Source organism: Eurosta solidaginis, chromosome 1 (assembly GCF_040869045.1).
Source record: "Eurosta solidaginis isolate ZX-2024a chromosome 1, ASM4086904v1, whole genome shotgun sequence".
Lineage (NCBI taxonomy): Eukaryota > Metazoa > Arthropoda > Insecta > Diptera > Tephritidae > Eurosta > Eurosta solidaginis.
Genome location: NC_090319.1, coordinates 173,337,036 through 173,409,124, shown reverse-complemented (window position 1 = coordinate 173,409,124; position 72,089 = coordinate 173,337,036). Strand labels below are relative to the sequence as shown.

At 42.2% G+C, this 72,089-nt stretch overlaps 4 pseudogenes; all 4 read left to right on the top strand.

Moving 5' to 3' along the window:
- Nucleotides 1-33,993: 33,993 nt before the first annotated feature.
- LOC137238643 (uncharacterized) lies at nucleotides 33,994-52,834 on the top strand (annotated as a pseudogene).
- A 9-nt stretch (nucleotides 52,835-52,843) lies between these two features.
- On the top strand, nucleotides 52,844-53,564 carry LOC137238632 (uncharacterized; annotated as a pseudogene).
- Nucleotides 53,565-55,056: 1,492 nt separating this feature from the next.
- LOC137238622 (nucleosome-remodeling factor subunit NURF301-like) lies at nucleotides 55,057-56,566 on the top strand (annotated as a pseudogene).
- Nucleotides 56,567-63,687: 7,121 nt separating this feature from the next.
- Nucleotides 63,688-65,197, top strand: LOC137238613 (nucleosome-remodeling factor subunit NURF301-like; annotated as a pseudogene).
- The last annotated feature ends 6,892 nt before the right edge of the window (nucleotides 65,198-72,089 follow it).

Below are 72,089 nucleotides of genomic sequence, written 5' to 3'. Positions count from 1 at the left end.
CTTTAAAGTATTCTTTGGTTCCCCCCACCAGCGGTAAGGGCCAAAAAATTACTTTTGGTATATGGCAATTTACGCCTTATATTTGAGACCCTTACAATATCTCAAGGAAGCTGCTCAATATTCAGGGTTCGTTGTCTCAATCTTTCGTTGTTATTATTGCTTTGCATTTGTCTTGATTGCAAAGCGAAGCTGGGTCGATAAAAATTACTTTGTTGACTGTATTTTTGCCCGTACCTACTTGTATTGTTATCATAATATTGCTTTTGTTCTTGTGCCTGATTACGATTATTTGTATAATTAACGAGTTGTGCATCATAATTTTTAGTTTGTGAACTGTTAAAAACACTATTTTGACTTGTATTGTATTTTAAATAGCCATTTGTGTTGATAATGTCATATGCTTATTTTAAATTTTTAGGATCCCTACTTATAATTATGCTTCTTACTGGTTCAGGCAAACCATGCTTAAACGAGCTCAGAGCGATTCTGGCGTTGGTTTCGCTACTCACTTCTGGAAGCCTTTCTGCACTAAAATATAAAGCATTATTCAAACGGCAAAGCAACGTATTTAGTTCATTGTAAAAGTGCTCAATAGTTGAACTACATCGACAAGCTCGTATCCTGTCAATCAACTCATCAACTGAGAATCTTTCTCAATAATTGTCTACCAAAATTTGTCAGACAACTGCCCAATCACTCGCATTACCATTGATAAAGAGCGATCACTGGCACTGCCTGTGATGCTGTCCTTAATGTTACCCATTGCCATCATTCTATACTCCCACGTAAATTTTTCCGAAATATGAACCATTGAATCAATTTTCTCCAAAAAATTAAGCAATGCATATCTATGTCCATTAGGTATACTCTTAATATTGCTAGAAATAAGTTTAAACTTAGTAGTTACATCAAGATTATCCATGACTTCGCTTAAACAACACCAGTGCGTATGTATATGTAAAAAAGAAAATATTAAAATAAAAATTTTATACTTAGTAGTAGCGCTAATCTTATGTAGTTTTCAACTAAACAATCGTGATCTTCTCGTTTTATGTGCTTCTCCCAAATAACGTATTGCACACCAATGCTAGCTGTTCTCTCATTAATTTTGTTGGAGACATTTTTTATTGTATGTATACTGCAAAGCAACTGCTCTTCCTTAAAAGTTACAGAGTGGTTGGCTTTGTTTGTCACCCGCAATTGATAAGCTTCTGATAACCAAACTCTCCAAACATATGTATGTAGTTATTGTTACTTTATTATTTTTAGTTTGAGTGTCGTTGGTTGTTATTGTTGTATATTATTATTTTTTTTTCTTAGTGGGAATGTTTATTTTGTCTCTCACAACGCTCTTTATTGTATGTTATACATTTTAAGTTTATGTATAATATTGCTGTTCTTGTAACAATGTATAAATTGTTTGTTGCATGTTTTCTTTCTTCTTTTGTTTCGTGTTAAGTAGAAAAAATCATGCCATATTACGGCAGTCGTTGTTTCAATTATTTCTCTTTTTTATCACTAATACTTTTGGAAATGTGAAATGCAACCAATTGTTGTTGCATAGAAACGAAATATGTTTGCAGGGCTCGATCAGAGTAACAATTGGTGTTCCTTGTTCTTTCTTTTCTCGTTTTATTTTTGTACCTCATATTTGTTTTCGTAAAAATCATTTCATATTAGGGTAAAATTTCTTTTTCACTTACAGTTGTTGTTTATTAAGAATTTTGCTTACATACATATATTTGGGCGGCCACCGTGGTGTGATGGTAGCATGCTCCGCCTACCACACCGTATGCCCTGGGTTCACACCCGGGGAAGGCAACATCAAAATTTTGGAAATAAGGTTTTTCAATTAGAAGAAAATTTTTCTAAGCGAGGTCGCCCCTCGGCAGTGTTTGGCAAGCGCTCCGGGTGTATTTCCGCCATGAAAAGCTCTCTGTGAAAACTCATCTGCCTTGCAGATGCCGTTCGGAGTCGGCATAAAACATGTAGGTCCCGTCCGGCCAATTTGTAGGGGAAATCAAGAGGAGCACGACGCAAAATTGGAAGAGAAGCTCGGCCTTACATCTCTTCGGTGGTTATCGCGCCTTACATTTATTTTTTATTTTATTTTTAACCGATATTTTCACAACATATTTAAACTCAAGAAAAATTGTATTTTTCCTCGTTTATAACTTAAACACTTGACATTTTTATGAATTTTTTGTTCATATTTACCAAGATCGACATTAATTAAATGTTAACTTAAATTTTTGTATTTAATTGTATAGTATGCCGCACAATGTAGTCCACTTGGTTTTTATAAAGTTTTACTTGATACATATATTAATTTAAATTTGTATCACTAAATATTTTCATTTTGCGATTTTTCTGTTTATTTTTGAACATCGAAAATGAGTTACATAATTGCCTTCTATATATATATATTTTTTTTCAAGAAATATTTTTCAGGTTCGGTTGTACAGGGCAAAATTATTTTTTTTGCAAAAATTGTTTTTGTTGTTGGTTTGCAATAAATTTTCTATAAACAAATTCTCCGCCTCGCGGAAGGAAATTTTAAAGAACAGCTTATGTAAAAACCATTTCGGGGATAATCTACGGAAAAAAAATGCTTGAGATCTGACATAGTTTGAAAACATTGCTTTGTTTTACGAAACATTTAGTACTAAAAATATTGTTTCAATAAGGAAAAAAATAAAAATAGAGTTATTAATAATTATTTTGTTTTCATTGATATTAAATACGAGCATATTGGTGAACAAAATGCCGAATCTAAATCACTGGTGAACCCTTTTCAAAATAATAACCATAATACAGGTATACAAATTTAGTGCGAATAAGTGATGAAAATGTTAAATTTAGCGAACTAGCCGGACAATACGTGGGTCGAACGTGTAGAAAATATTTATACAACGGAAAATTGCATTCGTCTCCTAATGGAAATACTGAAAAATAAGCCGAACTACTGGTGGCAGTATTCTTAATGTAATTAGCACTTGATAGACTTTTTTCTGGATCTGCTCTCGATGGCTTGGAGATCTATAGGATTTTCCACAATATTTTGTAAACCGTCTTCAACAGTGGAATTTATTTACGTGACATAAAAAATAATTATAACTTTTGCACCGGTTATGACCAGTATTTCCATTAGCAGACGAATGTAATTCTCCGTTGTATAAATATTTTCTACACGTTCGACCCACGTATTGTCCGGCTAGTTCGCTAAATTTAACATTTTCATCACTTATTCGCACTAAATTTGTGTAACCTGTATTACGGTTATTTTTTTGAAAAGCGTTCACCAGTGATTTGGATTCGGCATTTTGTTCACCAATATGCTCGTATTTAATATCAATGAAAACAAAATAATTATTAATAACTCTATTTTTGTTTTTTTCCTTATTGAAAACAAAATGTTTAGTACTAAATGTTTCGTAAAACAAAGCAATGTTTTCAAACTATGTCAGATCTCAAGCATTTTTTTTCGTAGATTATCCCCGAAATGGTTTTTACATAAGCTGTTCTTTAAAATTTACGTCTGCAAGGCGGAGAAATTGTTTAAATATTCAATTGTTAATAGAAAATTTATTGCAAACTAACAACAATTTTTGCAAAAAAAAAATAATTTTGCCCCGTACTTGAATGTCTTTTGAATCTATACCTAAAAAATTGTCCCATTTGGACGCTTACTTTCGGATGAACAATTAAGTTCCCAAACCAATCCAAAAATATTTAATTGCCAATTTAAAAAAAAAAACCATGTAGAATTTTGCAACAAAATTCACACAGTGTTCTTCTCGACCACAAGACTCGGCGCTGATCAAATATCATCGCAAAATATTGATTTTGGTGAAAACGGTGCTCAGTTGAAAAAGCCTTACCTTTGTAACTATATATATCAAGGTATTTTGAAGAAAGTTCGTTCTTTAAAACGTGAAAGATTTGTAAGAATACATTTGTCTGTGTTCACGTATAACTAAGCATAAAAAATAAATAAATGTAAGGCGGGATAACCTCCGAAGAGATCTAAGGCCGAGCTTCTCTTCCAATTTCCGTCGTGCTCCTCTTGATTTTCCCTACAAATTGACCGGACGGGACCTACATGTTTTATGCCGACTCCGAACTGCATCTGCAAGGCAGATGAGTTTTCACTGAGAGCTTTTCATGGCAGAAATACACCCGGAGCGCTTGCCAAACACTGCCGAGGGGCGACCCCGGTAGAAAAATTTTCTTCTAATTGAAAAACCGTATTTCTAAAATTTTGATGTTGCTTTGCCCGGGGTGCGAACCCAGGGCATACGGTATGATAGGCGGAGCACGCTACCATCACACCACGGTGGCCGCCCACATAACTAAGCATATTCATTTAAAATAATTGATATTCGAAAGTGAGATCATGTCATCATTATGATATTTCTTCTATTTAACACCTGTAATAGAAGTGATGAAAGCACATAATTGCATTGAATAACTTTAAAAAATTGTTTTTTTTTTTAAGTCGAAAAAAAGATCATAATTTAAGGCGAACTGAACTCAATTAAATAAAATAGAAAAGGAAATTTGTATTAATAGGGAAATAAAAGGGGAAACTATGTACAAGTGAAGTAATATTAAGCTAAGTAACATTAAAATTGAATAAAATTAAAAATAAAATAAAGATAAAATTACCTAAAATAAGATAAACTGAAATAAAATAAAACTACATTAAAATAAATAAATCCAGCAAAAAAATTGAGATAAATAAATTAATTGAGATAAAATAAAATATACCAACAATAAAATAAACTATAATAAATCAAAATTTAATCAAATAATAAAGTTTATAAATAATAATAATAAAAATAAAGTAAAATAAAAGAAAATAAAATACAGTAAAATTAAACCAAATATTCAAAAGAAATCATAAACTGCAATATAATAAAATAAAATACAATAAAGGTAGAATAGGTATGAAGTAGGGGAAACTTTAAATGGAGAGTACAGTTACACGTTAGGATATTAATTTAACTAGTCTAGTTTTAGAAATTAGTATGTCAGTTTTTTTTGGGATCAACCTTTGGATTATTTTAACCGTTGAAAAGAATATGACATGACTAGCCACAGCGCACCACTATATCATACTGACTGCCTTCCTTAAAGATGCGTAACTATAACAGATGGCACCCAACGTGGTTCCTGAGGCGCTCGTCGCGATGGGCATTCCGGGTCAACTTGTGAAGTTGACCATCCCATATGTCGCAGGTGGGCAGACGCAGAAGCAGCCACCTGCGTTGCGTGTGAAGGACCCCAGCTCATCCCGCGTCTCAGGTGGGAATTTTGAATACCACGGGTTGAGCTGGGATTTATAGAGGCATCCTTTCCTGTTCTGCAAGTATGGGGAGCGGACTATGGATCCGCTCCTTTCATTGCGGCAGAAGCAGGGCGGGTGTCCAGTTTGAGTGGTCAGAGTGGCCCCAGCATCCCAGAAAGTCCCAGAGGTGGGCCCTTGAGACCACCCCTGCGTTGCGGCTGGGTGTACTGGGACTAAACTGTGTGTGTTTGGAACTGACCATAGTGGCCCAACCAGTCTCAGAGGTGGGTCCCTAAGACTCCCTTTGCATTGCGGTTGGGAGCACTAGGGACAAGTATGAGCGAATTTTTTCTTCTCCTTTTTTTGCCTATATACCAGTGCCTTCTGGATAAATAAGGGCATCGGCATTCCCAAAAACCAACCGTCGGTAATATAGGGTGAGCGGGGGTGAATCTGACCTTTTATAGCTCCCAACTGCTCTAAGACTTGGTATTCCAAAAATTATTTGAAGTTTTTCTCGGATAGAACAAATTACGAAAATTTTTCTTGATAATGTCTCATGATCAGTCGTTTGGGCGAATGGCCACTAGGAACACTCTGTTCGGGAGTGGTTCTAAATTTATAGGCAACAATTTCCGGGTTAATAATAATAGGGAAGCAATATCGAGGGTTAATCGTCCTTTGGTGATGCATTCACCAATAGTTAGCCGAGACGGGGAAGATCCATCGGGAGGTATCGCAAGCTCGAACCAAAACGACCGAAACGTGAAATTGGATAGAACGGCAAGCACCAATGTTCTCGACTCGTCCACATTAAATACCCATAACATCTCGGGTCCGCCGACTAATATGTCAACTGATGCACAAGATGGAGCTAGTGCTATGCCAGGAAATTATATGAATTTGGGAGAGGCTGCAAGCGATAGGACGCATACCCCAGGGATTCGTAACGATGCACCTCGTGAATACTCGTGGACTGCACCAATTATTCCGGACTTCGCAGAAGGAAATGCGAAGGGAAATGGGAACAATCAGGGATAACATGGACCAGCTAAACGCAGATTTCGATTCGGCACAACAATCTATGAATTTTAACAGGAACATGAACCGAACGGAACGGAACACGACCCCAGAGTTTGTAACCCCAGGTAACCCTGCTTCGGGCAGCATGGTGGTGAAACCCCAAGACTGGAAGGCTTCCTACGAAGGGACTGAAAGTGTGCGGACTTCCTGTTTAAGTTAGAAACTCTGGGCGAGCAAACGCATTGCTCTAGTGAACAATTGATGGCCAATTTTCATCTGTTCCTTTCTTGGAGGGCAAAAGAGTGGTATTGGCTATTTACTAAGCAGAACCCGAACGAAACTTATCCCTTTTTATGCTACTCCCTAAAACGAGAATTCGGTACCCTGAAAAGCAATCATGAGATCATGATGGAGATGTCACTGCGCAAACAGAAAACGAACGAGTCCTATGACGCCTTTCACACAGATATAATAGGATTAAATGCGCGTCTTAGGGAGCCTATGTCAGAGACTTTACTGATAGACATAATAAAACGAAACGTTAACAGCAGTTTGAAATTAATGCTTTTCAATGCGGACGTGAGAAATTTACATGACTTTCGAGATTTTGCACGGAGAGGCGAACAAGTGTTACAGGAAAGCAGGATTCTTACAACAGGTTTTCATGATCGTCATGTCAACGAAGCTCGTGCCATAACACCAGAGATACGGATTGATAACGAAGACTGCGAAGTTGGCCGCAGATTGAGGCCTTGGACTTCAGAAGGATGAGGCATTCAGTGTTGGAATTGTCAAAGCATGGGGCATTCATACATCTATTGTGAAGAGCCCATTAAAAGCCCGTTTTGTTTTAAGTGTGGATTAAGGGGATTCCTCACTCCGAAATTTCCTAGGGATCATCGTCGTCAGGGAAACCAGAATTCGAGGGAGAAGACAGAGGGGGTAGCTCGTTCGGTACCATAGCCACCACCTCAGCCAGTGCTCGAGTCGTCTCGTGCGCTGAACCAGTTAGTAGAGCTTTCACAAGTGGTGAGTTCCCAAATATTAGTAGCACTCCTACGCAGGAACCTCCGAAGGTCATAGTAACGTTCCCTGATAGTAAAGATTGTTCAACCGGATCAGACTCAGATAGCCCAACTTCGTCATATTTAGTTTCCAAGCCAGTAAAAGTTTTGAAGTCGCCTGGTAGGGATGTTGCCTGCCAGACACATTTTCCACCTAGTTTCGAACAAAAGGAACATAATTATGAGCTAGTAAGATCTAAAATTTTTGATAATCAATCCAGTTTCACGATGTCAGAAAATATTTTGAAATGCCTCAAAAGGTACACCAGACGTGTAAAAGAGCGAAAGCACCCCAGAGGGTTAGGGGATCAGAATATACCCGCGGTAGGTATTCCTGTGGTAAGAGGCGACTAAAATACCAGATTCAAGGGGCTGTGTAGCACAACCCTTCAGGTTGCCAGCGCAATATATAGCTTCTCCAAACCCAATAGTCAACATCACCTATCCGCGGCGAATCCTGTTTCACTACAAGACGAGGCTCTGGCGACCCCAAGCTCCTCATGGAACTTGAGGGTAAGGAATGGCCTGAAGGTTTAATGTGGCCACATAAACTACATTAAAATAAATAAATCCAGCAAAAAAAATTGAGATAAATAAATTAATTGAGATAAAATAAAATATACCAACAATAAAATAAACTATAATAAATCAAAATTTAATCAAATAATAAAGTTTATAAATAATAATAATAAAAATAAAGCAAAATAAAAGAAAATAAAATACAGTAAAATTAAACCAAATATTCAAAAGAAATCATAAACTGCAATATAATAAAATAAAATACAATATAGGTAGAATAGGTATGAAGTATAGGAAACTTTAAATGGAGAGTACAGTTACACGTTAGGATATTAATTTAACTAGTCTAGTTTTAGAAATTAGTACGTCAGTTTTTTTTGGGATCAACCTTTGGATTATTTTAACCGTTGAAAAGAATATGACAAGACTAGCCACAGCGCACCACTATATCATACTGACTGCCTTCCTTGCTGCTCCAATAAAGATGCGTAACTATAACAGATGGCACCCAACGTGGTTCCTGAGGCGCTGGTCGCGATGGGCATTCCGGGTCAACTTGTGAAGTTGACCATCCCATATGTCGCAGGTGGGCAGACGCAGAAGCAGCCACCTGCGTTGCGATGGGATGGTTGGACGGATCAGGTTGTCCGGAGTGGTCATCAGGCTGAGGGTTCCACGAGACTGAACGTCAGGTCCTCCGGATATTGCATTAGATTTGGGTTTTTTCCGGGTTGTTGTTCGTAGTCGGCTTAGGTGAAAATTATGTCCTCTAATTGGGTTTTTAATTTTTTTGTTTAAATTTGATAATTTTTTTTAGCCGAATATTTGTGTTTGTCTGGGAGAAGTGTGTGAGTGAGTGTGTGAAGGACCCCAGCTCATCCCGCGTCTCAGGTGGGAATTTTGAATACCACCTGCATTGCGCCGGGTTGAGCTGGGATTTAAAGAGGCATCCTTTCCTGTTCCGCAAGTATGGGGAGCGGACTATGGATCCGCTCCTTTCATTGCGGCAGAAGCAGGGCGGGTGTCCAGTTTGAGTGGTCAGAGTGGCCCCAGCACCCCAGAAAGTCCCAGAGGTGTGCCCTTGAGTCCACCCCTGCGTTGCGGCTGGGTGTACTGGGACTAAACTGTGTGTGTTTGGAACTGACCATAGTGGCCCAACCAGTCTCAGAAGTGGGTCCCTAAGACTCCCTTTGCATTGCGGTTGGGAGCACTAGGGACAAGTATGAGCGAATTTTGTCTTCTCCTTTTTTTGCCTATATACCAGTGCCTTCTGGATAAATAAGGGCATCGGCATTCCCGTTAGCATCCAAATGCAAAGGTAGTTTTGCAAATATATACACGTTGTTTTTTTTACACGTATATTAAAATAATAAACTTCATTTCAGCGGTAGAATTTTTTTTGTATTACTTTATTTTTTCCAAAAACCAACCGTCGGTAATATAGGGTGAGCGGGGGTGAATCTGACATTTTATAGCTCCCAACTGCTCTAAGACTTGGTATTCCAAAAATTATTTGAAGTTTTTCTCGGATAGAACAAATTACGAAAATTTTTCTTGATAATGTCTCATGATCAGTCGTTTGGGCGAATGGCCACTAGGAACACTCTGTTCGGGAGTGGTTCTAAATTTATAGGCAACAATTTCCGGGTTAACAATAATAGGGAAGCAATATCGAGGGTTAATCGTCCTTTGGTGATGCATTCACCAATAGTTAGCCGAGACGGGGAAGATCCATCGGGAGGTATCGCAAGCTCGAACCAAAACGACCGAAACGTGAAATTGGATAGAACGGCAAGCACCAATGTTCTCGACTCGTCCACATTAAATACCCATAACATCTCGGGTCCGCCGACTAATATGTCGACTGATGCACAAGATGGAAAGATGCTATGCCAGGAAATTATATGAATTTGGGAGAGGCTCCAAGCGATAGGACGCATACCCCAGGGATTCGTAACGATGCACCTCGTGAATACTCGTGGACTGCACCAATTATTCCGGACTTCGCAGAAGGAAATGCGAAGGGAAATGGGAACAATCAGGGATAACATGGACCAGCTAAACGCAGATTTCGAGTCGGCACAACAATCTATGAATTTTAACAGGAACATGAACCGAACGGAACGGAACACGACCCCAGAGGTTGTAACCCCAGGTAACCCTGCTTCGGGCAGCATGGTGGTGAAACCCCAAGACTGGAAGGTTTCCTACGAAGGGACTGAAAGTGTCGCGGACTTCCTGTTTAAGTTAGAAACTCTGGGCGAGCAAACGCATTGCTCTAGTGAACAATTGATGGCCAATTTTCATCTGTTCCTTTCTTGGAGGGTAAAGGAATAGTATTGGCTATTTACTAAGCAGAACCCGAACGCAACTTATCCCTTTTTATGCTACTCCCTAAAACGAGAATTTGGTACCCTGAAAAGCAATCATGAGATCATGATGGAGATCTCACTGCGCAAACAGAAAACGAACGAGTCCTATAACGCCTTTCACACAGATATAATAGGATTAAATGCGCGTCTTAGGGAGCCTATGTCAGAGACTTTACTGATAGACATAATAAAACGAAACGTTAACAGCAGTTTGAAATTAATGCTTTTCAATGCGGACGTGAGAAATTTACATGACTTTCGAGATGTTGCACGGAGAGGCGAACAAGTGTTACAGGAAAGCAGGATTCTTACAACAGGTTTTCATGATCGTCATGTCAACGAAGCTCGTGCCATAACACCAGACATACGGATTGATAACGAAGACTGCGAAGTTGACCGCAGATTGAGGCCTTGGACTTCAGAAGGATGAGGCATTCAGTGTTGGAATTGTCAAAGCATGGGGCATTCATACATCTATTGTGAAGAGCCCATTAAAAGCCCGTTTTGTTTTAAGTGTGGATTAAGGGGATTCCTCACTCCGAAATTTCCTAGGGATCATCGTCGTCAGGGAAACCAGAATTCGAGGGAGAAGACAGAGGGGGTAGCTCGTTCGGTACCATACCCACCACCTCAGCCAGTGCTCGAGTCGTCTCGTGCGCTGAACCAATTAGTAGAGCTTTCACAAGTGGTGAGTTCCCAAATATTAGTAGCACTCCTACGCAGGAACCTCCGAAGGTCATAGTAACGTTCCCTGATAGTAAAGATTATTCAACCGGATCAGACTCAGATAGCCCAACTTCGTCATATTTAGTTTCCAAGCCAGTAAAAATTTTGAAGTCGCCTGGTAGGGATGTTGCCTGCCAGACACATTTTCCACCTAGTTTCGAACAAAAAGAACATAATTATGAGCTAGTAAGATCTAAAGTTTTTGATAATCAATCCAGTTTCACGATGTCAGAAAATATTTTTAAATGCCGCAAAAGGTACACCAGACGTGTAAAAGAGCGAAAGCACCCCAGAGGGTTAGGGGATCAGAATATACCCGCGGTAGGTATGCCTGTGGTAAGAGGCGACTAAAATACCAGATTCAAGGGGCTGTGTAGCGCAACCCTTCAGGTTGCCAGCGCAATATATAGCTTCTCCAAACCCAATAGTCAACATCACCTATCCGCGGCGAATCCTGTTTCACTAACAGACGAGGCTCTGGCGACCCCAAGCTTCTCATGGAACTTGAGGGTAGGGAATGGCCTGAAGGTTTAATGTGGCCACATAAATCGTTCCCGAGATGGTCGGGCTAGCACCTTAATGGTGTTATGGTACGGAGCGTACCGGATTTGTATCCGGCAAAGCACCATCACATCGATAACACTCCCCAAGGCCTTCGGGGAGCAACCTTATCGCTACAACAACAATAACAACAAGAGCGAAAGCTTCTCCAGAGCACAACGATTCTTCTTACCGAGGATGAAAGGCCTCTAGTTAGAGTAAAAATAGAAAACAATTTCGTGGTAGGACTGCTGGATTCTGTAGCTAACGTCTCTATACTAGGGAAGGATTGTGAAAAATTTTTAGACACAAATGTTCTGAAGTATCACCCACTGCAAGAATTCGAATACACAGCGGGTGGTAACAGAAAGAAAATATTAAGTTCGATTTCCTTACCAGTGACTTTTAAAAACATTACCAAATCCATTCGTTTTCATCTGGTCCCTTCGCTACTTCAAGAAGTTTACTCGGGGTTGATTTTTGGAAAGCCTTCGCGTTAGCCCCTGACATATTTAGCGTGCTAAGAAGTTGGCGAAGAAAAAGATCAAGAATGTAATTTCCATGATTTGACAATAAGGCAGAAAACCGAATTGCAGAAGGTCGTAGAGATGTTTCCGTCGTTTGAAAAGTCGGGCCTGGGGCAAACACAGCTGGTCGAACACCATATCGATACGGGCGACGCGGTTCCGATCAAAAGCAAGCACTTCCCTCTTTCCCCACCAAGGCAAGCCGAAGCTTTTGCAGAAATAGATAGGCTGCTTATAATGGAAGTGATCGAGGAATCGAATTCGCCGTGGTGCAGCCCTGTGGTGTTAGTTTCAAAACCAGGAAAGGTCCGGATGTGTGTTGATTCCAGGAAGGTCAACGAGGTCACGAAGAAGGACTCGTACCCATTACCGTATATCAACAGTCTGTTGAGTAGATTAAAGGACACCCATTTTATCAGAGGCATTGATCTAAAGGACGCATTTTTCCAAATCAAATTGACGGAATCATCCAAGGAGAAGACAGCATTCGCAGTTCGTGAAAAACCTCTGTTTCACTTCAAGGTGATTCCGTTTGGCCTATGCAATGGACCGCAGATAATGAGCAGACTCATGGATAAGGTAATTCCATCGCGCCTGAGGGAGAATGTTTTCATTTACTTGGATGATCTAATGGTATGCAGCGCGAACTTCGAGGATCACATGAACCTGCTAGCGGAAGTGGCGAAGTGTTTGAAGGATGCCGGCCCTACAATCAACGTAGAAAAGCGCAAATTTTGCCAAAAGGAGATTCGATACTTGGAATATCTCATAGGTAGTGGGTGTTTAAAGGTAGACTCAGGGAAAATAGAAGCCGTTAAGAATTTCCCAACTCCCAAGTCTTCTCGGCAGGTGCGTAGGTTCGTTGGTATGGCAAATTGGTATAGGAAGTTCATCACGAATTTCGCTGACCTAGCAGGTCCCCTAACGGATTGTCTTCGAAAATGAACAGGACCGTTCAAACTTACCCCTGAAGCGATAGAGGCCTTCGAAAAGCTTCAAGTAGCCCTGGGTTCCGCTCCTGTCTTGGCCCAACCCGACTTCTCTAAGGAATTTGTCATTCAGTGCGATGCTTCCAAAATAGGTGTTGGCGGGGTGTTATTCCAGGTCGATGATGAGGGCGCTGAGCTTCCAATAGCGTTTGTTTCAAAGAAATTGAATAATGCTCAACGCAATTACACAGTAACCGAGCGGGAATGTAAGCGTGAAGCGCTGCCCATCCTACATTTAAGGATTACCGTTTCGGATTATCACTGCCCACTCCATTCCACGAGACTGAACGTCAGGTCCTCCGGATATTGCATTAGATTTGGGTTTTTTTCCGGGTTGTTGTTCGTAGTCGGCTTAGGTGAAAATTATGTCCTCTAATTGGGTTTTTAATTTTTTTTGTTTAAATTAGATAATTTTTTTTAGCCGAATATTTGTGTTTGTCTGGGAGAAGTGTGTGAGTGAATGTGTGAAGGACCCCAGCTCATCCCGCGTCTCAGGTGGGAATTTTGAATACCACGGGTTGAGCTGGGATTTAAAGAGGCATCCTTTCCTGTTCTGCAAGTATGGGGAGCGGACTATGGATCCGCTCCTTTCATTGCGGCAGAAGCAGGGCGGGTGTCCAGTTTGAGTGGTCAGAGTGGCCCCAGCATCCCAGAAAGTCCCAGAGGTGGGCCCTTGAGACCACCCCTGCGTTGCGGCTGGGTGTACTGGGACTAAACTGTGTGTGTTTGGAACTGACCATAGTGGCCCAACCAGTCTCAGAGGTGGGTCCCTAAGACTCCCTTTGCATTGCGGTTGGGAGCACTAGGGACAAGTATGAGCGAATTTTTTCTTCTCCTTTTTTTGCCTATATACCAGTGCCTTCTGGATAAATAAGGGCATCGGCATTCCCATTAGCATCCAAATGCAAAGGTAGTTTTGCAAATATATACACGTTGTTTTTTACACGTATATTAAACTAATAAACTTCATTTCAGCGGTAGAATTTTTTTTTGTATTATTTTATTTTTTCCAAAAACCAACCGTCGGTAATATAGGGTGAGCGGGGGTGAATCTGACCTTTTATAGCTCCCAACTGCTCTAAGACTTGGTATTCCAAAAATTATTTGAAGTTTTTCTCGGATAGAACAAATTACGAACATTTTTCTTGATAATGTCTCATGATCAGTCGTTTGGGCGAATGGCCACTAGGAACACTCTGTTCGGGAGTGGTTCTAAATTTATAGGCAACAATTTCCGGGTTAATAATAATAGGGAAGCAATATCGAGGGTTAATCGTCCTTTGGTGATGCATTCACCAATAGTTAGCCGAGACGGGGAAGATCCATCGGGAGGTATCGCAAGCTCGAACCAAAACGACCGAAACGTGAAATTGGATAGAACGGCAAGCACCAATGTTCTCGACTCGTCCACATTAAATACCCATAACATCTCGGGTCCGCCGACTAATATGTCAACTGATGCACAAGATGGAGCTAGTGCTATGCCAGGAAATTATATGAATTTGGGAGAGGCTGCAAGCGATAGGACGCATACCCCAGGGATTCGTAACGATGCACCTCGTGAATACTCGTGGACTGCACCAATTATTCCGGACTTCGCAGAAGGAAATGCGAAGGGAAATGGGAACAATCAGGGATAACATGGACCAGCTAAACGCAGATTTCGATTCGGCACAACAATCTATGAATTTTAACAGGAACATGAACCGAACGGAACGGAACACGACCCCAGAGTTTGTAACCCCATGTAACCCTGCTTCGGGCAGCATGGTGGTGAAACCCCAAGACTGGAAGGTTTCCTACGAAGGGACTGAAAGTGTGCGGACTTCCTGTTTAAGTTAGAAACTCTGGGCGAGCAAACGCATTGCTCTAGTGAACAATTGATGGCCAATTTTCATCTGTTCCTTTCTTGGAGGGCAAAAGAGTGGTATTGGCTATTTACTAAGCAGAACCCGAACGAAACTTATCCCTTTTTATGCTACTCCCTAAAACGAGAATTCGGTACCCTGAAAAGCAATCATGAGATCATGATGGAGATGTCACTGCGCAAACAGAAAACGAACGAGTCCTATGACGCCTTTCACACAGATATAATAGGATTAAATGCGCGTCTTAGGGAGCCTATGTCAGAGACTTTACTGATAGACATAATAAAACGAAACGTTAACAGCAGTTTGAAATTAATGCTTTTCAATGCGGACGTGAGAAATTTACATGACTTTCGAGATTTTGCACGGAGAGGCGAACAAGTGTTACAGGAAAGCAGGATTCTTACAACAGGTTTTCATGATCGTCATGTCAACGAAGCTCGTGCCATAACACCAGACATACGGATTGATAACGAAGACTGCGAAGTTGGCCGCAGATTGAGGCCTTGGACTTCAGAAGGATGAGGCATTCAGTGTTGGAATTGTCAAAGCATGGGGCATTCATACATCTATTGTGAAGAGCCCATTAAAAGCCCGTTTTGTTTTAAGTGTGGATTAAGGGGATTCCTCACTCCGAAATTTCCTAGGGATCATCGTCGTCAGGGAAACCAGAATTCGAGGGAGAAGACAGAGGGGGTAGCTCGTTCGGTACCATAGCCACCACCTCAGCCAGTGCTCGAGTCGTCTCGTGCGCTGAACCAGTTAGTAGAGCTTTCACAAGTGGTGAGTTCCCAAATATTAGTAGCACTCCTACGCAGGAACCTCCGAAGGTCATAGTAACGTTCCCTGATAGTAAAGATTGTTCAACCGGATCAGACTCAGATAGCCCAACTTCGTCATATTTAGTTTCCAAGCCAGTAAAAGTTTTGAAGTCGCCTGGTAGGGATGTTGCCTGCCAGACACATTTTCCACCTAGTTTCGAACAAAAGGAACATAATTATGAGCTAGTAAGATCTAAAATTTTTGATAATCAATCCAGTTTCACGATGTCAGAAAATATTTTGAAATGCCTCAAAAGGTACACCAGACGTGTAAAAGAGCGAAAGCACCCCAGAGGGTTAGGGGATCAGAATATACCCGCGGTAGGTATTCCTGTGGTAAGAGGCGACTAAAATACCAGATTCAAGGGGCTGTGTAGCGCAACCCTTCAGGTTGCCAGCGCAATATATAGCTTCTCCAAACCCAATAGTCAACATCACCTATCCGCGGCGAATCCTGTTTCACTACAAGACGAGGCTCTGGCGACCCCAAGCTCCTCATGGAACTTGAGGGTAAGGAATGGCCTGAAGGTTTAATGTGGCCACATAAACTACATTAAAATAAATAAATCCAGCAAAAAAAATTGAGATAAATAAATTAATTGAGATAAAATAAAATATACCAACAATAAAATAAACTATAATAAATCAAAATTTAATCAAATAATAAAGTTTATAAATAATAATAATAAAAATAAAGCAAAATAAAAGAAAATAAAATACAGTAAAATTAAACCAAATATTCAAAAGAAATCATAAACTGCAATATAATAAAATAAAATACAATAAAGGTAGAATAGGTATGAAGTATAGGAAACTTTAAATGGAGAGTACAGTTACACGTTAGGATATTAATTTAACTAGTCTAGTTTTAGAAATTAGTACGTCAGTTTTTTTTGGGATCAACCTTTGGATTATTTTAACCGTTGAAAAGAATATGACAAGACTAGCCACAGCGCACCACTATATCATACTGACTGCCTTCCTTGCTGCTCCAATAAAGATGCGTAACTATAACAGATGGCACCCAACGTGGTTCCTGAGGCGCTGGTCGCGATGGGCATTCCGGGTCAACTTGTGAAGTTGACCATCCCATATGTCGCAGGTGGGCAGACGCAGAAGCAGCCACCTGCGTTGCGATGGGATGGTTGGACGGATAAGGTTGTCCGGAGTGGTCATCAGGCTGAGGGTTCCACGAGACTGAACGTCAGGTCCTCCGGATATTGCATTAGATTTGGGTTTTTTCCGGGTTGTTGTTCGTAGTCGGCTTAGGTGAAAATTATGTCCTCTAATTGGGTTTTTAATTTTTTTTGTTTAAATTTGATAATTTTTTTTAGCCGAATATTTGTGTTTGTCTGGGAGAAGTGTGTGAGTGAATGTGTGAAGGACCCCAGCTCATCCCGCGTCTCAGGTGGGAATTTTGAATACCACCTGCATTGCGCCGGGTTGAGCTGGGATTTAAAGAGGCATCCTTTCCTGTTCCGCAAGTATGGGGAGCGGACTATGGATCCGCTCCTTTCATTGCGGCAGAAGCAGGGCGGGTGTCCAGTTTGAGTGGTCAGAGTGGCCCCAGCACCCCAGAAAGTCCCAGAGGTGTGCCCTTGAGACCACCCCTGCGTTGCGGCTGGGTGTACTGGGACTAAACTGTGTGTGTTTGGAACTGACCATAGTGGCCCAACCAGTCTCAGAAGTGGGTCCCTAAGACTCCCTTTGCATTGCGGTTGGGAGCACTAGGGACAAGTATGAGCGAATTTTGTCTTCTCCTTTTTTTGCCTATATACCAGTGCCTTCTGGATAAATAAGGGCATCGGCATTCCCGTTAGCATCCAAATGCAAAGGTAGTTTTGCAAATATATACACGTTGTTTTTTTTACACGTATATTAAAATAATAAACTTCATTTCAGCGGTAGAATTTTTTTTGTATTATTTTATTTTTTCCAAAAACCAACCGTCGGTAATATAGGGTGAGCGGGGGTGAATCTGACCTTTTATAGCTCCCAACTGCTCTAAGACTTGGTATTCCAAAAATTATTTGAAGTTTTTCTCGGATAGAACAAATTACGAAAATTTTTCTTGATAATGTCTCATGATCAGTCGTTTGGGCGAATGGCCACTAGGAACACTCTGTTCGGGAGTGGTTCTAAATTTATAGGCAACAATTTCCGGGTTAACAATAATAGGGAAGCAATATCGAGGGTTAATCGTCCTTTGGTGATGCATTCACCAATAGTTAGCCGAGACGGGGAAGATCCATCGGGAGGTATCGCAAGCTCGAACCAAAACGACCGAAACGTGAAATTGGATAGAACGGCAAGCACCAATGTTCTCGACTCGTCCACATTAAATACCCATAACATCTCGGGTCCGCCGACTAATATGTCGACTGATGCACAAGATGGAAAGATGCTATGCCAGGAAATTATATGAATTTGGGAGAGGCTGCAAGCGATAGGACGCATACCCCAGGGATTCGTAACGATGCACCTCGTGAATACTCGTGGACTGCACCAATTATTCCGGACTTCGCAGAAGGAAATGCGAAGGGAAATGGGAACAATCAGGAATAACATGGACCAGCTAAACGCAGATTTCGAGTCAGCACAACAATCTATGAATTTTAACAGGAACATGAACCGAACGGAACGGAACACGACCCCAGAGGTTGTAACCCCAGGTAACCCTGCTTCGGGCAGCATGGTGGTGAAACCCCAAGACTGGAAGGTTTCCTACGAAGGGACTGAAAGTGTCGCGGACTTCCTGTTTAAGTTAGAAACTCTGGGCGAGCAAACGCATTGCTCTAGTGAACAATTGATGGCCAATTTTCATCTGTTCCTTTCTTGGAGGGTAAAGGAATGGTATTGGCTATTTACTAAGCAGAACCCGAACGCAACTTATCCCTTTTTATGCTACTCCCTAAAACGAGAATTTGGTACCCTGAAAAGCAATCATGAGATCATGATGGAGATCTCACTGCGCAAACAGAAAACGAACGAGTCCTATAACGCCTTTCACACAGATATAATAGGATTAAATGCGCGTCTTAGGGAGCCTATGTCAGAGACTTTACTGATAGACATAATAAAACGAAACGTTAACAGCAGTTTGAAATTAATGCTTTTCAATGCGGACGTGAGAAATTTACATGACTTTCGAGATGTTGCACGGAGAGGCGAACAAGTGTTACAGGAAAGCAGGATTCTTACAACAGGTTTTCATGATCGTCATGTCAACGAAGCTCGTGCCATAACACCAGACATACGGATTGATAACGAAGACTGCGAAGTTGACCGCAGATTGAGGCCTTGGACTTCAGAAGGATGAGGCATTCAGTGTTGGAATTGTCAAAGCATGGGGCATTCATACATCTATTGTGAAGAGCCCATTAAAAGCCCGTTTTGTTTTAAGTGTGGATTAAGGGGATTCCTCACTCCGAAATTTCCTAGGGATCATCGTCGTCAGGGAAACCAGAATTCGAGGGAGAAGACAGAGGGGGTAGCTCGTTCGGTACCATACCCACCACCTCAGCCAGTGCTCGAGTCGTCTCGTGCGCTGAACCAATTAGTAGAGCTTTCACAAGTGGTGAGTTCCCAAATATTAGTAGCACTCCTACGCAGGAACCTCCGAAGGTCATAGTAACGTTCCCTGATAGTAAAGATTATTCAACCGGATCAGACTCAGATAGCCCAACTTCGTCATATTTAGTTTCCAAGCCAGTAAAAATTTTGAAGTCGCCTGGTAGGGATGTTGCCTGCCAGACACATTACACATTTTCCACCTAGTTTCGAACAAAAAGAACATAATTATGAGCTAGTAAGATCTAAAGTTTTTGATAATCAATCCAGTTTCACGATGTCAGAAAATATTTTTAAATGCCGCAAAAGGTACACCAGACGTGTAAAAGAGCGAAAGCACCCCAGAGGGTTAGGGGATCAGAATATACCCGCGGTAGGTATGCCTGTGGTAAGAGGCGACTAAAATACCAGATTCAAGGGGCTGTGTAGCGCAACCCTTCAGGTTGCCAGCGCAATATATAGCTTCTCCAAACCCAATAGTCAACATCACCTATCCGCGGCGAATCCTGTTTCACTAACAGACGAGGCTCTGGCGACCCCAAGCTTCTCATGGAACTTGAGGGTAGGGAATGGCCTGAAGGTTTAATGTGGCCACATAAATCGTTCCCGAGATGGTCGGGCTAGCACCTTAATGGTGTTATGGTACGGAGCGTACCGGATTTGTATCCGGCAAAGCACCATCACATCGATAACACTCCCCAAGGCCTTCGGGGAGCAACCTTATCGCTACAACAACAATAACAACAAGAGCGAAAGCTTCTCCAGAGCACAACGATTCTTCTTACCGAGGATGAAAGGCCTCTAGTTAGAGTAAAAATAGAAAACAATTTCGTGGTAGGACTGCTGGATTCTGTAGCTAACGTCTCTATACTAGGGAAGGATTGTGAAAAATTTTTAGACACAAATGTTCTGAAGTATCACCCACTGCAAGAATTCGAATACACAGCGGGTGGTAACAGACAGAAAATATTAAGTTCGATTTCCTTACCAGTGACTTTTAAAAACATTACCAAATCCATTCGTTTTCATCTGGTCCCTTCGCTACTTCAAGAAGTTTACTCGGGGTTGATTTTTGGAAAGCCTTCGCGTTAGCCCCTGACATATTTAGCGTGCTAAGAAGTTGGCGAAGAAAAAGATCAAGAATGTAATTTCCATGATTTGACAATAAGGCAGAAAACCGAATTGCAGAAGGTCGTAGAGATGTTTCCGTCGTTTGAAAAGTCGGGCCTGGGGCAAACACAGCTGGTCGAACACCATATCGATACGGGCGACGCGGTTCCGATCAAAAGCAAGCACTTCCCTCTTTCCCCACCAAGGCAAGCCGAAGCTTTTGCAGAAATAGATAGGCTGCTTATAATGGAAGTGATCGAGGAATCGAATTCGCCGTGGTGTAGCCCTGTGGTGTTAGTTACAAAACCAGGAAAGGTCCGGATGTGTGTTGATTCCAGGAAGGTCAACGAGGTCACGAAGAAGGACTCGTACCCATTACCGTATATCAACAGTCTGTTGAGTAGATTAAAGGACACCCATTTTATCAGAGGCATTGATCTAAAGGACGCATTTTTCCAAATCAAATTGACGGAATCATCCAAGGAGAAGACAGCATTCGCAGTTCGTGAAAAACCTCTGTTTCACTTCAAGGTGATTCCGTTTGGCCTATGCAATGGACCGCAGATAATGAGCAGACTCATGGATAAGGTAATTCCATCGCGCCTGAGGGAGAATGTTTTCATTTACTTGGATGATCTAATGGTATGCAGCGCGAACTTCGAGGATCACATGAACCTGCTAGCGGAAGTGGCGAAGTGTTTGAAGGATGCCGGCCCTACAATCAACGTAGAAAAGCGCAAATTTTGCCAAAAGGAGATTCGATACTTGGAATATCTCATAGGTAGTGGGTGTTTAAAGGTAGACTCAGGGAAAATAGAAGCCGTTAAGAATTTCCCAACTCCCAAGTCTTCTCGGCAGGTGCGTAGGTTCGTTGGTATGGCAAATTGGTATAGGGAGTTCATCACGAATTTCGCTGACCTAGCAGGTCCCCTAACGGATTGTCTTCGAAAATGAACAGGACCGTTCAAACTTACCCCTGAAGCGATAGAGGCCTTCGAAAAGCTTCAAGTAGCCCTGGGTTCCGCTCCTGTCTTGGCCCAACCCGACTTCTCTAAGGAATTTGTCATTCAGTGCGATGCTTCCAAAATAGGTGTTGGCGGGGTGTTATTCCAGGTCGATGATGAGGGCGCTGAGCTTCCAATAGCGTTTGTTTCAAAGAAATTGAATAATGCTCAACGCAATTACACAGTAACCGAGCGGGAATGTCTCGCCGCCATAGTAAGCGTGAAGCGCTTCCCATCCTACATTTAAGGATTACCGTTTCGGATTATCACTGCCCACTCCATTCTGAAGTGGTTGATAGCACAAAAGGACTTGAGTGGGAGGTTGGCTAGGTGCTAACTCCTGCTGCAAAGATACGACTTTACAATGGAGCATCGTAAAGGCACCCTGAATGTAGTACCTGATGCGCTTGCGCGATTTGACGTAGTAATAGTCAACTCGTGGTGTGGTAGTAAAAGTCGTACTACTACACCCGGGGAAATATATTTAGTCTCTCCTGAGTTTAACAGCAACGAATATCTAGATTTGCTCAGAGCCGTCACAGAAAACGAAGAGTTGCTGCCAGATTTGCGCGTAGTTGATGGCGTTATTTTTAAGAGAGTTAAATTTCGGAAAGGGGTGGAAGGTGAAGAGGACTCGTTATGGCGTTTGTGGTTGCCGAAGGGGTTGACGGAGGAAGCCGTGAGATTGGTACACGACGCCAATCGGAGTTACCATGGTGGGTGGCAGAAAACCTTGGAACGCGCGAGGCAAAAGTACTTTTGGCCACAGCAGGCTAAGGACGTCCGAGACTACGAGAGGAGATGTGATACTTCCAAAGCTGTAAAGTCAACGAATCAACAGTCGAGACTGCCTACAGGGATTACCTTTACATCCGAAAAGCCATTTCAGCGGTTATATTTTCTAGGGCCTTATTAGCGATCCAAATGGCGAAATCAATTTTTTTCATAGTTTTGGACGGCGGCCACCGTGGTGTGATGGTAGCGTGCTCCGCCTATCACACCGTATGCCCTGGGTTCAACTCCCGGGCAAAAGCAACATCAAAATTTTAGAAATGAGGTTTTTCAATTAGAAGAAAATTTTTCTAAGCGGGGTCGCCCCTCGGCAGTGTTTGGCAAGCGCTCCGGGTGTATTTCTGCCATGAAAAGCTCTCAGTGAAAACTCATCTGCCTTGCAGATGCCGTTCGGAGTCGGCATATAACATGTAGGTCCCCTCCGGCCAATTTGTAGTGAAAATCAAGAGGAGCACGACGCAAATTGGAAGAGAAGCTCGGCCTTAGATCTCTTCGGAGGTTATCGCGCCTTACACTTATTTTTTATTTTTATTTTATTTGGACCATTTAACAAAGTATGTCTGGCTAAAGCCCATGAAGAGAGCTACAGCTGTTAACGTTATAAATTACTTCGCTTCAGAAATTTTTCCAGCTGTAGGGTCCCTGAGTTTATTCATAGGGTAGCACGGGTGAGAACGGGTTTATACTCTCCTCAAGCGAACGCCACAGAACGAGTTAATAGAGAAATTGTTTCTAAATTAAGAATTTTCCTGAAGGATAAACCAGACCATACCGATTGGGATAAGCACACACCAGAGATTTTATCAGTTTTGAGAATCGTTTTTAATACGGCGATTCAGTGCTCTCTACACTTTGCATTATATGGTCAAAACATGAGTCAACACGAATTAGCGTACAATATTTTAGAGAAACTCGGCAGACTTAGGGAAGATGAGGTTACGGTAGCAAATAGAGCTGACAAGTTGACTAACATTCGCGAGCAGCTCCGTAGGAATTTAGATCGGGCAAGGGATAGAGGAGTAAACACCTATTATCTTGGCCGGGCCACAGCTCAGGGATGGTGCCGGTCAAGATATAGTGTAGAAAGGAACAAGAAAATTTGGTATTAGTATTAATAATCAAAAATAGTCTTTATTGCACGTAATGATTAAACACAAAAATTTATATATATATATATATATTTACAGGTTACCTTTTGGTTGAAGCTGGAACTGCGGCGGGATACGTCCTTTGTACTTGGTGCGTGAAAACAAGTGAAGTAAAAAATATATAACATGTCAATACCGCTTGCCAGTCAAACTGTTTATTTATTCCAGCGATGTTCATTTGTATGGTTAACATAAACAGTTTGACTGGCACTGTCAACCAATATAAGAAAATATGCGAGGGCGACCTTTTATGTTTGGAGTTTGGGCTGTTGGTCTAAACATGCCGGCCCCCTTGCGACACGCAAGATCTATTTGGACATATTCCGCCGCTGGTTCGCAGAATTTGTTTAAATTAAGCTTAAAACTATTTTCAGCTCAGGTTCCATTTGAATTACCTAAAGTTGAACTGTAGAATAACAAATAATAGACGTACATGGTTCAATCTCAGTGGCACATTCATTTTTATTTCATGTATGTATGTATAAAATATGTCATTGCTTATGTATATGCATAACCAGTATTCAAAATTATTTGTTTTTGTAAAAAAAATATGTTGTATAAGAAAGGTATTTGCAATTCATCAAGGCACTCGTTGGATGGAGGTGGAATGCAGGTGATTCCACTCCCTTGCGGCGCGACTATGACGCGCTTGCTGCTTGTGTCGATTCTTCTTGCCTTTTCCATTGTTGCTATTTTTGGGCGGTTGGAAAGTTTGCATTTCCAATCCGCTTGCGATCACCTCATATCGAAGTAGAGGACGAAAACGGCGCAGTTGGAAAGTTTTCATTTCCAATCCGCTCGTAGAAGGTGGGTGGAATGCAGATGATTCGACTCCACCTGTGGCCTCCGGACGGAAAGCAGACGTTTCCGCTGCAGAGGACTCTGCTTCGACCTCCAATGCGTTAATGGAGATGGTGTCGCTTTCCTCATCGGTGGTTCTGGTTTTATCGACGTAGCGAGCGTATTTCGGTTGGCGAGCAATTCTGATAAGGTAAATGTGAACTTCACCTTATAAGGGGTTGTTGGTGGAAGCAGGGTACAGTATGCGATATATAAATACGCGATGGCTTTATTGTATTGTAGTATAACTGATATTCATTTGTTTTGCAAATGATACCCTCGGACCCCCAAGACAGAAACAACGCCAACCCAAACATTAACAGGAAAGATTTTCTCAAACAATGTCTAATTTATATTTCCAAGCATTTATAGCATTTATTTTTGATTACTAACTCGTTTCTCAAAAATGTAAATGTCTACGTCATGCTTTTCCATATGTGAAGCATGTATCCTTACGGATAATTGAAGATGTGTCAACACCCTTATGCTACCGTACTAGTGTATCGATTGTTTGCAATATCGATATATTGCATGTTTCACTAACTTCCGCAAGTAATTAATGAAAAAAACGAGATGAAACAAACGTGTTCGCGAGTGATTTTTTGTTTTGTGATTGCAATAAAAATAGTGCGCGTGCGGGCGAAAAATGTAAATCGCGAATCTTTAGTGTTTATTACGTGTTTGTGAAGTGTTTTAGTGAAACAATAAAATATACATATGTATATAGATATATATTGAAAATGAAGAGAGGAAAAAAAAGTGTGATAATGAAGATCTATGAAAGGTCCCACAAAAATCCTCCACCCAAGCAGAGTAACCAGCATAGTGAAAAGTGTGTGATTGTGTTTTTTTTTTTTGTTTTTTGCAACGATCCGCAATAAAATCATGCGATCGTGGAGTGACAACATGTGTAGTAGGGTGTGCAGTGGTTTTTTTTTATTGTGAAAGAAAAAATTTTTTTTTTCTTTTAAGTGTCTTTTTTTTGTGTTGGTTTTTGCTTCGAAAAGCAAAAACTTAATTGCAATATGTTGCATTAGGGTGAACCGAGCAATCAGGAATATCTCCTGTTTTTTTTTTGTTAGAAAATTTTTTGTTCTTCGTTTTTGTTTAGTATTTAAACTTTTTACTTCGAAAAGTAAAAAGGAATTTTGCTATGTGTCGTGCATTATATTAGGGTGTCCTTAATTGAAAAATTTTTATTTCCGCGATTTTTTTTTACTTATTTTATTTTTGTTTTTATTTTTATTTCGATAAAAACGGGCGTATGCAATGGAATTGGCAGCGATTTTGTTTAATTTAAGTAACGCTGCCTTTGCCATTGTACTATCCTTTTTCTCGTTTCCTCGCAACAAAAATAAAAAATTATGTTTATGTGAGCACCCTTATATATACTGCATTAGGCAACATGAAGAAAGAAAATATTTATGTCAGGGAAATTTCATTATTTAATATGTGGTTTGCGAAACCACGAACTTTCTTTTGATTGCCTAAGCAGACCCGAAAAATTTTCTTTCATGATTCCATGCAGTCCAATGCACCTAGTCATTGTGTATATGTTTGTGCACATGTTTTCGGTGGCGAATACCTGCTAACCTCAATTGGTATTGAGTGTGTAAAAATTGCATTAAAAATTGGAAGATTTAATAATAAAAAGTGTTCATCAAATGTAGAAATTTTTGTTTCCACTATGAGTTTGTTGAAGTTGCTCCGTTTTGGTTAGGAGAAGGTTTTAATGTTGTGTAGAGGTTTTGTAACTCCAATTCTAGCGTCACTGCTGATGATTAAGGTCTGCCCTGTTTTCGGTTTCCGCGGTATATGATGGTAATAATATTAGTTTGACAAGTGGTCTTGTCACTTGCCCCCTTTCAGTCCTTATATCCACAACGCGAACCCGGTGGTCTGAACCAGGGTGTAACTTAATCACACGTCCCAATCTCCATTCGTTGGGAGGAAGATTGTCTTCCCGTATAACCACCATATCTCCGACTTGCATATTTGATTTAGGATGCTTCCATTTTATCTGTTTCTGTAGTTCCGAAAGATATTCTGATTTCCATCTTTTGCAGAAGTTTTGATGCAACGCCTTGATTTTCTGCCAGCGATTGACAATTGAGGCAGTATTTTCATCAATGCTGATTTCCGCTGGTGCAAATAGATGTCCTCCAATCTGAAAGTGTCCTGGTGTTAGAGGCTCAAGGTCAGATAGTTCATTTGCAGCGAGGCTAAGAGGGCGAGAATTGAGACACGACTCAATTCTACATAACAATGTGTTAAATTCCTCAAAAGTGAATTTGTTGTTTAAGGCCACTTTTTTGAAGTGGCTTTTAAAGCTTTTCACTCCCGCTTCCCATAGTCCCCCCATGTGTGGAGCTCCTGCTGGTATGAAATGCCAATTTAATGCCTGATGGGAATATTTTGACAGGGTTTGATTTCTTGCATCGGCAAGAAATTCCTTAAGTTCCGCTTTTAATGCGCGTGATGCACCAACAAAGTTTGTTCCATTGTCCGAATAAATGTTTCTTGGACATCCTCGTCTAGCTATGAATCTTGAAAGCGCGGCTAGAAATGAGGAGGTGCTCAAATCACTAGTGGCTTCTAAATGTATAGCCTTAGTAGAAAAGCAAACGAATAGACAAACGTAACCCTTTGAGGTACGACAACCGCGCCCACTGTAACTCTTAATGTCGAAAGGCCATGCGAAATCTACCCCTGTATTGGTAAATGCACGCGAAAATGTGGTGCGTTCTTGAGGTAGAATTCCCATGAGCTGACTTTGAGATCGTTTTTTGAAGATCGTGCAGATCTTACAATTATGAATTACGGATCGTATCATGGTTTTAACTTTTGGTATCCAGTATTGAGTTCTAATGACGCATTAATTGGCATTAATTGGTTTTCACCATGGATAGACATTTCATGGACAAACTGAACATACAGACGTGTAAACCTACAATTGTACGGAAGTATTATGGGATGGCGTTCAGATTCGGTAGTATCCTTGGATGCACCAAGTCGTCCACCCGTTTTCACTACTTCGTCTCCATCAAGATATGGAGTGAGCGAAAGTATTTCGCTTTTAGATCCAATTGGTGTTTTGGATTGCAAGCTTGAAATTTCTGATCCGTAATATTGCATCTGAGCAAGTTTTATTAAACGGGTTGTTGTAGCTTTAATTTCATCTGGGGAAATTAAATACGATTCAGGTTGGATACAATGTTTATTTTTAGGATGCGTTCTATGAAAAAACCTGACCATGTATGATATGACTCTTAAAGCCCTAGGAAGATTTGAAAACCTATTGAGAATATCATTAATATTGCTTGAAATTGCGGTTGTAACTTGCACACGTTTGTCTTCAATATTTGTGGTAAAGTCCAAATCTTGTGTTGGCCACTTTTCCTTCTCTTCTTGGAGCCAAGAAGGACCCTGCCACCACAGAGAATTGTTGACTAAATCCTCAGCTAGTATTCCTCTACTGGCTAAATCTGCTGGATTTGTACCTGAATCCACGTGATACCACGATGAACTTCCAACTTTGTCGACGATTTTTGTATTTCGATGAGCAACGAAAGTTGACCATGAGCACGGAGGTTTTCGTATCCAGGCCAGCACGGTTGTCGAATCTGTCCACAGGTGAATGTTTTGTTGACCTAAATCAAGGTTAGCACATATAGATTCGGTTATTTCCGCCAATAATACAGCTCCGCAAAGTTCCAGTCGAGGAAGTGAGATTGTTTTGATTGGAGCTACTCTTGTTTTTGCCAAAAGCAGATTCACAAATATGCCGTCGTTGGTTTCCACTCGCAAATACACGGCTGCACCATACGCTTTCTCGGAGGCGTCGCAGAATCCGTGGATTTCGACCTTTTCTGTTGGAGAAAAGGCTACCCATCGCGGTATTCGTATTTTGTCGATATTGGTAAAATTTTTCCACTTGTCTAATGTTGAAGACGAAATGGTTTCATCCCAGCCAGTACCCTCTAACCAGATATTTTGCATAATCATTTTCGCCACGATAATTGTTGGAGCTAATCACCCTAATGGATCAAAGAGTTTTGCGATAATAGATAGTATCGCTCTTTTTGGAGGGTCGGTATTCTCTTCTATAGATTTTGCTATGAAGTAAAACTGATCGGAATGAGCATTCCACCTAATACCGAGCGCCTTTACACTACCTGAACTTCAAATTTTAAGAAATCTTCGCTCAGTAGATGAGCTTTGGGAATACCCTGTAACATTTCACTGGAATTTGAAGTCCATTTTTGTAATGGAAAACCAGCTGAACTTAAAACCCCGGAAATTTCATCTCTTGTTCTGATCGCAGATGCTATAGTATGCCCTCCGGAAAGAACGTCGTCGACATACATATTTTTTCGTAGGATATTTGAGCCAATTGGATGAGATTTTTCGGAATAATCAGCCAGTTTAAGTAATGTCTTTATTGCTAGATAAGGAGCACAATTAATACCAAATGTCACCGTTTTGAGCTCATACAGACTGATTTGATCATCTGGACTTGAGCGGAAAACTATTCTTTGGTATCTTGTATGATTATCATCTACTAAAATTTGCCTATACATCTTCTCAATATCGCTATTGAAGACGTATCTGAAAAGTCGCCAGTGAAGAATTAATGTTGGTAGATCAGCCTGAAGCACAGGACCAGGAAGAAGAACATCGTTCAGGCTCACCATTCGAAGAGCGTGAAGAAGCATTGAAAACAACTCTAACTTTGGGAGAGATGCTTTTTTATTTTATTACTGCATGATGTGGTAAATAGTAATTATCGACTGCATTGGCTGATTGAATTGAATCTAATTTTGACATATGCCCCATAGTCTCATATTCTAGTATGACTCTATTGTACTCTTTCTGTAAATCGAGATTTTTTCTAAGTCGGGTTTCATTTTTATAGAATTTAGAGCACGCTATTCTTAATGATGGACCTAGATTCATCTCTCCTGGGAATTCTGACCTGAACGGAAGCGACACAATGTATCTTCCGTCAGAATTCCGCTGCGTTGTACGTTGATACAATTCCTCACAAAATGTATCTTCTAATGTGGAGGCTTTAGCTTTCGGCGTGTCTTCGAGCTCCCAAAATGACTTTAGCTGCTTGTCTAAAGCCACTTCATTGTAAAAGGATACCCGATTATGATTGGTTGGACTGACTGCATCAGCAGACAAGTCAGTATCCAACCAAAGACAGTTTCTTGAGCTAAAAGAGTGCTAAGAATATTTTTTTTGTCTAATATGATTTGCGGATAAATATCCCCGCCCAGAACAAGATCAACTGGCTCATTCACGAAGAAACGTTTATCCGCAAGCACGAGATCAGGAAATGCTTGTTGTGTTAATGCACTAACATCGCATATTGGCAAATTACCTGTCAAATGTGGTAGAACTAGAACTAAAGCGTCAATAGAAATTAGTGGGTCAACTGGGGGCCGCAACTGAATGGCGCATGCCTCTTTTACCTCCGCAGAAACTGAATTATTGATGCCCGAAATTTGAGCATGCATCTTTCGAGTTGGCAGGTTGATTCTTCGTCTGAGTCTTTCAGTGATAAAACAGCATTCAGATCCCGAATCTATGAGAGCTCTGACCGAAAAATCTGTACCATTATAATGAATGGTGACGCGAGCTGTGCCTAGTAAAACACCTTTACTTGTATTAACAAAATCAGATTTTACTGTAGTTTTATCTTTCTGCTTGTTTTGCAGATTCGTTTTGAGATTGAGCTTGCTTTGAAGTGCACGGTTGCTCATCCGATAAATCTGCAGAATTATTTGTCTGTGTAGGTTTTGCCTTACTTGTCTGTAAATGCAGAAGGGTATTATGTCTTAAATGGCAGTTGCTGCAATTGTGCGCACTTGTGCATTTTGACACTGAATGCCCCGATGATAGACAGTTTAGGCAGAAGTGATTTCTTTTTATGAAAGCAAGTCTTTCATTCGTGTTCAAATTTTTGAACTTTGAACACGCATAAATTTTATGATCATTGCTTTGACACATTTTACAAGTGCCTTTAGCTACACTTGCTTGGAAAGCGCCAAGTTTCTTTGGGGGATTTTCAGAGGCCTGCTTTGAGTTTTTTGCCTTTTGAGGTTTTTTACTCTTTGTACCTCTTAAACCTGAGACTGATTCTAACGTTTGAAAACGATTTGTCAGAAATCGGTCCATATCCGCCCACTTGGAAGTTTCTGTCTTGTTTTCTACGGACTGTTCCCATAGCGAAAGGGTCACATCAGGAAGATTAGTTGAACATAAGTATGTAATAATTGGATCCCAATTAGATATGTCGATATGATGACTTACTAACGAGGATATGCAATTATTTATGTCCCTTTGTAATCTTTTTATTGAATTACCGCATTCAGTTTCGACTGATTGAAGGTTGAAAAAATCGTTAATTGGGTGTTAACTAATATTCTCTTATTTTCATACCTGTCGCACAAATTTTTCCAAGCTATATCAAAACCATCATTCGTCAATTCGCATTTCTTAACGATTTCTCTGGCTTCAACTTGGGTTTTTTGTATAAGATAGTATAATTTTTTTACTGGCGACAGGCTTTTATTCAGAATATAAATGACCGTGAACATGTCACGAAAAGTTGGCCATGACAAATAATCACCTTTGAATATATCGGTATCACAAGGTGCTAAGTGCAAGTTGCGTGGCGTGAAGGCAGCATCGTTTTCCTTCTCTGCCTTCTCAAATTTTTCCGCCAGGTCATTAATTTTTGTCATGCACCGCACAAAGACGGTATAGCATGATTTATTTTTCTTTCTAATTGCAGTAACGTCTTTAGCGGTAATGTCCTCGGCCACTAGCAGATCATCGAAAGCAGCTTTGGCTTTATCCCACATGGACTTCAACTCCTGCTGCTGAATTTTCAGCGAATTTTTGGAGTGATCGCTTGTGGGTTTGCTTAAGAATTCGATGTCGAATTCAATTAAGGTATCTGCTAGGCGGTTATATGCTTCCATATTGAAAATTTAAAAAAAATTGGAAACAATGAATATTTCCAAAAATATTAATGCACAGAGTCAGTGTCTGTGGAATACCCCAAAATGCTAATATAAATTAGTTAACGCTTTCCACAAATAAAATCAACCCAAACAAATTAAATGAAATTCTAAAGAATTTTGTATAAAATCGTAAATGAAAATATTTATTTGAAAGAAAATAAACTCAAATTTAATACTTTTAGAAGTGAAAAAACAGTGGACTGTATATAAAATATACGTACGTGTAAATGTACGTGTTAAGAAAAAATTATTGCTCGCCAACCACTATATTTATGTACGTGTGCGTGTATATATGTATGTAGCACAGTATTAATATAAAGTAAACGCAAGTGAAAAACTGAGCAAGAGTTGGAGGAAAAATATTCCGTCAACTAAACCGATGCTCAAATTAATTTGTTTTATTTTTAAAGTGAATTAAAAGTTAAGGCCAAGTAATTTTTGTGAAACTAATTTTAGTTTAATTAAACTGTGATGAACCAAAACTCAAAGTGCGAGGTTAATTACACAGTGCAGTGTTGTTGTTGTGGGCTGTTAATAACAGATAAGTGCAAGTTATATAAATGTTAATCGAATTAATCTATTTCTGAAAATTTACTTGCACTTTTCTATTAAATTATTCCCAAACACTGTTTGTACAAATAATTGTGTGCAATAATGCAACAGCGAAGGCCCTTAAGCCGTGTCAAATATTATTTACCGTCGGCAGCAAGTAATATTTGATGGTCAAAAAGGCTATTTGTACAAATCAAATTTAATTTTGTTTTTGTTTCACAAATCACTCTCGCACTTTTCACTTTCACTAATTTTTAATTTATTAACGAATGTGCTCAATGAACCTTTATATTTGTAGATGTGTCCTTGATGAAGTGGACTCAATAATATATAAACAAATGGATTTTATAAATTGCTGTGTAGTTGTTGGATGAAAAGTTGATGTTGCTGCTGCTGATGTTGCCACAAATATCTCCTCACAGAATAACTCCTCGAAAAATACCAAGTATATACTACTGAATTTCCGCTGCTATTGACACGCTATTAAATATTTAAACACTGTGTGTTGTTGGTTCGCAAAATGGTCGCTGTGATGAAAAAACGGATTGAATGGACCAATGTCTTGGCCGGGTCACAGCTCAGGGATGGTGCCGGTCAAGATATAGTGTAGAAAAGAACAAGAAAAGTTGGTACTAGCATTAATAATCAAAAATAGTCTTTATTGAACATAAAGATTAAAGACAAAAATTTATATATATATATATATATATTTGCAGGTTACCTTTTGGTTGAAGATGGAACTGCGGCGGGATACGTCCTTTGTACTTGGTGTGTGAAAACAAGTGAAGTAAAAAATATATAACAGGTCAATACCGCTTGCCAGTCAAACTGTTTATTTATTCCAGCAATGTTCATTTGTATGGTTAACATAAACAGTTTGACTGGCACTGTCAACCAATATAAGAAAATATGCGAGGGCGACCTTTTATGTTTGGAGTTTGGGCTGTTGGCCTAAACACCTATAACAAGCGCTCTAGGCAAGTCAACTACAAAGAAGGTCAGGAAATTTTCCGGAAAAACTTTGCTTTAAGTAACTTTAAACAGGGCATCAACGCCAAATTCCTGCCAAACTATCTTAAGTGTCGAGTGCTACGACAAATAGGCAATGCATTGTATGACCTCGAGGGCCTAAACGGGAAATTGATAGGTCGCTTCCATGCTTCGGATATTCGTCCACAATAACCTACCAGAATGTTTTTTTTTACCAAATTTACAAATTGATTTTTTTTCTTAAACTTACAAAATTTGATTATATTTCATCTGTGCTTGGTATTCCAAAAATTATTTGAAGTTTTTCTCGGATAGAACAAATTACGAAAATTTTTCTTGATAATGTCTCATGATCAGTCGTTTGGGCGAATGGCCACTAGGAACACTCTGTTCGGGAGTGGTTCTAAATTTATAGGAACAATTACCGGGGGAAGCAATATCGAGGGTTAATCGTCCTTTGGTGATGCATTCACCAATAGTTAGCCGAGACGGGGAAGCTCCATCGGGAGGTATCGCAAGCTCGAACCAAAACGACTGAAACGTGAAATTGGATAGAACGGCAAGCACCAATGTTTTCGACTCATCCACATTAAATACCCATAACATCTCGGGTCCGCCGACTAGTATGTCGACTGATGCACAAGATGGAGCTAGTGCTATGCCAGGAAATTATAGGAATTTGGGAGAGGCTGCAGGCGATAGGACGCATACCCCAGGGATTCGTAACGATGCCCCTCGTGAATACTCGTGGGTGAATGCACTGCACCAATTATTCCGGACTTCGCAGGAGGAAATGCGAAGGGAAATGGGAACAATCAGGAATAACATGGACCAGCTAAAGGCAGTTCTCGAGCCGGCACAACAAACTACGAATTTTAACAGGAACATGAATCGAACGGAACGGAACACGACCCCAGAGGTTGTAACCCAGGTAACCCTGCTTCGGGCAGCATGGTGTTGAAACCCCAACACTGTACGGTTTCCTACGATGGGACTGAAAGTGTCGCGGACTTCCTGTTTAAGTTAGAAACTCTGGCGAGCAAACGCATTGCTCAAGTGAACAATTGATGGCCAATTTTCATATGTTCCTTTCTGGGAGGGTAGAGGAGTGGCATTGGCTATTTACTAAGCAGAACCCGAACGCAACTTATCCCTTTTTATGCTACTCCATAAAACGAGAATTCGGTACCCTGAAAAGCGATCATGAGATCATGATGGAGATCTCAATGCGCAAACAGAAAACGAACGAGTCCTATGACGCCTTTCACACAGATATAATAGGATTAAATGCGCGTCTTAGGGAGCCTATGTCAGAGACTTTACTGATAGACATAATAAAGCGAAACGTTAACAGCAGTTTGAAATTAATGCTTTTCAATGCGGACGTGAGAAATTTACATGACTTTCGAGATGTTGCACGGAGTGTTACAGGAAAGCAGGATTAATACAACAGATTTTCATGATCGTCATGTCAACGAAGCTCGTGCCATAACACCAGACATACGGATTGATAACGAAGACTGCGAAGTTGACCGCAGATTAAGGCCTTGGACTTCAGAAGGATGAGGCATTCAGTGTCGGAATTGTCAAAGCATGGGGCATTCATACATCTATTGTGAAGAGCCCGTTAAAAGCCCGTTTTGTTTTAAGTGTGGATTAAGGGGATTCTTCACTTCGAAATTTCCTAGGGATCATCGTCGTCAGGGAAACCAGAATTTGAGGGAGAAGACAGAGGGGGTAACTCGTTCGGTACCATAGCCACCACCTCAGCCAGTGCTCGAGTCGTCTCGTGCGCTGAACCAGTTAATAGAGCTTTCACAAGTGGTGAGTTCCCAAATATTAGTAGCACTCCTACGCAGGAACCTCCGAAGGTCATAGTAACGTTCCCTGATAGTAAAGATTGTTCAACCGGATCAGACTCAGATAGCCCAACTTCGTCATATTTAGTTTCCAAGCCAGGAAAAATTTTGAAGTCGCCTGGTACGGATGTTGCCTGCCAGACACATTTTCCACCTAGTTTCGAACAAAAAGAACATAATTATGAGCTAGTAAGATCTAAAATTTTTGATAATCAATCCCGTCTCACGGTGTCAGAAAATATTTTGAAATGCCGCAAAAGGTACACCAGACGTGTAAAAGAGCGAAAGCACCCCAGAGGGTTAGGGGATCAGAATATACCCGTGGTAGGTATGCCTGTGGTAAGAGGCGACTAAAATACCAGATTCATGGGGCTGTGTAGCGCAACCCTTCAGGTTGCCAGCGCAATATATAGCTTCTCCAAACCCAATTGTCAACATCACCTATCCGCGGCGAATCCTGTTTCACTAACAGACGAGGTTCTGGCGACCCCAAGTTCTTCATGGAACTTGGGGGTAGGGAATGGCCTGAAGGTTTAATGTGGCCACATAAATCGTTCCCGAGATGGTCGGGCTAGCATCTTAATGGTGTTACGATACCGGAGCGTACCGGATTTGTATCCGGGAAAGGACCATCACATCGATAACACTCCCCAAAGCCTTCGGGGAGCAACCTTATCGCTACAACAACAACAACAAGTGCGAAAGCTTCTCCAGAGCACAATGATTCTTCTTACCGAGGATGAAAGGCCTCTAGTTAGAGTAAAAATAGAAAACAAATTCGTGGTAGGACTGTTGGATTCTGGAGCTAACGTCTCTATACTAGGGAAGGATTGTGAAGACTTCTTAGAAACAAATGGTCTGAAGTATCACCCACTGCAAGCATTCGTATACACAGCGGGTGGTAACAGACAGAAAATATTAAGTTCGATTTCCTTTCCAGTGACTTTTAAAAACATTACCAAATCCATTCGTTTTCATCTGGTCCCTTCGCTACTTCAAGAAGTTTACTCGGTGTTGATTTTTGGAAAGGCTTCGCGTTAGCCCCTGACATATTTAGCGTGCTTAGAAGTTGGAGAAGAAAAAGATCAAGAATGTAATTTCCATGATTTGGCAATAAGGCAGAAACCCGAATTGCAAAAGGTCGTAGAGATGTTTCCGTCGTTTGAAAAGTCGGGCCTGGGGCAAACACAACTGGTCGAACACCATATCGATACGGGCGTCGCGGTTCCGATCAAAAGCAAGCACTTGTAATGGAAGTGATCGAGGAATCGAATTCGCCGTGGTGTAGCCCTGTGGTGTCAGTTCGAAAACCAGGAAAGGTCCGGATGTGTATTGATTCCAGGAAGGTCAACGAGGTCACCATTACCGTATATCAACAGTATGTTGAGTAGACTAAAGGACACCCATTTTATCAGAGGCATTGATCTAAAGGACACATTTTTCCAAATCAAATTGACGGAATCATCCAAGGAGAAGACAGCATTCGCAGTTCCTGAAAAACCTCTGTTTCACTTCAAGGTGATTCCGTTTGGCCTATGCAATGGACCGCAGATAATGAGCAGACTCATGGATAAGGTAATTCCATCGCGCCTGAGGGAGAATGTTTTCATTTACTTGGATGATCTAATAGTATGCAGCGCGAACTTCGAGGATCACATGAACCTGCTAGCGGAAGTGGCGAAGTGTTTGAAGGATGCCGGCCCTACAATCAACGTAGAAGAGCGCAAATTTTGCCAAAAGGAGATTCGATACTTGGCACATCTGATAGGTAGTGGGTGTTTAAAGGTAGACTCAGGGAAAATAGAAGCCGTTAAGAATTTCCCAACTCCCAAGTCTTCTCGGCAGGTGCGTAGGTTCGTTGGTATGGCAAATTGGTATAGGGCGTTCATCACGAATTTCGCTGACCTAGCAGGTCCCCTAACGGATTGTCTTCGAGAATGAACAGGACCGTTCAAACTTACCTCTGAAGCGATAGAGGCCTTCGAAAAGCTTAAAGTAGCACTGGGTTCCGCTCCTGTCTTGGCCCAACCCGACTTCTCTAAGGAATTTGTCATTCAGTGCGATGCTTCCAAAATAGGTGTTGGCGGGGTGTTATTCCAGGTCGATGATGAGGGCGCTGAGCTTCCAATAGCATTTGTTTCAAAGAAATTGAATAATGCTCAACGCAATTACACAGTAACCGAGCTGGAATGTCTCGCCGCCATAGTAAGCGTGAAGCGCTTCCCATCCTACATTTAAGGATTACCGTTTCGGATTATCACTGCCCACTCCATTCTGAAGTGGTTGATAGCACAAAAGGACTTGAGTGGGAGGTTGGCTAGGTGCTAACTCCTGCTGCAGAGATACGACTTTACAATGGAGCATCGTAAAGGCACCCTGAATGTAGTACCTGATGCGCTTGCGCGATTTGACGTAGTAAAAGTCAACTCGTTGTGTGGTAGTAAAAGTCAACTCGTTTTACTACCACACCCGGGGAAATATATTTAGTCTCTCCTGAGTTTAACAGCAACGAATATCTAGATTTGCTCAGAGCCGTCACAGAAAACGAAGAGTTGCTGCCAGATTTGCGCGTAATTGATGGCGCTATTTTTAAGAGAGTTAAATTTCGGAAAGGGGTGGAAGGCGAAGAAGACTCGTTATGGCGTTTGTGGTTGCCGAAGGGGTTGACGGAGGAAGCCGTGAGATTGGCACACGACGCCAATCGGAGTTACCATGGTGGGTGGCAGAAAACCTTGGAACGCGTGAGGCAAAAGTACTTTTGGCCACAGCAGGCTAAGGACGTCCGAGACTACGAAAGGAGATGTGATACTTCCAAAGCTGTAAAGTCAACGAATCAACAGTCGAGACTGCCTACAGGGATTACCTTTACATCCGAAAGGCCATTTCAGCGGTTATATTTTCTAGGGCCTTATTCGCGATCCAAATGGCGAAATCAATTTTTTTTCATAGTTTTGGACCATTTTGCAAAGTATGTCTGGCTAAAGCCCATGCAGAGAGCTACAGCTGTTAACGCTCTAAATTACTTCGCTTCAGAAATTTTTCCAGCTATAGGGGTCCCTGAGTTTATTCATAGGGTAACACGGGTAAGAACAGGTTTATACTCTCCTCAAGCGAACGCCGCAGAACGAGTTAATAGAGAAATTGTTTCTAAATTAAGAATTTTCCTGAAGGATAAACCAGACCATACTGATTGGGATAAGCATATACTAGAGATTTTATCAGTTTTGAGAATCGATTTTCATACCGCGATTCAGTGCTCTCCACACTTTGCATTATATGGTCAAAACATGAGTCAACACGAATTACCGTACAATATTTTAGATAAACTCGGTAGACTTAGGGAAGATGAGGTTACGATAGCAAGTAGAGCTGACAAGTTGACTAACATTCGCGAGCAGATCCGTAAGAATTTAGATCGGGCAAGGGATAGAGGAGTAAACACCTATAACAAGCGCTCTGGGCAAGTGAACTGCAAAGAAGGTCAGGAATTTTTCCGGAAAAACTTTGCTTTAAGTAACTTTAAAGAGGGCATCAACGCCAAATTCCTACCAAACTATCTTAAGTGTCGAGTGCTACGACAAATAGGCAATGCATTGTACGACCTCGAAGACCAAAACGGGAAATTGATAGGTCGCTTCCATGCTTCGGATATTCGTCCACAATAACCTGCGAAAATGTTTTTTTTTACCAAATTTACAAATTGATTTTTTTTCTTAAACTTACAAAATTTGATTATATTTCATCTGGGCTTGGTATTCCAAAAATTATTTGAAGTTTTTCTCGGATAGAACAAAACAAAATTTTTCTTGATAATGTCTCATGATTAGTCGTTTGGGCGAATGGCCACTAGGAACACTCTGTTCGGGAGTGGTTCTAAATTTATAGGAACAATTACCGGGGTAACAATAATAGGGAAGCAATATCGAGGGTTAATCGTCCTTTGGTGATGCATTCACCAATAGTTAGCTGAGACGGGGAAGCTCCATCAGGAGGTATCGCAAGCTCGAACCAAAACGACCGAAACGTGAAATTGGATAGAATGGCAAGCACCTATGTTGTCGACTCATCCACATTAAATACCCACAACATCTCGGGTCCACCGACTAATATGTCGACTGATGCACAAGATGGAGCTAGTGCTATGCCAGGAAATTATAGGAATTTGGGAGAGGCTGCAGGCGATAGGACGCATACCCCAGGGATTCGTAACGATGCCCCTCGTGAATACTCGTGGGTGAATGCGCTGCACCAATTATTCCGGACTTCGCAGGAGGAAATGCGAAGGGGAATGGGAACAATCAGGAATAACATGGACCGGCTAAAGGTAGTGCTCGAGTCGGCACAACAAACTATGAATTTTAACAGGAACATGAACCGAACGGAACGGAACGGAACACGACCCCATAGGTTGTAACCCAGGTAACCCTGCTTCGGGCACCATGGTGGTGAAACCCCAACACTAGATGGTTTCCTACGATGGGACTGAAAGTGTCGCGGACTTCCTGTTTAAGTTAGAAACTCTGGGCGAGCAAACGCATTGCTCTAGTGAACAATTGATGGCCAATTTTCATCTGTTCCTTTCTGGGAGGGCAGAGGAGTGGTATTGGCTATTTACTAAGCAGAACCCGAACGGAACTTATTTCTTTTTATGCTACTCCATAATACGAGAATTCGGTACCCTGAAAAGCGATCATGAGATCTTAATGCGCAAACAGAAAACGAACGAGTCCTATGACGCCTTTCACACAGGTATAATAGGATTAAATGCGCGTCTTAGGGAGCCTATGTCAGAGACTTTACTGATAGACATAATAAAACAAAACGTTAACAGCAGTTTGAAATTAATGCTTTTCAATGCGGACGTGAGAAATTTACATGACTTTCGAGATGTTGTACGGAGAGGCGAACAAGTGTTACAGGAAAGCAGGATTCTTACAACAGATTTTCAAGATCGTCACGTCAACGAAGCTCGTGCCATAACAGCAGACATCCGGATTGATAACGAAGACTGCGAAGTTGACCGCAGATTGAGGCCTTGGACTTCAGAAGGATGAGGCATTCAGTGTTGGAATTGTCAAAGCATGGGGCATTCATACATCTATTGTGAAGAGCCCATTAAAAGCCCGTTTTGTTTTAAGTGTGGATTAAGGGGATTCCTCACTCCGAAATTTTCCAGGGATCATCGTCGTCAGGGAAACCAGAATTCGAGCGAGAAGACAGAGGGGGTAACTCGTTCGGTACCATAGCCCCCACTCAGCCAGTGCTCGAGTCGTCTCGTGCGCTGAACCAGTTAGTAGAGCTTTCACAAGTGGTGAGCTCCCAAATATTAGTAGCACTCCTACGCAGGAACCTCCGAAGGTCATAGTAACGTTCCTTGATATTAAAGATTGTTCAACCGGATCAGACTCAGATAGCCCAACTTCGTCATATATAGCTTCCAAGCCAGTAAAAATTTTGAAGTCGCCTGGTAGGGATGTTGCCTGCCAGACACATTTTCCACCTAGTTTCGAACAAAAAGAACATAATTATGAGCTAGTAAGATCTAAAATTTTTGATAATCAATCCAGTTTCACGGTGTCAGAAAATATTTTGAAATGCCGGAAAAGGTATACCACACGTGTAAAAGAGCGAAAGCACCCCAGAGGGTTAGGGGATAAGAATATACCCGTGGTAGGTATGCCTGTGGTAAGAGGCGACTAAAATACCAGATTCAAGGGGCTGTGTAGCGCAACCCTTCAGGTTGCCAGCGCAATATATAGCTTCTCCAAACCCAATTGTCAACATCACCTATCCGCGGTGAATCCTGTTTCACTAACAGACGAGGCTCTGGCGACCCCAAGCTCCTCACGGAACTTGGGGGTAGGGAATGGCCTGAAGGCTTAATGTGGCCACATAAATCGTTCCCGAGATGGTCGGGCTAGCACCTTAAGGGTGTTATGGTACCGGAGCGTACCGGATTTGTATCCGGGAAAGGACCATCACATCGCTAACACTCCCCAAAGCCTTCGGGGAGCAACCTCATCGCTACAACAACAACAGCAACAAGAGCGAAAGCTTCTCCAGTGCACAACGATTTTTCTTACCGAGGATGAAAGGCCTCTAGTTAGAGTAAAAATAGAAAACAATTTCGTGGTAGGACTGTTGGATTCTGGAGCTAACGTCTCTATACTAGGGAAGGATTGTGAAGAATTTTTAGAAACAAATGGTCTGAAGTATCACCCACAGCAAGCATTCGTATACACAGCGGGTGGTAACAGACAGAAAATATTAAGTTCGATTTCCTTGCCAGTGACTTTTAAAAACAGTCCCAAATCCATTCATTTTCATCTGGTCCCTTCGCTACTTCAAGAAGTTTACTCGGGGTTAATTTTTGGAAAGTCTTCGCGTTAGCCCCTGACATATTTAGCGTGCTTAGAAGTTGGCGAAGAAAAAGATCAAGAATGTAATTTCAATGATTTGACATAAGGGCAGAAAACCGAATTGCAGAAGGTCGTAGAGATGTTTCCGTCGTTTGAAAAGTCGGGCCTGGGGCAAACAGAGCTGGTCGAACACCGTATCGATACGGGCGACGCGGTTCCGATCAAAAGCAAGCACTTCCCTCTTTCGCCACCAAGGCAAGCCGAAGCTTTTGCAGAAATAGATGGGCTGCTTATAATGGAAGTGATCGAAGAATCGAATTCGCCGTGGTGTAGCCCTGTGGTGTTAGTTTGAAAACCAGGAAAGGTTCGGATGTGTATTGATTCCAGGAAGGTCAACGAGGTCACGAAGAAGGACTCGTACCCATTACCGTATATCAACAGTCTGTTGAGTAGACATCAGAGGCATTGATCTAAAGGAAGCATTTTTCCAAAACAAATTGACGGAATCATCCAAGGAGAAGACAGCATTCGCAGTTCCTGAAAAACCTCTGTTTCACTTCAAGGTGATTCCGTTTGGCCTATGCAATGGACCGCAGATAATGAGCAGACTCATGGAAGAATCGAATTAGCCGTGGTGTAGCCCTGTGGTGTTAGTTTGAAAACCAGGAAAGGTTCGGATGTGTATTGATTCCAGGAAGGTCAACGAGGTCACGAAGAAGGACTCGTACCCATTACCGTATATCAACAGTCTGTTGAGTAGACATCAGAGGCATTGATCTAAAGGAAGCATTTTTCCAAATCGAATTGACGGAATCATCCAAGGAGAAGACAGCATTCGCAGTTCCTGAAAAACCTCTGTTTCACTTCAAGGTGATTCCGTTTGGCCTATGCAATGGACCGCAGATAATGAGCAGACTCATGGATAAGGTAATTCCATCGCGCCTGAGGGAGAATGTTTTCTTTTACTTGGATGATCTAATGGTATGCAGCGCGAACTTCGAGGATCACATGAACCTGCTAGCGGAAGTGGCGAAGTGTTTGAAGGATGCCGGCCTTACAATCAACGTTGAAAAGAGAAAATTTTGCCAAAAGGAGATTCGATACTTTGCATATCTGATAGGTAGTGGGTGTTTAAAGGTAGACTCAGGGAAAAAAGAAGCCGTTAAGAACTTCCCAACTCCCAAGTCTTCTCGGCAAGTGCGTAGGTTCGTTGGTATGGCAAATTGGTATAGGGCGTTCATCACGAATTTCGCTGACCTAACAGGTCCCCTAACGGATTGTCTTCGAAAATGAACAGGACCGTTCAAACTTACCTCTGAAGCGATAGAGGCCTTCGAAAAGCTTAAAGTAGCCCTGGTTCCGCTCCTGTCTTGGCCCAATTCGACTTCTCTAAGGAATTTGTCATTCAGTGCGATGCTTCCAAAATAGGTGTTGGTGGGGTGTTATTCCAGGTCGATGATGAGGGCGCTGAGCTTCCAATAGCGTTTGTTTCTCAGAAATTGAATAATGCTCAACGCAATTACACAGCAACCGAGCTGGAATGTCTCGCCGCCATAGTAAGCGTGAACCGCTTCCTTTCCTACATTGAAGCATTAACCTTTCGGATTATCACTGACCACTCCATTCTGAAGTGGTTGATAGCACAAAAGGACTTGAGTGGGAGGTTGGCTAGGTGCTAACTCCTGCTGCAAAGATACGACTTTACAATGGATCATCGTAAAAGCACCCTGAATGTAGTACCTGATGCGCTTGCGCGATTTGACGTAGTAAAAGTCAACTCGTGGTGTGGTAGTAAAAGTCAACTCATTTTACTACCACACCCGGGGAAAAAGATTTAGTCTCTCCTGAGTTTAACAGCAACGAATATCTAGATTTGCTCAGAGCCGTCACAGAAAACGAAGAGTTGCTGCCAGATTTGCGCATAGTTGATGGAGTTAAATTTCGGAAGGGGGTGGAAGGTGAAGAAGACTCGTTATGGCGTTTGTGGTTGCCGAAGGGGTTGACGGAGGAAGCCGTGAGATTGGCACACGACGTCAATCGGAGTTACCATGGTGGGTGACAGAAAACCTTGGAACGCGTGAGGCAAAAGTACTTTTGGCCACAGCAGGCTAAGCACGTCCGAGACTACGAGAGGAGATGGGATACTTCCCAAGCTGTAAAGTCAACGAATCAACAGTCGAGACTGCCTCCAGGGAGTACCTTTACATCCAAAAGGCCATTTTAGCGCTTATATTGTGATTTTCTAGGGTCTTATCCGCGATCCAAATGGCGAAATCAATTTTTTTCATAGTTCTGGAGCATTTTCCAATTTTGTCTGGCTAAAGCCCATGCAGAGATCTACAGCTGTTAACTTTATAAATTAATTCGCTTCAGAAATTTTTCCAGCTGTAGGGGTCCCTGAGTTTTATTCATAGGGCAACACGGGTGAGAACGGGTTTATACTCTCCTCAAGCGAACGCCTCAGAGCGAGTTAATAAAGAAATTGTTTCTAAATTAAGAATTTTCCGTTAGGAAATAGTACGTGGTTGAGTTCAATTTTTGCACCTCTTCTCACACGGATGGTGTTAAAGCCTGCATTATCATCCCTAAACCTCACCTGGAGAGGTCGCTGGTGGAAACTCGCTGCAAGCACTCGTTACGTTTCTTTTCCTTTTTTGGACTTTGCTCTACTAAAAACGGTTCCGTTAAATGGCATCAGTTCCTTAGAGTCTATAAAAGGGACGAACAGCCATAGGCTCTCCCTTATTCTTTTACCAGCGACCACCAGGTGAGTGTTTTACCATATCATTTATTTTGCCATTATATTTGTGATTTACATATATTTTGAATAAAGGCCTGTGCGACAGGCTAGCATATATATATATACCTACATCGTTGCATAGTTAACTTGCATCTTTATTTGTTGTTGGACAGCTAGGTACAGCTGGTAAGTTTCGCATTATCCCGAGTTTCAAGAACCGGCTCCCCCATAGGTTCCCCGTTATCCCCGCTCGAACCTGGTCCTTCGGGCCGGATCTCGAAACATTTTTCATTTTTTTGGTAATAAAACCAGCTGCAATTAGTTTGTCTTTTTTGCCTTCATGCGTCCAACAACAAATACATATCCTCCGTCTTTTCCAACAATGTTGCTTTTTTAAAACCTGTCCACCAACAATTGCCAAGTCCCATTGGAAACCAAACAAACACACCATACCAAAATCCATTGTGAATAAGCAGTGCAAGTACGAAGCTGCTTGTTTACATTTGGTTTTTGACATTTAGAAGTTAGCCATTGGGAAAAACGATTTTGGTAAGTTTGCTGGAGAAAACGCAAGAAATTCGTGTTTTTATTGGACATTTGGCAGCCGCAATCATTCAGAATTTCACCAGGACGGAAAAGGAAGCACCCCGGAGCAAAAGCAACGTGTTGAAGGCACAACGACTGCACACACAGGAAGGTAACTAGTTCTGAACAAAAGGTAAAACTATTGTAATTTACGTGTATATATTAACACCAAACGGCATACGCTGCTCGTGAGTTGCTTACTTCCTTTTCCAGCCTTTCGTCCACAGCATATCACCCGTCTATTCTACCGGGAAGGAGGCCAGCGACAAGGAAACGCAATAAGTAGGTGAGCGTCAACCAGTTTTCGCTCCGACTAGCCGAAAGTGTGGCCAGGACCACAATTAGAATACCGGTGCGATAAGGGTGTTAAGCGAACAGTCCCCACCGGTGGCCAGTGAATAAAAAGCCTTAGTAGTAAAAGTGTTTGTGAGCAAAGTCCCTGAAAAGCAGGGCAGTGAAGTGGAAAAGGTGCCTTAAAAGAGGTTGAATATACCCCCCAAAAAAAGGCAGAGTATCAAAGTAAAAGTGTTTGTAAGCAAAGTCCCTGAAAAACAGGGCAGTGAAGTGGGAAAGGTGCCTTAAAAGAGGTGAATATACCCCCAAAAAAAATGCAGAGTACCAAAATAAAAGTATTTGTGAGCAAAGTCCCTGAAAAGCAGGGCAGTGAAGTGGGAAAGGTGCCTTAAAAGAGGTGAATATACCCCCCAAACAAAGCAGAGTATCAAAGTAAAAGTGTTTGTGAGCAAAGTCCCTGAAAAGCAGAGCAGTGAAGTGGGAAAGGTGCCTTAAAAGAGGTTGAAAATACCAAAAAAAAAAAAAAAAAAAGCAGAGTATCAAAATAAAAGTGTTTGTGAGCAAAGTCCCTGAAAAGCAGGGCAGTGAAGTAAGAAATGTGCTTTAAAGGAGGTGAATATACCCCCCAAAACAAAGCAGAGTATCAAAGTAAAAGTGTTTGTGAGCAAAGTCCCTGAAAAGCAGGGCAGTGAAGTGGAAAAGGTGCCTAAAAAGAGGGTGAATATACCCCAGAAAAGCAGAGCATACTAGGCCATTCGTGTGTGTGTGCAAAAGTCCCTGAAAAGCCAGGGCAGTGAGTGAAAAAAGGTGCCTTAAAAGAGGTTGAAAATACCCCCCAAAGAAAACGCTGAGCATGCTAGGCCAGTTGCATGTGTGTGGAAAAGTCCCTAAAAGGCAGGGCAGTGAAGCGATAAAGGTGCCTAAAAAGAGGGTGAATATACCCCAGAAAAGCAGAGCATACTAGGCCAGTTGTGTGTGTGTGCAAAAGTCCCTGAGAAGCAGGGCAGTGAAGTGAAAAAGGTGCCTTAAAAGAGGTTGAATATACCCCCCAAAGAAAACGCTGAGCATACTAGGCCAGTTGCGTGTGTGTGGAAAAGTCCATAAAAGGCACGGCAGTGAAGCGATAAAGGTGCCTAAAAAGAGGGTGAATATACCCCAAAAAAGCAGAGCATACTAGGCCAGTTGTGTGTGTGTGCAAAAGTCCCTGAAAAGCCAGGGCAGTGAGTGAAAAAACGTACCTTAAAAGAGGTTGAATATACCCCCCAAAGAAAACGCTGAGCATACTAGGCCAGTTGAGTGTGTGTGGAAAAGTCCCTAAAAGGCAGGGCAGTGAAGCGATAAAGGTGCCTAAAAAGAGGGTGAATATACCCCAAAAAAGCAGAGCATACTAGGCCAGTTGTGTATGTGCAAAAGTCCCTGAGAAGCAGGGCAGTGAAGTGAAAAAGGTGCCTTAAGGGAGGGTGAAAATATCCCCTCAAAAAAAAAAAAAAACCCTGAGCATACTAGGCCAGTTGTGTGTGAGTGCAAAAGTCCCTGAAAAGCAGGGCAGTGATTCCACAAAAGGTGGTTAAAAGAGGGTGCCAGCCACTGAAAACGCTCAAGAGCATATTTGACCGAGGGTAGCATTTTTTTTTTTGATAATCCAGTTTTTAAAAATTGAAATTTGTTGGGTTAAAAATTGAAGCTAGGGCAACTCGGCGGCAAACGAGGCTGTCCGGCAACATCAACCCTCCTACTGAATCCAGTAAAACTATACGGAGTCATCAAAAGGCAGAAGGTCAGCAACGGTCCAAGATTTCAGATGGTCAGCTATAAAACGGGCACAGATAGAAGGAAAACGTGTGGCAGTTACAGGCCAGGTAAGTAATTTATACTGTACTTACTTCCCCACGTCTGTCTGTGTAGATATCGGCCCATCGCTTTGGAATCGGTTCAGCAGACCAGCACCACTTTAAAGGCCCACACATACGGCCCACCGAATTGGAAAGATATTGTGTACCGCAATATTTTCAAGGCCCACACGAACGGCCCACCGTTTTGGGAATCTACAAGCAGTAAGTCGACAAAACGTTAGGCACTAAACGGGTGAGTTTTTTTTACTTTGCTTATTTTAAACAACCCCTTTAACCCCTCAAGTTGCGGCGAACGCAGTACCCCTCTATAGCTTTCCACCCCCCTCCACAGTGTTAGCGCAATTTTACCTCCCTTGTGTACCCACACGACCGCGAAGAGTGGCCGATTTTTTTCTGATTGGTACTTAGTTTAGCAAGCCCCTTACGTTGCGGCGAACGCAGTACTCCCTTTCTCGCTCCCCACTCCCCTCAACAGCGTTAAAGGCAATTTACCCCCCTTGCATACCCACACGACCACGAAGAGTGGCCGAATTTTTCTGAGGTTGAATTGCAACCTATCTTACCAGTTTGCGAATATTTATTTATCCTGGGTCCTTGAACATGGCCAACGCACAGGATTTCTCTCGCGCTTGTGATGCACTGCTGGAGTTTGAAAATCGGTTCAACGAATCTCCAGGGACGGTGTTTTCCCTCGAAATTCAAAAGGAGGAACTTAAGGCCCTTTGGAATACAGTGAAAAAGTCTTTCAGCAGCTATTCCCGAGATATTAATGACGACGATGACAGGGCCGCGGCCTTGCGAGAAGCGAAGGTTAAATACCAAAACTGCTACACAGCATATCTGACGTGGGCAGCCCTGATAGGTGAGACCATCCATAACCTCACCCTCATCCGCCAACCCTCCTCCACGGTAAATCACCTCTCACACGAGCCTGATTTGACGGTGCGCTCCAGCGTTAAACTTCCACCGTGCGACGCCGATATTTTCTATGGTGACTACACTGCAGGGCCGTCCTTTCGGGATCTGTTTACGGCCATATATATAAATAATACGCGGTTAAGTGAAGTGAAAAAGTTATACCATCTAAATCACAAAACTCGGGGGGAGGCCAGGGATATTGTGAAGAAAACCCCACTCACGAATGAGGGTTTTGCCATTGCGTGGCAGAACCTTTCCAATAGGTTCAAATATAAGATAATTATGATCAATTCTCAGCTGAAAATATTATTTAATCTGCCATCGATGACAGGAGAGCGGGGAACTGAAATAAAAAATTTACAGCGATCTGTAAATAACTGCATCTCAATACTGCAGATGCATTGCATTGATACCGACAACTGGGATGCAATCTTTATTTATCTGGTATCCAGCAAGCTGCCGGACGCAACACTAGCCTTATGGGAGCAGGGAATTACCAACAAAAGCGAAATTCTGGCGTGGCAGGATCTGGACAATTTCCTGACGAGCAGGTTCCAAAACGGACCTAGAACAACGAGCTGTCCGATCTCATACCACCAGCGCTCAAGAACTTCCGGATATTCTGGAGCGATTTTCGAACTTTTCTAGAGCCCTCAGAGTCATCGCACGGATCTTCCAGTTCTACCGCAAACGCATCCTGTGCATAAGTTAACCCCTCGCAAGGGCACCCCAGATATCTCACCAGAAGAAACTAAGATGGTAAAAGCCCGGCTTATTCGTTTAACGCAGAAACGATGTTACGCTGAAGAGTATCGGATGCTAGGTTCAACTGAGGCCGTGAGCTCAAAGAGTTCCATCCGCACCCTCAATCGCTTCCTCGATGCGGACGGAATAATGCGCGTGGGAGGAAGATTGGAGCTGTCGACGATACGCTACAACGAACGTTGTCCAATTATTCTCCCATACGACTGCGCGTTTTCGCGGCTTGTAGTAAAATTTTCCCATTTGATTTCCCTACAGGGGGGAAATCAACTAATGCTACGACTTTTGCGATCAGGATATTGGATCGTGAAGCTAAAAAATTTGATAAAAAATATAATAAATAATTGCAAAGTTTGTCTCATCTACAGGAAAAGGACACGTGAGCAGTTGATGGCAGCACTACCGCCAGAACGAACGGAGCTCTCGCAACCCTTCACTAATACCGGAATCGATTTCACTGGTCCGTTCGACATCAAAAATTATACGGGCAGGACATGCCTAGTAACGAAGGGTTATGTTTGCGTGTTTGTTTGCTTTGCTACGAAAGCAATACACTTAGAGGCAACAAGCGATCTATCGACAGCCACATTTCTGGCTGTATTTGCGCGGTTCATATCTCGGCGAGGCTGTCCCCACCAGGTGTATTCGGACAATGGGACGAACTTTGTAGGAGCAAACAAAGCATTAAGGCAAGACTTTCGAAATTTCATGACTGAAGCTGCTCGGCATACCACTATGTCATATGCCCATCAAGAAATCCACTGGCATTTTATCCCACCAGGAGCACCCCACATGAGAGGAAGCAGGGGTGAAGAGTTTCAAAACCCATTTCCGCAAAATTTCAATTACCATGCGATTCACAATGGAGGAATCATCCACTCTACTGGCTAAAATAGAAGCCTGTCTGAACTCGAGACCGATCAGTCCGATGTCTGACAACCCCGACTGCATTGAACCCCTCACCCCTGGACACTTTCTGATTGGAAGCCCCATACTCGCGAACGCAGAACCAGAGGTTCAAGGAACACCGATGTCAATCGTCAACCGATGGCAAAAGCTCAAAGCTATTCATCAAGGATTCTGCCAACGATGGAAGGGAGAGTACTTGAAAGAGCTACATAAGAGGGTTAAGTGGCAACACCCCCAACGAAATCTTGAGGTTAACGATCTAGTAATTATCAAAGAGGATAATTTACCCGCTAACGAATGGCGACTTGGTAAAGTGGTGAAGGTTTTCCCAGGCCAAGATAATCGAGTACGGGTGGTAGAAATACGCACAGCCCGTGGTGTGATTACACGGCCAATAGTTAAATTAGCCCTACTACCTATCGAAATCCCTAAGTAACCAATTCTCTCTTTTCAGCTTTCTTTTTTCTTCTCTTAGATAAAAGTCGTTGAAACCAAAATGGTCCGAGCCAATACTAAAAACACCCATCGATGCCCCTTATGTCAGCACAACCACCCACTTCTGTTCTGTCGCCAACTGCGCCGTATGGAACCAGAGGAGAGACTACGCGCCGTCCTCCTCCACCGCCATTGTGTCAATTGCCTGTCACCGCGCCATGTAACGCGCAATTGTCCGTCAACAGGGCGATGTGACCGATGCCATGAGCAGCATCACAGCATTCTCCACCTATGAGAGACACCACGGCGAGAGGATGACGTGCCACAGGGCCTTGACGAGGTGGAAAATCGGCCAAGTCAGCGACCGCGACCATACCGGGCTCGAGAGCTGTCGGAGTCAAGTGAAGAAATACTGGAGATTGATGCCAGCGATGAAGACCTCCAGCAGATAAATGCTCTTGTGCCAGTTACCGCCGAAACACCGGTACTCAGACCACCCCTGTCGGGTATCCGGTCCATAGTTTCTCGGCCGCCTCCTTCGCCCCACCAGCGTCGAGCACAGCGACACCAACGAAGGCGCGTCGCACAACAAGGTCCACCCCGAGGGCTAAGAGACGCTCGAGAGCGAATTCAATGGGCTGCCAGAAATGCTACGGGTTTTTCTGTTCTTATGCCTACCATGGTGACCAAAGTAATGACAAGGGGACGAACTCATGCAGTACGCGCGATCCTCGAACTTGGACAACCCATATCCACCGTATCTCGGGGCCTTGCACTACGACTCCATCTGCTGCCACGGAATGAAAGGGAACACTGCAGTCTTACCTTGAAGGGTCTGAATGAGAGGGTGCAAATCCAGGCAAAGGTCCTTGGGAGCCTCGTAAGGAGCGCCCCTGAGCGTACTATTGATGCGCGTGTCGCCGATGATTTCGACAACCTGCGCCTGGCATACCCTCATTCTACCGCTCAAGCGCAGTGTCTCTGATTCTGGGAGTAGACGCGTGTGGAGCCATACTCCGTCCTGGACTTAGACCTGCAACACCGACGCGACCGGCTGCTCAGAACACCGTTTTTGGATGGGTCATATTCGGAGTAACCCCATACTGAGCTGGCAAGCAAAAACCTTTAGCGTTAAGAAAAATGAATTTATAATGAAGTTTATACGTAATTTAATTTATAATTTAGTTTCTATATTAATATTGAATTTATATTGCAGTGATGCTGCAAGGCGGGCGGTATGTTAAAGCCTGCATTATCATCCCTAAACCTCACCTGGAGAGGTCGCTGGTGGAAACTCGCTGCAAGCACTCCTTGTGTTTCTTTTCCTTTTTTGGACTTTTCTCTACTAAAAACGGTTCCGTTAAATGGCATCAGTTCCTTAGAGCCTATAAAAGGGACGAACAGCTATAGGCTCTCCCTTATTCTTTTACCAGCGACCACCAGGTGAGTGTTTTACCATATCATTTATTTTGCCATTATATTTGTGATTTACATATATTTTGAATAAAGGCCTGTGCGACAGGCTAGCATTTATATATATACCTACATCGTTGCATAGTTAATTTGCATCTTTATTTGTTGTTGGACAGCTAGGTACAGCTGGTAAGTTTCGCATTATCCCGAGTTTCAAGAACCGGCTCCCCATAGGTTCCCCGTTTCCGGAATTCCGGCTCCATTTATCCCCGCTCGAACAGATGGCATATAAAGCTAGTTCGAGGGTGGTGAGGAAGATTTAGGAGCGGCATACCCCAGAAAAGAGCCAGCCAAATATGCTGCTCTGTGCTAAAAAAGGACCAAACGTAGATGGCAATGTGTCCGGCAGTATCAACCCCGGATATATATCGGCTCCCAACACGAGTCGAACCGGAGGGTGAGGCATTCCGCCCATATACGCCGCTACGTCTGATTATCTTTTTCCGCTCCTAAATTTGTATATTGTACCAAAAATATTGTAAATATGATAAATAAATTACAAATTAACCCCAATTTAAGAAATCAGGTGCCATTTGATCTGGGTGGTAATAGGATTTCAGGTTATGTGTTCGCCTTTTCCGCCATAAAAAGGGTTAAGTCATCTTTTGGGAACATTTTAATAACTTTTGTTCAAATCCGTAAAACACGGATCAAAAAAGTAGAAGGAAAGAGAAAAAATATGTGATTGCATTTTTCCCGATATTGCGCCGCCTTAGCATCTGGCAACACCATTCGGAAAGTACATGTGGATTTTTTGTAAGTGTGAATTGTGCTATTGTAAAAGTGGATTGTGTAACCCTTCAATGAATTTCCTGTCATTGATGAAAAAACGAGGTACGCATCAGTTGTAATTTTTCACACAATACTAATTTTCCTTTTCTTTCTTTTCTTTTCAGGTGAGGACGGAATTGTATAGCGTTGATTGTCGAAGGGCTACTCGGATTACGAATAAAATTTCAGCAAAGGCCACTACGCTTTACCGCGAATCAAAGATGACCCGCGAATTTTAAACAAGTGAAGAAAAATTTTATTTAAGTGCAAAAATTATTTTAAATATGAAATGTGCTTTGAAATACGTGAACATTTGAGAGTTGTATTTCAGGCCATTTCCTAGAAGCTGAATTCGAGAGTGCCTTGCTGACCTTTTTGTTGATTTACTGAAGAATCCGCAGTTGAATGATTTAAAATATATCGATAGTATTGTCTCGAAAGATATGCCAAATGATTTCGGGGTAAATTTGATTCAAAAACATGTACGCATTATACTCGATCTACATAAAAGCAATACTAAAACGACTTTCGCCAACTTCACAAATTGTATAAATGAGGGAGTGTATGAAATACAATTTACCAAGGAATTATATAACAAAATTCTTCGGCAATCAGAGCAAGATGCTATCTCTTACCTTTTCAAACTATCCACTGCTGAGAATTTCATGGACTGGAAATTTTATTTAATTTTACTGCAAACAATTGCTAGTAAATGCTCATCGAAAAGCGCTACATACATACGAAAATATTTCAAAGCACATCTATCGCAAATACCTGCATAACCTTTGCTGGGTGCTATGCTACATTTATTACTCTCTGTTCGCTCTGCAACAGCCACAACACTGGATATTGATAAGAAAGTTACAGCTTATGCTGAATGGTATAAGCAAAATATAAGCGATATGAAATTTGTTTTAAAAGTGGAAGAATTTCAAAATATAATTGATTTACTGACACAATGCATCCCATATGAAGCTGCAGAGGATTATGTAGAGAATCATGCAACTTTTTCAATATCACCACTGGTACACTGCTGCAAACTTGTACAAAATTACAAAAGCAAATGCAAAAATGCGATTGGCCAAAATAAAAGATGAGAAAAAAGCTTACAACTTATGCTACTAGTCTCAGCAACGTGCCTTTTAGGCAGCGCGCACTCTTGCCACCACGAGCGTTGTCACTGTCTCAGCTACTACCGCTAAGCCCCAAGGCTTTGCTGCCCGCTCCATCGAAGCAAACGATGACGAGGATGAATTTGAATCACAACCAGAAACACATTTGACTTACCGGCAACAGCCACAGCCACAACGACAATTATATGATTACAGTCAATCGGAGGAGGACCAAAAGGAAGCACCACGACAAGTTTACCAAAGTCGAATTGTGAAACAGCAGAGTAATTACTTAAAACAAAATAATTATAAAAAACTAGCGAGCGAAGAGGAGAGTGAGGAGGAGGTAGAAGAAGAACCAGGTAGACTATCAACATTATTGGCAAATTCAAAACTTAGTTGTAATTCGAAAAATTCAGGTTACTACGCCGATGAATCCCTGAGTTGCGAAATCTTCCATTATTGCCAAGACAATCAGCGTCATTCTTGGATTTGTCCTGAAGGTTTCACATTCCACCAAATTCATTTGATCTGCATGCCACCATCGCACGACCACATCTGTCAGCAATCTTCGAGATATCACTCCGTTACTGATTACCTTTACAAGCCCATCAATTTACACTATTCAAACCAAACGCGTAGAAAAATGGATTTAAATCATAAAATTATCGAGGCTGTCGATGTACTAGTAAGTACCTACTTAATCGTTCTATGATTACGCCATATTATAAAAAAGGGCAATTGACTCTTAAATTTATATCAAACTACGTATATATTTATGCCAGTTAATTATGTTAGTAAGTGCAACAGTGGTAGTATAAGTGACTTATATATTCAAGTATATTAGACTGGGTTGGAAAAAGCGTATGTTAAGAAAGTCTCGGTAAAATATATTTTTTGTATCGCTTTAAATACTGTCGATATAATTTTTTAATTGTAAATAGGGTTTTTGACATTAGAGTTTACGATTTTTCGAATTTTTTTCGAGAGGAGATTCTTGAAATAATCGCAAGGCTTGCGAGCTTCTTGGCATTTAATTTACTTAATCGCTGCATTTGCAGTATTATTTACAGAGTGTTTAGGCCACCAGCCTAAATATTTCGGACCACCCTAACACGCACATTAGTTTTTATTATTATTACCGGTAACGGCTAACACCAGCCGAAAGCTAACTTTGAAGGGGAAAAACTCAACGAAAGTTAGCTATCGGCAGGTGCCGCGGACTTGTTCGCGGTTTTCATCCTTCTTTCTATTTTGGAACGTCAACGAGCCAGCAGCTATCTCACAGGTGAGTTATCATATTACGTATCTTTTCATAGGTTGTGCATATAATTACGCTATAATCGCACCTTGCTATTGTGATTCTTCTTAATAATTGCGATTTTTCAACATTAGAATTTGCACTTGGCAATTGTCTGGCAATCAGCCACCAATATTTCTATTTTTGAATTGTAATTCATCCAACAATTTGTGGTCGTCATATCACTAACATTTGCCGTGCACGAATGTGTAATTACCAATTTTAAGAACTTTGAATTCGAATTAGTTTGTGAAGCAATTCCCTTTTTGATGATAAATAAAGCTGAGAATTTGTATTGTTTATAACGTGAATACATTTGTTATTACTCGCCCTAATTCTTTTCTTTGCTTTCTTTTTATTTGCGACACACACGCCCGACTTCCCCGGGTCCACACTGCCCCGCAAAACATTGGTCCTTCGAGCCGGATATGAACCAGCGACCTATGGAGTAAGGTAGGCGAAATGGACCATGTTAAAAACCCCATGTGGTGAAATTTCCTATACTAAATAAGAGGTGGCTACACGCTGCCAAAACCTCAGAGGGAGACGTGAAAGAAAACTCACAAGGAATTTCTATTTAGAATACGAGGAAGGGGAGAAGGGAATTGGGCTGCTAATATTTTATTACCTTAACGTAATATAGTTTACCATCATACCTTTAAATCCATTTGGCGTATCAATCTCCGTCATGTGGTGCGCAGGTTCTGCACGTTCCTGTGGTTTGGCTGTAGTAGCATTTGAGGTAGTTGTTTTGTCAACGTTGTTCCACCTGTTAAATTAACTGCTTTTGAAATTAAGGTGATTTTAGCTATCATTACTACCTACTTACCTCAGCACTAGTCCTTGAGTAAAGCAATTCCGACCACATCGGGGTGCTTGTATTCTGATAGCACTGGTAGATACTCATATGTCGTCCTCCGAGCGCAGTAGATTCGACTCCAATTTCGAAGCGCGGCCACCAAGTCTAGACCCCATTTGGCTACCAGATCGTGAATATGAGCCATTGGTATTGCCGGAATCTTCTGCCGATTTATTAATGAAACATGACTTAATAATCAAGGCATTGAGCGTATATGCAGTATTACGACGTTTTCGTCATTTAATACGCTTATCACCATTTCGTTTTGAGGATTTTTGCGCTGCATTGACAAGTGACGAACAAAGTGCACCAATTGCAGACGTACATCTTATGTTAGTGAAGGCATTTTTTACGTGAAGAAAATCTTCAGGGAACTCACTTTGTTCCTTCAGGGAACTCACCTTTGGACCACTCGATCCAAAAGATACGGTGAATATAAGTTTCCTATCTAATTAATGGCATCACATGGCCGGAGGTATTACGTAGCTATGTAGAGAGCGATATAATTTTTAGTCGCGAAGTATATAATATTTTATGTGCTGCTGGCGATTATCCATTTACGTGTGTTAACGATCGTACTATAGTTTTACAATCTTTAACCAATCAATTTTACAAGCAATGCTATACGAGACGTAATGTTACAAGAGAGTCCAATTCATTACGATGATCATCGTCGTAGATGTCTAGATTAGGCGATCTATTATGCGGCGCAACATGCCCTGCTGTTTACCATCTCGAATGTGTCGATCCACCATTGCATGATATACCAACTGACGATTGGCAGTGTAATTCATGTAAATCGCATAAAGTTAGTGGTGTTGTGGATTGTGTATTGCCACAAGAGGAACAAGGCGTACCCATAAGGAATGATACTTGTCTCGGATCGACATGGACGTAAACTTTGGTTCATAGCACGTAGAACATTCGTTGAAGGCCAACCTGCATATGATGACAAAATTTGGGATTATAGTACAGAATCAAAACTAGAACTACTATTGGGCATACTCGATAAGGATGACTTAGAAGCTGCACTCTATAATCAAATTACTGAGCGGAAAGATGAGATTGTACGACAGATGACATTAACAGAATCCATAACAGAAGAGCATAACAAATATCAAAGACTGTCATATATGGACAAAGAAAAGAAGCAAACGTGGGCATTAAGGCGTGGCACGAATGATGAAGATGTTGATATAAGTGCAAATGCCATCAGCGGCGGCGGTGGAGACAACAAAATGACACGCCTAAAAACAAGTCGGAACACAAAGGAATTTTCACATCTTAAATTGGTTATAGAACATGGTTTTGAAAATTACATAAATCAATATCCATCAAATCCAATTGCGTTGAATAAGCCACAACGCAACGAACAGCGCGATAAACGTCGACATTTATCACACAAATTTTCAGTGACTACCGCATCAGAATTTAAGTGGATTGGTACAACAATGGGTAGTTTGGATAGCATTATACAAACAGTGCGTCAAACGTTATTAATTTTGAAGATAGCATACCAACAGCGTTTATGATACCAAACTGGCGTTTCATGAAATAGAACCTGCGCAAAACTGTATCAGAAGCACGTCGTCCAACAGAATATTGTTTGCTTGGTATTGGTTATATATCAGCGAAGAGGCATGTCGAATCAGGGTTATTAGTGTTGGCGATAGGAGCTGATAGTTTTGTAGCAGCAGCATCTGCACCTTCAATTATTCCCTGTAACTGTTCCTCTATTGCACGCACCCGTTCAGCGAATGTAAATGCAAAATAATCGGCGCCCCCCAATTGTACATTCTCGTTATTACGTTGCTGTAGTTTAACATATAGCCCGGTTTTGACGTTCTTTGTTACGTTTATTTAAACGTTCCAATATGGTCTCGTTTTTATATCAGCATTATCAGCACCGCTTAGCATGATATTACTGCGGCTTGGGTCGGTACTTATTCTACTTGTTTGTTCTTGCTTTGCATGTGCTGAATCACGTGATCTGCCTCTTCCACAGCCCCATTCTGTCTACTTGTAAATACTCCACGTATTGAGTGTAGCCCGTTTTTCGAATGCCCGTAATACCTTTGCCTCCTTCAACTAATTTTATGGTAATATTACATCCCGAAACGGTTGTTGTTGGTTCTGTTATTTCGCACTGACCCGGCGTGACGCCACCCCCCTTGGTAAATGCAACATCGGCCCACGTTTTCGTATATGCTACATCCACCTTTGTGCGATTCTCCATTGAAAATGATTTGCACACTTTCAGGGAGCCTAATTACAGCTGGATACTTGTCATAGCAACCAGTAGACTAAATATATGGGTGAAACCATCGATTGGTTTACACCAATCATTATTTGGAGGTAGGGTGAAGACTTGCTCTAATTAGCTGTATGGTTTCGTTAACGCCGCTGGACCGCTCATATTACGTTGCATGACTTCCCATTCGCAACGTGTTGGTATTTGTATCCAACTTTTCATTAATTTGTAGCGGTGTACCTGAAATGAAATAAAAAGAGTACCTGAAATGAAATAAAAGAATAAGAAATTAGAAAATTTATAAGATTATAAAAAAGGAACGATACTAGTATACTTACCCATCATACGTTTATCCATCGTAATGAAAATTCATTCAAAATGCCTGTATACTCATTTCCATGAATGAATGACATTTTGAATGAACGAAACAAGGGTGCCACTCGATGACATTTGCTTTTGTCTTTTCTTACGCCGTAAACACATTGCGCGCGACCCCATGCATTACAAGTCGGATCCGCGGGATCCAAAATAAAAACTTTATTTTGGTTCCGATAAATGAAAGGTTTGTTTTAGTTTGACAAATTGGTGCATAAAGACACACTCAAAACCAACTTTCTTGTGGAAAAAAAAAACGGGTGAACCACTCGAGACCGAAATAATTCTCCCGGTTATTTGCATTGATTTCATTGTTAAAAAGGTTAGTGGTTAGGGGTAATAAAACAACAAAAGCACCCAAAAGTCAGAGTTCGAATTCTAGGGAAAATTCTACGAAACTTGGGGTTTACCAAGCAAGCGTACCAAAGTCGGCATGTAAGATGTGCAACAGTACGGAGCACAAATTACGAAATTGCCAAAAATTCCGTAGGTTGTCCACGTCAGGAAAAATAGAATTTATCAAAAACAATAGTTATTGTCTGAATTGTCTGTCGGGTGGACACACCGTGACACGATGCACTAGCCAATTTAATTGCAGCACGTGCCATGCAAGGCACAACACCTTGCTCCATCTTCCGACAGCACAATCAAAGACAACTCCTCAAAGGTGGACTCAAAACGCCACCGACAATTCACCTTCAACCTCACAGCAGGCTAGGGCAAGGATGGAGTCTGAAAAAAGACAAGATAATACTAATAACGTCTCTTCGTGTCATGCTAACACCACTAAAGGGGTGTTATTAGGAACAGCACGGGTTAATATAATCCACAACGGAGTGAAATTTTCCGCCAGAGCGCTTATAGACTCTGGGTCCGAATGCTCTTTCATAACTGAAAGACTAAAGAAGCGAATAAACCTTCCGTCCAAACGTTTGCATGTGCAGGTGTCAGGAATAAGTAATACACCATCTGCACAGGTAAAGGAATCATGCTCGATTAACTTAGGTTCGCTTACAGACCCCTTAGTAAGCATCAATACAGTGGCCCTAGTCCTGCCTCGATTAACAGGGGACCTTCCGACTTGCCAAGTGAGCGCAACGACTCAGCAAGCGTTCCCTGATTTGACTCTGGCAGATAAGAGGTTCTTCGTTAATGAACCAGTCGACCTCATACTTGGAGGCGATATTTATCCCCAGATCATACTAAACGGTATACGGAAGAACGTTCTAAATACGCTTCTCGCACAAGAAACCGTCTTCGGTTGGATTTTAACCGGTCGTGCAGATGCACCTCACCCAACCAATACACGAGTATCATTTTTTAACGAAATTTGCCTAGACAAGCAACTAACCGCTTTCTGGGAAATTGAAAACATACCAACAAAAAAGGCCCTGACTGAAGACAATGCCTATTGCGAGGCACTATATAAGAACACGACGGAAAGGAATTCAGATGGAAGATACACCGTCGCCCTTCCATTCAAACAAGACTTCCCAAAAACGCTCTGTTTGGGCCCATCTCTTAAGAGCGTCTGCTCTCAGTTCTATCGGAACGAGACACGCCTAGCCAAGACACCGGCCCTACAGACGGAATACAATAGGGTACTGACAGAATACGTCACGTTAGGGCATATGTCTAAGGTGCACACCGTAGTACCACCACAATCATCTGATTGCTACTTCTTGCCGCATCATGCGGTTATCAAAGAAGAGAGTACAACGACTAAAGTGAGGGTCGTGTTCAACGCGTCATGCCCGACATCCAATGGCACAAGCCTGAACGATGTTCTACACACCGGCCCAGTACTTCAATCCGACTTAACAATACTGCTCCTCCGATGGAGATTCTACAAGTACGTCTTCAATAGCGACATTGAGAAGATGTACAGGCAAATTTGGGTAAAGGAAAATCAAACCCAATACCAAAGAATAGTTTTTCGACTCAAAGCAGAGGACCCTGTCAGCGTGTTTGAACTCAACACGGTAACCTTTGGGGTAAATTGTGCCCCCTATCTAGCGATCAGAACCCTACATCAACTTTCTGATGACGTCGAGGCGTCTCTGCCAACCGCAGCGCACATCTTGCGAAACAGTATGTACGTCGATGACGTCCTTGCAGGGGGACATAGCATCGAGGCAGCAATCACGGCCCGCGATGAAATCACAGCTGCATTAAAGTCAGCAGGATTCCCTCTGCGAAAGTGGACATCTAATTGCAGTAGGATACTACAGGGCATACCCAAACCTCACAGGCTTACGGAAGACTTTCTGGAATTCGAGGACGCGAGCATGGTAAAAACCCTAGGCATCCGTTGGAACGCGCATTCCGACTATTTCTATTTTACAGCTAAACCAATCGAAAACCAGGACATCTTAACAAAAAGGGCGATCCTATCTGCCATCGCCAAACTCTTCGACCCTTTAGGCTGGCTTGCTCCAGTTATCATCGTAGCTAAGATATTAATGCAGAACATTTGGCTGGAGGGGACGGATTGGGATGAACCGGTATCCACAATCACTCTAGATCGGTGGCAAACCTTCATGCAGGAGTACCCCGCCATTAACCGGATTCGTATACCTCGGTGGGTGCACTTCACCCCAACCAACGATATAGAAATTCACGGCTTCTGTGACGCGTCCGAAAAAGCCTACGCGGCTACGGTTTACGTGCGAGCTAAGATCAACGATAGGGCATACGTTAGTCTACTCATGGCGAAAACGAGGGTGGCACCAGTAAAAACAATTTCATTACCACGATTGGAGTTATGCGGTGCCGTCTTGCTGGCAGAAACTTTGGAAACTGTGATGGAGAACCTGAACTTAGGTACATTTAACATGCACCTATGGACAGATTCGACCATCGTCCTCGCATGGATTCGAAAACCCCCGTGTTCCTGGTCAACATTTGTAGCTCACAGGGTAACGAAAATCGTCGAGAAGGTAGGGACTAAAGCATGGCATCATGTCGAGTCCGCATCAAATCCAGCGGATTTAGCCAGCAGAGGACTTCCAGCCACGGACCTAGTCGACAACTCTTTGTGGTGGCAGGGACCTTCTTGGCTGCCAGAAGGCAAATCGAAATGGCCATCTCAGGGCGAACAGGAGTACCACACAAACATCGAAGAAAAACGAGTGCAAGTGCATGTAGCAACGAACATCAACAATAGCGAGGATGTTCTTGATCGGTTTTCCGATCTATCAAGGGCATTGCGGGTAATCTCCTACGTTATAAGATTCGCCAATAGAACCCATCCAAAAACTAAAATGTCCTTTAAAGCAGAGTCTCACCAGATCTCGCCCGACGAAATCAAGGCTACGACTAGCCGCCTCATAAGGATATCCCAAATCAACCACTATGCCGAAGAAATAAGCTCTCTGAGAACTAGGAAACCCATCGCGACCAAAAGCGAGATCCTCTCTCTAAACCCCTTTATCGACGAAGATAATGTCCTTCGAGTGGGGGGTCGTCTCAACGCATCCAGAGACGTTCCCGTCGACGAGCGTCACCCGATAATCCTCCCGTACGCCTGCCGACTCACCCGTCTCCTAGTCCAGTTTGTCCACACCATTTCCATACATGGTGGAAACCAACTAATGCTGCGGCTCCTACGCACGCAGTATTGGATACCTCGGGTCAAAAACATGATCCGATCCATCATCCACAACTGCAAGGCCTGTACGCTATTCCGCAAACGTTCCCCGACGCAACTCATGGGAACCCTCCCTGCGGAACGCACTACCTTTAGCCGGGCATTTACCAACACCGGGGTGGATTTCGCAGGACCGTTTGACATCAAGTCTTACAGCGGAAGAGGATGCCGCATGTCCAAGGGTTACGTCTGCCTATTCGTCTGCTTTGCGACTAAGGCGGTCCACTTAGAGGCGACTAGCGACCTCAGCACCGCCGCGTTTCTAGCAGCATTTAGTCGGTTTGTCTCCAGACGAGGATGCCCGAAAAACCTCTATTCCGACAACGGAACGAACTTTGTCGGTGCGTCGAGGGCTCTCCGCTCAGAGGTCAAGGCATTCCTCGTTGATGCGCGCAACCAAACCCTCTCTAAATATGCCCACCAAACCCTTACATGGCATTTCATACCAGCAGCTGCTCCTCATATGGGCGGACTGTGGGAAGCGGGAGTCAAGAGTTTCAAAACCCATTTCAGAAAGATCGCATTGGATCATAAATTTACTCTAGAGGAGTTCAGCACCCTCCTGTGTAGGATTGAATCCTGTCTCAACTCCCGACCCCTAAGCCCATCTTCCAATGACCCGTCCAACCTGGAGCCACTCACCCCCGGGCACTTCCTAGTCGGGGGCCACCTACTAGCGCCACCCGAGATTGACGTCAGCGAGAATCGCGCCTCACTCGTCAATCGATGGGAAAAACTTAAGACGCTGCATCAAACCTTCTGCAAGCGGTGGAAAACGGAGTACCTCACCGAACTGCAGAAGCGCGTTAAGTGGAAGCATCCACAATCGAATCTCAAACCGGGGGACTTAGTCGTTATTAAAGAGGACAATCTGCCCCCCAACGAATGGAGACTAGGTCGGATAGCCAACCTCCATTATGGCCCCGATAACCGAGTTCGAGTCGTCGAACTTGATACGGCAAGAGGACAAACCACCCGACCAATAACGAAATTGGTCCTACTACCACCCTCCAGTGAGGGTGAGGGAGACTTGTAACTCCCAACCGTTATAACCAACAACCCGTATAACCCAGCTCTCGTTCACCCTGAACGAGGCCTACAACCCGCTTAACCCAGCTCTCGTTCATCCCGAAGGAAGTCAACAACCCACTTAAACCCGCTCTCGTTCACCCCGAACGAGGCCAACAGAACCCTACCGCAGATCCGCTATCTGCCACAGAATACCAGTGAATCAATAATCATGATTTTGTCTTAAAACATCTACATATCTTTTCTCCTAGGGAGAAGAAAAATTGGGGAATAGGAATTTCGAATTTTCGAAGTCAGCTGTTTTGTCAATTGAAATCTCATTGCGCATTTCTTATTTTGTTTAAAAAAAAAAAAAAAAAATTTTGTAAGGTCTAATGATTGTTGCTAATTTGTTTGAAGTTAAGAAATAAGGTGTAAACCACGCACATTATTGCATTTCATGTGAAATGAGTAATGAATTGGTGCCACAGCAACATCAACTGAGGAGCATAAGAAGGAGACGGCGGGATAACACAAATCCGCCGGAGAGGCCTGCTCTCATTCTGCAAGGCACATTTCTGGCGGCCATGTCGAGTTGAGCTCGCCCTTCGCCATATACAAAAATCTAATTAAGCCTTCTTAAAATCCTTGCGCAATTTCTGGATGGCTACATCAAGTATACAAAGAGCTCTACCGGGCTTAAGCGACTGTTATTTTTATAAAGAGCTCTTCCGTTGCTTATGATACTTTTCGACTTAAAATAAAGAATATTGTGGTTGTTGATGCGGTTGTATTAACAGTGAGAACATTGTGGTACAAGGCAAATACATATTTTAGCACACATTTGTACAATTAAGTGTTCTTTCTTAAAAGAACCAATTTCCTTTAACTATTTTGATGCATTCCCTTTAACTAGTGGAAAAACTCCTATGATGGCAAGGAAATATCCCTCTCCCTCACAGTCATAATACCTACTCTTCTCCCATAACTGGTTTCCTCCTTTTCGAACATTGTTCAGAATAGGAGGAAAGGGAGACGTGAAAGAAAACTCACAAGGAATTTCTATTTAGAATACGAGGAAGGGGAGAAGGGAATTGGGCTGCTAATATTTTATTACCTTAACGTAATATAGTTTACCATCATACCTTTAAATCCATTTGGCGTATCAATCTCCGTCATGTGGTGCGCAGGTTCTGCACGTTCCTGTGGTTTGGCTGTAGTAGCATTTGAGGTAGTTGTTTTGTCAACGTTGTTCCACCTGTTAAATTAACTGCTTTTGAAATTAAGGTGATTTTAGCTATCATTACTACCTACTTACCTCAGCACTAGTCCTTGAGTAAAGCAATTCCGACCACATCGGGGTGCTTGTATTCTGATAGCACTGGTAGATACTCATATGTCGTCCTCCGAGCGCAGTAGATTCGACTCCAATTTCGAAGCGCGGCCACCAAGTCTAGACCCCATTTGGCTACCAGATCGTGAATATGAGCCATTGGTATTGCCGGAATCTTCTGCCAATTTATTAATGAAACATGACTTAATAATCAAGGCATTGAGCGTATATGCAGTATTACGACGTTTTCGTCATTTAATACGCTTATCACCATTTCGTTTTGAGGATTTTTGCGCTGCATTGACAAGTGACGAACAAAGTGCACCAATTGCAGACGTACATCTTATGTTAGTGAAGGCATTTTTTACGTGAAGAAAATCTTCAGGGAACTCACTTTGTTCCTTCAGGGAACTCACCTTTGGACCACTCGATCCAAAAGATACGGTGAATATAAGTTTCCTATCTAATTAATGGCATCACATGGCCGGAGGTATTACGTAGCTATGTAGAGAGCGATATAATTTTTAGTCGCGAAGTATATAATATTTTATGTGCTGCTGGCGATTATCCATTTACGTGTGTTAACGATCGTACTATAGTTTTACAATCTTTAACCAATCAATTTTACAAGCAATGCTATACGAGACGTAATGTTACAAGAGAGTCCAATTCATTACGATGATCATCGTCGTAGATGTCTAGATTAGGCGATCTATTATGCGGCGCAACATGCCCTGCTGTTTACCATCTGGAATGTGTCGATCCACCATTGCATGATATACCAACTGACGATTGGCGGTGTAATTCATGTAAATCGCATAAAGTTAGTGGTGTTGTGGATTGTGTATTGCCACAAGAGGAACAAGGCGTACCCATAAGGAATGATACTTGTCTCGGATCGACATGGACGTAAACTTTGGTTCATAGCACGTAGAACATTCGTTGAAGGCCAACCTGCATATGATGACAAAATTTGGGATTATAGTACAGAATCAAAACTAGAACTACTATTGGGCATACTCGATAAGGATGACTTAGAAGCTGCACTCTATAATCAAATTACTGAGCGGAAAGATGAGATTGTACGACAGATGACATTAACAGAATCCATAACAGAAGAGCATAACAAATATCAAAGACTGTCATATATGGACGAAGAAAAGAAGCAAACGTGGGCATTAAGGCGTGGCACGAATGATGAAGATGTTGATATAAGTGCAAATGCCATCAGCGGCGGCGGTGGAGACAACAAAATGACACGCCTAAAAACAAGTCGGAACACAAAGGAATTTTCACATCTTAAATTGGTTATAGAACATGGTTTTGAAAATTACATAAATCAATATCCATCAAATCCAATTGCGTTGAATAAGCCACAACGCAACGAACAGCGCGATAAACGTCGACATTTATCACACAAATTTTCAGTGACTACCGCATCAGAATTTAAGTGGATTGGTACAACAATGGGTAGTTTGGATAGCATTATACAAACAGTGCGTCAAACGTTATTAATTTTGAAGATAGCATACCAACAGCGTTTATGATACCAAACTGGCGTTTCATGAAATAGAACCTGCGCAAAACTGTATCAGAAGCACGTCGTCCAACAGAATATTGTTTGCTTGGTATTGGTTATATATCAGCGAAGAGGCATGTCGAATCAGGGTTATTAGTGTTGGCGATAGGAGCTGATAGTTTTGTAGCAGCAGCATCTGCACCTTCAATTATTCCCTGCAACTGTTCCTCTATTGCACGCACCCGTTCAGCGAATGTAAATGCAAAATAATCGGCGCCCCCCAATTGTACATTCTCGTTATTACGTTGCTGTAGTTTAACATATAGCCCGGTTTTGACGTTCTTTGTTACGTTTATTTAAACGTTCCAATATGGTCTCGTTTTTATATCAGCATTATCAGCACCGCTTAGCATGATATTACTGCGGCTTGGGTCGGTACTTATTCTACTTGTTTGTTCTTGCTTTGCATGTGCTGAATCACGTGATCTGCCTCTTCCACAGCCCCATTCTGTCTACTTGTAAATACTCCACGTATTGAGTGTAGCCCGTTTTTCGAATGCCCGTAATACCTTTGCCTCCTTCAACTAATTTTATGGTAATATTACATCCCGAAACGGTTGTTGTTGGTTCTGTTATTTCGCACTGACCCGGCGTGACGCCACCCCCCTTGGTAAATGCAACATCGGCCCACGTTTTCGTATATGCTACATCCACCTTTGTGCGATTCTCCATTGAAAATGATTTGCACACTTTCAGGGAGCCTAATTACAGCTGGATACTTGTCATAGCAACCAGTAGACTAAATATATGGGTGAAACCATCGATTGGTTTACACCAATCATTATTTGGAGGTAGGGTGAAGACTTGCTCTAATTAGCTGTATGGTTTCGTTAACGCCGCTGGACCGCTCATATTACGTTGCATGACTTCCCATTCGCAACGTGTTGGTATTTGTATCCAACTTTTCATTAATTTGTAGCGGTGTACCTGAAATGAAATAAAAAGAGTACCTGAAATGAAATAAAAGAATAAGAAATTAGAAAATTTATAAGATTATAAAAAAGGAACGATACTAGTATACTTACCCATCATACGTTTATCCATCGTAATGAAAATTCATTCAAAATGCCTGTATACTCATTTCCATGAATGAATGACATTTTGAATGAACGAAACAAGGGTGCCACTCGATGACATTTGCTTTTGTCTTTTCTTACGCCGTAAACACATTGCGCGCGACCCCATGCATTACAAGTCGGATCCGCGGGATCCAAAATAAAAACTTTATTTTGGTTCCGATAAATGAAAGGTTTGTTTTAGTTTGACAAATTGGTGCATAAAGACACACTCAAAACCAACTTTCTTGTGGAAAAAAAAAACGGGTGAACCACTCGAGACCGAAATAATTCTCCCGGTTATTTGCATTGATTTCATTGTTAAAAAGGTTAGTGCAAAATTAAAATGTAAAACATAAACAGAAACATGTCACACTCCATAGTGGTCTCGCTTTCATAATAGAAATTGCCTTTGTGTATTGAGGTTCCGATAAGGTTTCGTCAGTCCTGTCAGCTTGAAATCCCAGCAGGAATAAAGTAGTGTCATCTATGCTTTCGATGCTACAAACAGGGGAGAAATTAAACCCTTTAGAACAGACTATAAATTTAATGTCGCGTCAGGACTCAGACGCAAGCTGTCCCTAAATACTTCATGACATGACCATTATGCATCAATACATTGCAATGGGCAGCACCGCACAACGGTCTCATTCCAACGATTGGAAGAGTGAACAGCTGACAGCTCTACAAATTGCCACACTCGTTAGCGTAGGCTATTCCCGCCAGGGTTGTGTTGGAATCAACAAACACACCACAATTTGTGATTCTCACACAACATGGCCCAAATCAACACAAAGAGTGTTCCCAGACAGCGAGTAAAGGCCTCTTCACATTTGTCGCACATTTGTATGCACGGCGTCATTTGACTAGTCATTTTACAGGGATTCATAGGTTATATTCACAGCCACATTTGTATCGGCGTGGGTGAGTTTTGTGATCAAATTTTTGTAGGGCAACTACAAGGAGCCGTGAAAATACACGGGTAACTCGTGATACCATCTGCTACACAAATGTAGCGTATATTACCGCATATTGCCTGTACTAGGCAAACAGCAAAAAATGACTGCTTTCAATATCAGAATTTCGTTATGATGAGGATATTTACCAAAATTAAAGATACCTTTAGGCGTATCTCAATAAAATTATATTAAATATAACAGTGGTTTCAACCACTACAAACACATCATTACATCGACATAATAACTTCATAAGATTATGCGTTCCACACAACCCTTTATCCCGAGTACGCCAACCACAAACTCAGCCAATTGAGCTCCTTGTCTCCGCTCATAAGCCACCCAACCTAAGGGCATCTACGAATGTTCTACTAACAATTTGATATTCCAGAATGACCGGATTGTCCCACAAACGCGCAAAGACGGAGGCACGCGGCACCACATTCAGCGTCCCCTGCCGGCTATGTCAAAAGCCACACAGCATAAGGCTCTGCCCGATTTACCGGGGCATGAAGAACATGGATCGACTAAAGACGATCATAGATTTCAGATATTGCACAAATTGCCTATCGCCATTCCACCAACGGAAGACATGTCCCAGCGAAGATCGCTGTCATCGGTGCAACGAGCAGCACCACACGTCAACACACCTCGACGACGTTCCACCACCGTCCCACGAGAGTGATGGCGAAGAGAGCTCCGACGGAGCCCTATCCATCCACGTCACGGAACAAACCCTGTGGTGGGAAGCGGACGTCGCCGAGGAAGAGATCGAACGACGGGAAGATCCTACTGCGACACTAGCCACGACACCACAAGGCGGTTCAGGACCACAACGTTTCCGACCGCTCCTACGACACGAGAAGCCTCCAAACGTACAACGCGGGGATGGCGGGGAGACACGTCCTTTCCCCCCATCGCACCGCTCTACCGGGGGGCGCCGTGGCGACGCGGAACCGCGTCCGTCCCGCTCGTCACGCCGCTCAATTGGTAGGGCGGCCCCGTATAATGCGCGGAACCAAGTAACCACGCTCGCGCGCCAACCAACAACGCCCACCGGCTTCAGAACAGGACGCCTCCGGGAGACGCCTCTAGCAACGACCATCACACGTGCATTCGTAGCCATAGCTCCAACGGCGGTCGTTCGGATAGCAGCAGGAGGGAAGCTCCACGCAGTACGCGCCCTTATCGATCCGTGCGCTCCGAATTCAATCATAGATGCGAATCTCGCAAAGGACCTCGGGTTAGAGCGTACCGGCACGTCCTATCATGTGAAGTGCACGCTTGTTCTGCGAGGGAAATACGGGGTAACGGGAGCCGTGACAACCCAGGCCACAGTGGTGGCGCGATATTCACGGCTTAGTCCGACAGCAACGCTGGATCCATCGGTAGCCACGCCATTCCAATTCATGAAGCTGGCAGATCCAGCTTTCCACCGGTCTACACCAGTCCGGCTCACACTAGGTGCCGACGTCTACGCCAGCCTAATGGTTAGCGGCACACCACCGTCGACCGTCGGCGGGCTGCTGACTCAAGCCACCATATTCGGGTTGGTAGTGTCGGGAGCCCACCAGCAATAATCAGGCATCTGTCCATTCAATAAGTAAAGTGCATTAAAACCAAGCAACCCCACGTACTTGACCACTAACGTTTTTCTCTTTTTCATCCACAGTTCAGCGAGGCTGCGTTACTGCGAGCATGGATGTCCGCCGGAGAGCGTACTGACGATCCGCCTATACATACATACCATATTTTTTAATTTTAGTTAAGTTTATCCCGCCTTGGGAAGGCTGCTGGCGCACTCACCCAATTTCAAATTGCTCGCCGCAAGGGGGCCGGCATGTTTAGGCCACCAGCCTAAATATTTCGGACCACCCTAACACGCACATTAGTTTTTATTATTATTACCGGTAACGGCTAACACCAGCTGAAAGCTAACTTTGAAGGGGAAAAACTCAACGAAAGTTAGCTATCGGCAGGTGCCGCGGACTTGTTCGCGGTTTTCATCCTTCTTTCTATTTTGGAACGTCAACGAGCCAGCAGCTATCTCACAGATGAGTTATCATATTACGTATCTTTTCATAGGTTGTGCATATAATTACGCTATAATCGCACCTTGCTATTGTGATTCTTCTTAATAATTGCGATTTTTCAACATTAGAATTTGCACTTGGCAATTGTCTGGCAATCAGCCACCAATATTTCTATTTTTGAATTGTAATTCATCCAACAATTTGTGGTCGTCATATCACTAACATTTGCCGTGCACGAATGTGTAATTACCAATTTTAAGAACTTTGAATTCGAATTAGTTTGTGAAGCAATTCCCTTTTTGATGATAAATAAAGCTGAGAATTTGTATTGTTTATAACGTGAATACATTTGTTATTACTCGCCCTAATTCTTTTCTTTGCTTTCTTTTTATTTGCGACACACACGCCCGACTTCCCCGGGTCCACACTGCCCCGCAAAACACAGAGCATACGATTTGTTCTCTCTTGTACAAGTGTTTTTCGATTCTCTAGAGAAGCTGAGTTCTCGGTTTCTGTAGTCTCAAAATTCTATTAAATTATATTTGACATCCGATTTTTAATATTAATATGTGGGGTGCTGTCTTTGATATGTGAACTGTTTTTTGGGTGTAGGTTTCTGGTTTTATGTTTAAAAAAAGAGGGGGAAAAAGGGGGGCATAGGTTGTGTGTTTCGGGACTGGCTGCGGTTACGCCTCTCTAGATCACTGATCCTCTTCGCTGGATGGGAGTAGCACGAGTTTAATGAGGGGTCTTGTGACCTTACCCTTCGCCGTCATGAGATCCACTACTCGTACTCGCACATCCGATCCCGGATGGAGGTTGATAACCCTCCCGAGCCTCCACTCATTGGGTTGCAGGTTGTCTTCCTTTCTGACGACTAGATCGTCAAGCTTCATGTTTGCTTTAGGTTGGCGCCATTTATTCCTTTTTTGAAGTTCGACGAGGTATTCCGTCTTCCATCGTCGACAAAAGGTGTCGCTGCCATCGATTGATAATCGATGCGAGGGTTTCGTCCGCGTCTGGCTCCGGGGGTGCTAATAGGTGTCCCCCTACCTTGATAAGGAGATAGTTTTTACGGGCGTAACTCTTGATTTGGCTAATAGCAGGCTTACAAATATTTGTTCATTAATATTGACGCCTAGGTAAACGGTGGCTGCGTATGCTTTTTCTGTCGCGTCACAGAATCCGTGGATCTCCACTGTGGATGTTGGTGAGAAGTGTACCCAGCGTGGGATCTGAATATTTTCTATGTGCTTATAACTTTCGATGAAACTTTGCTACCGATCCAGCGAGACTGGCGACACGGTTTCATCCCACCCTGTTCCCTCTAACCAGATGCCTTGCATCAACATTTTGGCGGTAACCACGAATGATGCCAGCCACCCTAAGGGGTCAAATAATTTTGCTATGGCCGACAGAATTTTCCGTTTAGTAAAGCTAGACTGTTTCTCTATGGGTTTCATTTTGAAGTAAAAGATATCTGAGTGGGCGTTCCACCTAATGCCAAGTGCTTTAACCATACTGGTGTACTCGAAGTCTAGGAAATCTTCGTTTAGGAGGTGAGCCTTTGGTAGGCCTTTAAGTAGTTTGTTCGAGTTGGCAGTCCATTTTCTAAGCGAGAATCCTGCTGCTCCCAGGGCTGCCGTTATTTGATCCCTTGCTTTAATGGTGTCGGTAATAGTGTGGCCTGCTGTCAGCACGTCGTCAACGTACATTGCATTTCGTAGTATATCTGATGCTATAGGGTGGCTGAGCTCCACGTCGCACAGTGACGCCTCTGCCGTTAAGGCATGGCAAAAATCAAAAAAATCATAAGCGTTCGCTAAATCTAATACATGTTTCTAATAGAGAATTTTCCAGGGATCAAGAATATACAACTGTTTTTTCACATAGTTTACCAGGTAGAGCCGCCCAAAGTTGACCAATTTTCAACATTGGGAAAAATTTTTCTTCTTTTTCGTTGTATTTAAAATGGTTTTGTGAGTAAATAAGGCTGCCGGTTGTCGTTTTCTTGTATAGCAATTAAAGATAATTTAATTTAGGATTGAAACAAAAAAAAAATTGTATTTTTTTTTAAAGTTGGCGGATATACCTGTTTTTCGAAATGCCTATTTTTAGGGCCTTTTAAAACTTTGATGAAAAAAAAAAAAAATGTTAAAATATGTGCTCCGTCAAATTAACAGCAGTTATTTGTGAAATATTCAGTTACTTAAATTCATAAAGTCTACTTGCGTCCAGCTACAACTTCACGTTTTACATCAAATAAAGTTAAACAATCTTGGGCATAAATACGCGCCTGAGCAGGTATATATAATTCAGTACGGCCGTAAGGTCGTTTTTGTTATTGGAACTTGTTAACAACATAAATTTTTTTAGTTACGAATTGTATACCTGAAATTAATTTTAATAATTTGAGTAGGTATATAAAGCTATCCATCATACAATGCACATTATCATTCGTCTTTTGGAGATTAAGGAACTAAGTATTCTGTTTACTTACATAAAGTGAATAGCATTTTTAAATATAGTTCACAGATTAATATTTAGTCAGATACACTCGAAGCCAATTCTAATATGTATCTAGAAAACTCGAAACTATTTGCGGTGTTTAAATCTACAAAGTCAAGACGGGACTTCGTTGAGGCTACATGAGAGAATTAGGAGTGAAACAAGCATTAAAGAAAAGGAAGGCCTAGAAGAAAAAATTGGTTTACAATACATTATGATAGAAAGAAAATGGAAGGACGTCTATGCATGAAAAGTGGCTAGCTGACAAAACTTTTTTGGACGAAGAAACGCCTAGCACGTCAACCAATCCAACTAGAGGGAGACCAACAAAACC